The sequence below is a fragment of the Panicum virgatum genome, chromosome 5N (assembly GCF_016808335.1).
Source record: "Panicum virgatum strain AP13 chromosome 5N, P.virgatum_v5, whole genome shotgun sequence".
NCBI classification, from domain to species: domain Eukaryota; kingdom Viridiplantae; phylum Streptophyta; class Magnoliopsida; order Poales; family Poaceae; genus Panicum; species Panicum virgatum.
In genome coordinates this window covers 1,385,340-1,453,694 of record NC_053149.1, presented here as the reverse complement: position 1 = coordinate 1,453,694, position 68,355 = coordinate 1,385,340, and the positions used below count along the sequence as shown (strand labels likewise).

General features: G+C 44.7%; 8 protein-coding genes and 1 pseudogene across 12 annotated transcripts in view; 5 read left to right on the top strand and 4 right to left on the bottom strand.

Annotated features, from left to right (window-relative positions):
• Positions 1-340, top strand: part of LOC120672050 (indole-3-pyruvate monooxygenase YUCCA4-like) — a 3,841-nt gene extending 3,501 nt beyond the window's left edge. Inside the window, exon 4 of the mRNA XM_039952341.1 lies at positions 1-340. This exon is cut by the window's left edge and continues 270 nt beyond it. The gene's annotated coding sequence lies outside the window, so the exon portion shown is untranslated.
• Positions 341-11,012: 10,672 nt separating this feature from the next.
• LOC120676371 (mitochondrial arginine transporter BAC2-like) lies at positions 11,013-14,471 on the bottom strand. The gene is made up of 2 exons (XM_039957632.1): positions 13,841-14,471; positions 11,013-12,239 (listed from the first exon to the last, which is right to left on the bottom strand). Exons 1-2 carry the CDS (start codon positions 14,111-14,113, stop codon positions 11,550-11,552), a joined length of 963 nt encoding a protein of 320 aa, XP_039813566.1. The 5' UTR covers positions 14,114-14,471; the 3' UTR covers positions 11,013-11,549.
• Positions 14,472-16,023: 1,552 nt separating this feature from the next.
• On the bottom strand, positions 16,024-20,774 carry LOC120673277 (aspartate--tRNA ligase 2, cytoplasmic-like). The gene is made up of 10 exons (XM_039954042.1): positions 19,933-20,774; positions 19,500-19,610; positions 19,271-19,384; positions 18,569-18,859; positions 18,387-18,497; positions 18,236-18,289; positions 17,688-17,767; positions 17,496-17,611; positions 16,546-16,660; positions 16,024-16,445 (listed from the first exon to the last, which is right to left on the bottom strand). The coding sequence occupies exons 1-10, from the start codon at positions 20,443-20,445 to the stop codon at positions 16,319-16,321; spliced, it is 1,632 nt and encodes a 543-aa protein (XP_039809976.1). The 5' UTR covers positions 20,446-20,774; the 3' UTR covers positions 16,024-16,318.
• A 3,197-nt stretch (positions 20,775-23,971) lies between these two features.
• Positions 23,972-30,719, top strand: LOC120672385 (SMR domain-containing protein At5g58720-like). 5 transcript variants are annotated; one of them, XR_005674117.1, is made up of 11 exons: positions 23,973-24,904; positions 25,927-25,952; positions 26,813-26,977; positions 27,746-27,822; positions 28,356-28,573; positions 28,955-29,025; positions 29,118-29,174; positions 29,488-29,555; positions 29,590-29,728; positions 29,862-29,929; positions 30,254-30,716. XR_005674117.1 is itself a non-coding variant. In XM_039952749.1 (11 exons), the coding sequence occupies exons 1-11, from the start codon at positions 24,133-24,135 to the stop codon at positions 30,268-30,270; spliced, it is 1,674 nt and encodes a 557-aa protein (XP_039808683.1). In that variant the 5' UTR covers positions 23,973-24,132; the 3' UTR covers positions 30,271-30,716. The 5 variants fall into 5 exon arrangements, 3 of the variants coding, with proteins under 3 accessions (XP_039808683.1, XP_039808682.1, XP_039808681.1); XM_039952749.1 differs by having other exon boundaries at positions 29,622-29,756; XM_039952748.1 differs by having other exon boundaries at positions 23,974-24,904; positions 27,758-27,822; positions 29,622-29,728; positions 30,254-30,719.
• Positions 30,720-32,327: 1,608 nt separating this feature from the next.
• On the top strand, positions 32,328-38,237 carry LOC120673928 (GTPase Der-like). Its single transcript, XM_039954975.1, has 9 exons — positions 32,328-32,503; positions 32,578-32,803; positions 33,219-33,443; positions 33,531-33,787; positions 33,888-34,117; positions 34,705-34,830; positions 35,224-35,403; positions 36,761-36,898; positions 37,351-38,237. Exons 1-9 carry the CDS (start codon positions 32,383-32,385, stop codon positions 37,660-37,662), a joined length of 1,815 nt encoding a protein of 604 aa, XP_039810909.1. The 5' UTR covers positions 32,328-32,382; the 3' UTR covers positions 37,663-38,237.
• Positions 38,238-38,429: 192 nt separating this feature from the next.
• On the top strand, positions 38,430-44,154 carry LOC120672809. Its single transcript, XM_039953401.1, has 9 exons — positions 38,430-38,887; positions 39,284-39,375; positions 40,180-40,259; positions 41,139-41,180; positions 41,254-41,381; positions 41,719-41,899; positions 42,001-42,179; positions 42,794-43,036; positions 43,300-44,154. Exons 1-9 carry the CDS (start codon positions 38,508-38,510, stop codon positions 43,541-43,543), a joined length of 1,569 nt encoding a protein of 522 aa, XP_039809335.1. The 5' UTR covers positions 38,430-38,507; the 3' UTR covers positions 43,544-44,154.
• Positions 44,155-44,242: 88 nt separating this feature from the next.
• Positions 44,243-46,641, bottom strand: LOC120672810 (3-methyl-2-oxobutanoate hydroxymethyltransferase 1, mitochondrial-like). The gene is made up of 5 exons (XM_039953402.1): positions 46,147-46,641; positions 45,493-45,699; positions 45,262-45,408; positions 44,837-44,890; positions 44,243-44,744 (listed from the first exon to the last, which is right to left on the bottom strand). Exons 1-5 carry the CDS (start codon positions 46,534-46,536, stop codon positions 44,493-44,495), a joined length of 1,050 nt encoding a protein of 349 aa, XP_039809336.1. The 5' UTR covers positions 46,537-46,641; the 3' UTR covers positions 44,243-44,492.
• A 1,135-nt stretch (positions 46,642-47,776) lies between these two features.
• On the bottom strand, positions 47,777-50,321 carry LOC120672839 (annotated as a pseudogene).
• Positions 50,322-63,996: 13,675 nt separating this feature from the next.
• On the top strand, positions 63,997-67,282 carry LOC120675552 (trafficking protein particle complex subunit 1-like). The gene is made up of 5 exons (XM_039956750.1): positions 63,997-64,328; positions 65,046-65,160; positions 65,750-65,868; positions 66,571-66,632; positions 66,874-67,282. The coding sequence occupies exons 1-4, from the start codon at positions 64,078-64,080 to the stop codon at positions 66,620-66,622; spliced, it is 537 nt and encodes a 178-aa protein (XP_039812684.1). The 5' UTR covers positions 63,997-64,077; the 3' UTR covers positions 66,623-66,632; positions 66,874-67,282.
• The last annotated feature ends 1,073 nt before the right edge of the window (positions 67,283-68,355 follow it).

Below are 68,355 nucleotides of genomic sequence, written 5' to 3'. Positions count from 1 at the left end.
TATCAAATCTAACTGGTAGATACGCTAGGAGAAAAAAAATACCGAGAGCTTATCTATCAGCACACTCAAATAGTTTAATTAGGCTAGTACATGTAGTATTTTTCCTCATTATTTCCATATTGTAAATAAACCATATTTAACAATTTCTCACCTTTTAGTTTTGCTTAACATTAGAGAGCCAACAAAATAGGACTTCAATCTGAGAGACTTGAGAGGGTTGATTTGTTTTTTCCTATTCTTTTTTTGAGAAGATTCTTTCATTTGTCAACTGATGTAAGTTGATTTTGTAAGTGTTTGTAATAGATAGCATTTATCATTATTGTTTAGTCTGTCTACCCCTCAATCCTCAACATATGTGATTGTATATTTGAATATTTAATTAGGTACAATCTATTTCATTTTGCGATTATTTATTAATCATTTGCGGAAAAAAGTACATTATACCCTCTCTTTCGATAATAGATATAAATACTAAATAACAGTTGTATCTTATGATTACATAGAATCGGTAAAAGAAAATGGTACACTAAAGTAAAGTAATATTTGAAAGTAAGTTTGCAACTCTAAGGGTGAGTTGCAATTTGTAAATCATACTTCGATTATATATTAGCATCCCCTAAACCTTTACAAAATATCAATGTTTTGCATAATATCTATGTCACTTTAGATCTATTAAAGTTGTATGAAACTTTGAAAATCAACTTTGATTGGATGGACAACCACACTCACTAGGCAATGTATCTTGGGTGAATTAAAAAAATAAAATGTACATGATTACTTTATCTAGAATTAGGTGAAGCAATACACATGTCCATCCTTCTACGATTATACTTATTGTTGATATTTATTATTCATATCTCAGGTTGCTCTTGCTATTTTCTTTATTAATATTTATAATTATATCATCATTATTTTAGATAAATTTGCATTATAAATTAGCATCACGGCTTGTACATATAACAATAATAACATTTTGTAAGCATCACAGAGAGGAGAAAATACACATATGTTTCTTAGGTTTTGATTACATGATCACTGTTGTGTTGCATACTTTACCGTGTGCACATACAAATATACTCCATGAGTACCTATTCTATACGAGAGCATATTCTTTATTGGCTTACATATTGTCCGCGTATGCAACCTTACTCCATAGCTTTTCTGGAGTAATGATTCCATTTCATCTCTACTTTTGCATTGCCCCTATGTTGCTTTCCACTTCGCAAGTCTTTTTTGTCTATAGGTACCAATACATGTTGGTGTTCTTATGTGCCACACATGTTTGTATTTATTTGACACCCATGTTGTAATGTTCACATGATTTTTATTCATACATCATCAATCCAATATTACTAATAATGGTAGCACATTCTCTATTATGTTTAGTTAACTTTTTTGTATCACCAATTGTTTTGGAAGTACACTTGACATAGTGATAGTGAACTAGCGATAGTGCAAGTTATGATTTCAGAAGTTATGATTTGTGGTTGCAGCGAGCCTTATATATTATCTAGATTAGGTCGATCGATCAGCACAGTAGCAGTAAAGTAGCTATATGCATTGCGTGGGCCCTTACACATGCCAAAAAAAGATCATGTAGAATGTTCTGGAGACGAGGTAATATGCATTTCGTGGGCCCTTACACATGCCAAAAAAAAATCATGTAGAATGTTCTGGAGACGAGGTAATATATGAATCGTCACGAAGACTCACTCGATTCCGAGGCGATAGATAGCGAGCCGCACTGGATTCTGCACCGTGCATCCATCGCCGTCGCACGCAGGTTGTGCTAGTAGCAGTAAAAGGTGCATGACCACACGGGTCGTCGTTCTCGCAACGCAGGCAGGAGTATGTAGAAGAGATCAGTAGTAGTACAGCCATCAGCTAGCCATGGAATCGATCTTGCCGTACTTGTGAGAGAGAATCAGAGAGGAGCATCGAGAAGAGTGGCATGAGTGAGAAAAGGCGACCCCAGCCAGCCGGAGCCGGGCCGGAGGAGCATCCATCGAGCTGGGCCAACGCACGCAAGTGGCGAGCGATCGAGCTATATAGTGCGCGGCGGCGGTCCCCGGCCGGCGGCCGGCCGAACGCTGACACGCATGAACAGTAGTGGCCGAGAGCGAAGGCGAAGCGGAACGCTGATTCCTCCGGCGGGCCGCCGATCGATCCTTGCGTGATGCTATCGCTGATCGTAGCCCTGCTAATGGGTTGGAACCCGTCCCATATCCAACTTCACCCAAAATTAACATATTTAGATACCCAATCTCAACCAACCCAATTAGTTAATTTCTCAACTCTAACCAACCCGCCCCATTATAAGCGGGTAACCCATAAAAACCCATGGGTTCTACTATGCAGAGGAATTTAGTGATTCTACACTTAATGTGGGGACCACATATATGTCTAACCACACTACTTTGCACAGAGTATCTGTCAGTCATATTGACTCATCTTTAAAAATTTCAGTCAATTTCAATAAAATTTTATAGTGTGAACGCGAGGTTTTAATTCCAGGGTCCGGCTCTTGATGTGGAGCCCACGTGTAGTTCTAGCCACGCTACTTTGCACAGAGTAGCTGCCAGTCGTACTGAGTCATCTCCAACAAATTTCAGTTAATTTTGATAAAATTTTATAGTGTGAACGCGAGATTTTAATTCTAGGGTCCGGCTCTTGATGTGGAGCCCACGTGTAGTTCTAGCCACGCTGCTTTGCACAGAGTAGCTGCCAGTCGTACTGAGTCATCTCCAACAAATTTCAATCAATTTCGATAAAATTTTATAGTGTGAACGCGAGGTTTTAATTCTAGGGTCCGGCTCTTGATGTGGAGCCCATGTGTAGTTCTAGCCACGCTGCTTTGCACAGAGTAGCTGCCAGTCGTACTGAGTCATCTCCAACAAATTTCAGTCAATTTCGATAAAATTTTATAGTGTGAACGCGAGGTTTTAATTCCAGGGTCCGGCTCTTCATGTGGGGCCCACAAGTAGTTCTAGTCACACTGTTTTGCACAAAATAGCTGCCAGTCGTACTGAGTCATCTCCAACAAAATTCAGTCAATTTCGATAAAATTTTCTGATATAAACACGTGGTTTTAATTTCAGAGTCCCGTTCTCACGTGGGACCCACATTTATATATAGTTATACTATTTTGTAAAAAATATCCATTTCAACCCACCCCAACCCGCCTCAATCCGCATTTATATAGAACCCGCCCCGACCCACCCCATTAACTAATACAACCCATTTCAAATCATCCAAACACACTCCATTTCAAAACCCACCCCATAAAACTCATTTCAACCCAACCCATTAGCAGGCCTAGCCGATCGGTTCTGATTCATGGCAGCTGCCAGTAGCTCCAGCTGGCCGGTAGAGTGGCCATGCATTACAAGCTGATCGTGTTAGAACCGAGTGATCTGTAAAGTTTAAACAGTGAACTCATTAAATGATCTACAGTAAAATAATTAATTAAGAATTAAAGAAGATAAGGGAACGGGAACATTCCCGTCCTGATCGGGGTGGGAACCGACCCAGGGATGTCGGTCCCCTCCGGTGAACCGCGACTATAAAAAGAGAAGGGGTAAAACCCCGATGAGGCATCTGATCAGCCCGTCGTGGCCATCACCGGGTTTTGTGACCGGCTCAAACACACACATACACAGAGGCAAGAGAAGAGAACAAGAACGAGAAAAAGATGAGTGGCTCTAAAGACCAAGGTATGCATTTCATGTCCATATGTGGTTCCATTTTGAGCTAAAGATCCTAGAACATCTAACAATGGCATCTAGAGCCTGGGTTAGCATCAACTGGAGCCCAATTAGTGCTCTGTGCACTCTAATTGCGCATGTTTAAGCCTCTGTCATGATGTTTTTGCCCAAATAATAAAGCCCAGAGCCCCAAATCCCCACTGCTGAAACCATACCCTAAGAAATCCAGTCTAAGAAACCCTAACCCTAAGATCTAAAGAAGAGGGTCCGGGGGCTTACCTAAAGGGCCATCAAGGCCATCACCGTCGCCATGGCCGCCGCCATGGCCGCCGCTAAACGGCGAGCGCGCGCTGGGACTTGGTCCCGAGCGGCCTCGCGGCCGCCGCACCGGCGGCGCCGACCCCTCGCGCGCGCCATGAGGCCGAGATGGCCGGCCACCAGCCAGATCTGAGACCGTCGCCGCCGCAGCTGCCCGTGAACCATGCGCGCGGCCGGCGGGTGCCTTAGGGCACCGTCGAGCAATGCTCGACGAAGCTGCGCGCCCGCATCTGCCCTTTTATGCGGCGAGGGCGCGGCGTCGACCGGCAGGCCGGCGGGGGCGGCGGTTTCCCGGCCCAGGCCCAGGTTTTTGGGCCTAAGGCCCGGCAAGGGGATGGCGGTGGTTAATTGGACCGGGCAAAAATCGGTCTGGGCCGGAAAAATGATGTTTGGGCCGAATTTATTTGATATTTTTTTCTCTGAAAAATTAAGAAATGGGTATTGGGCTGCATAGTGTTGGGCATAAAAGCTTTGGGCTGCATAGTAATTGGCTTAAAAGAGCCTTTGGGCTAAGATAATATTGTTTTAGGCCATAAATATGATTTTGATTTTAAGTATTATGAGTATGTATATTATTTCATGTTTAATTTTGAAGATATTTTATTGTGCATTAGCAAATAATGATAAGAATAATAATAAAAATTAGTTTTGTTATATAATGAAATTTTCTCATGTTCATTTAATTTTTATGATATTTATATTATGGCTATTACTTGAAGTTACTATTTTATGTGTTATAAGTAATTCTCTTTTTTAAGCAAGGCCAAAATTAAGCAAATTATGGTAAATTTATGTGGTCATGGATAATTGGCATTTTTATTAAATAATATTGTTTTTTAGGCCAAACCTTATGGAAACTTTCTCCATTTATGATTTAGTATTTTTTTATTATATTTATGGTTAAGCATTCTCATTATGTCTTAATACTTCACTTTATTTCTAAAGTATTTTATTATGTTTTGCCTTACTACAATTTATATTATCACTAAAAATTAAGAAATGGTCTCCATTTAAAATTGGGATTATTTTCAGTGAAGTTTTAGATTCAGTTTTAAGTCTATTTGAAGCATTATTTGTAATGTTTATGGTCCAATTATGATGATGAGTTGCTTTCATTATAAAATTAAGTTATCTGCCACATACTTATGTGCCACTTGAATTGAGGCTTAATTATGAAGCATCTTATGACCCATAAGTATTATCAATTATGTGAGTATGTTTTACTCACAAAAATTGATATACCCATAAGTTAAGCATGAAGCTTAAGACCCTTTTTTTTGGGAAAATTGAATAATGACATCTTTTAATAGCCAGTCCTCTAAGAAATTAAATAATGGGCCATATTTATTTGATGTCATTAATACTTCTACTTACGTTTGAAAAATGTGTATCCCATAAATAAGACCATTAAGGAATCATTTATTATAAAGATTGGGTGCACAAATTCTAATGATTAAGTGGTTTTGGCTTATAATTGTTCCAGATTGGAATTAATCCAACGGGGTATTTTTTCAATATCAGAATTTCAATGGTGATTCGTGGTTGTATTCTGACCAAAGTTGTTTACAATCATGGATTATCATGATCTAATTCATTAATAAAGTATATTATTCTTAAGCTATGCGTACTTAGTGAGTCCAATTTTAGACATAAATCTTAATAGCTGGATTTTGAATATTTTCTTAGTTGAGCCACAAATAACATTGATAAGGATATCGGGGAAACACTAAGTTTTCTCTGATAAGTGAATATTTTCTCAAAAGAATATTGGCATAACGTAACCAATTATATGACTTGTGACTACATACTGAACAAAGTTGTTTGTAGCCACATGTCATTTTCAGCCTGAAGATTATGTTTAATTTTGTGACTTATGACTATATACTGACCAAAGTTGTATATGATCATATGTCACTAAGATTGGTTGAGTAATTAAGTTGCCAGCTCTTGAGTAATATTGGGCATAATCATAAACTGAGTTTTATCAGATTAAGCTAATGCTGACTGATATGAATAATAAGAAATTATGTCAATGCATATGGGTCATTTTCAATAAAGTTTCCGCTGCAAAAGAAATAACACTCTGGTTAAGTGTGGCATACGTTCATCATTCTGGCCAAAGCTGATTGGTGAATGTGTGACTATAAAATTTTGTTATCCCGGTTCATCTTCTGGCCAAAGCTGATTTTGAATCGGAGTAATGAAAGGAGTTTATATCTAAAACTAAGTGTGGCTTGTGTTTATCATTCTGGCCAAAGCTGATTGATAAATACCTATCCACAATACTTTTGTTGGCCTTAATCCACTTCTGGCCAAAGCTGATTTGGGTTATGATTCAACAAAAGAAGTTTTATGCATATGATATTAAGTGTGGCTTGTACTTATTCTTCTGCCCAAAGCTGATGAATAAGTACTAGTTCACAAAATTTTGTTGTTCTTTTCCATTTCTGACCAAAGCTGACTTGGACTTGTTCAATAGAAGAAGTTTGTGATGATGCTTGCTAAAATATTCTATAAAGCATCACATGCCTCCAAAGATCAAAACTAATGAGTGGCACTAAGCAATTAAATGAGAATAACTATGCCTCAGAGAAAGAACATCTATTCATGGATGCAAAATCAAACTTATTAATTATCCCTATTGATGATAAGAACTAATTAAGTCATAAGTTTCTAATAAGATTGTTTTAAATACCACTATCAGAAGCGAAGTGCTTTTACCTGCACCTAATTGGTTCTTAAGATCATAACTAAGATGGCACATACAAATGTCATAAGAGGTGTAGTTCCCATTAGAAAAGTTCAATACTAAGGATATTAATGAGAAATTAATGATTTTATTGATCATCAATACCTAATGGGAAAATATTAAGATAAGTCACTTATGGACAAATATCAGAATAAACGTAAGAATCAGGGGGAGCAATCCTCAAGATAAGTTATGTTAAAAGCACATTTGGCATTAATGGTGAGTTATTTTTCCTTATTGTGTATTAATAAGGATAAGATAATGTGATATGCCTCTAGGCATAATTAAGATAAAAGAAAATGAGACTAAGGTAATAAGATGAGTCTCTAAGTAATAAAAATCATAAGTTCTAAAGAATTATATTTATAAAAGGGAAGATAATGTCATTAGATTTCGTTAGTATAAAGTTATGTTTATTTCCAATGTATACATTCATATTGTTCTTATATGTTAGAATAAGGATAAACAAACAAACAAATAAATAAAGGTTCTTCGAAATATAATACTATTGTATAGACCACATTTTGAGGGGGAGAGTGAAACCTTCATCAGGTAAATAGAAAGGCATTTCAATATTTTCTCCACCTCTTTAAGTCAGGTAAGAATTAAATATTGAGAAAAATGTTAGATAAGTTTATCATATGTTAGTTTCTTATGTGTCTTTTAATTGACAATGTTATTTTTATTATAAACTATATGCTATCTTTAGAACTGAATAATATTTCAGTATCATATCTCACCACTAATGTTGCTAAGTTGAAAATTAAAAGGGAGCTCTAAAGCAAAAAAGAATAATATTAAAAGAAAATTAGCTAAGCTCACTTATGAATACTTGCTTTAGCTCCTTGTGGTGCTTTTGTGCCCACATGAAGATCTTTGATCAATCCCACTTAAAATGAAAGGGATTGATTATGTTATATAAGATATAAAGAATTGATAACATTTGTTGCTCATCATTTGAAAACTATTGAGTCCCTAAGTAATACATAAGCACAATAAGAAACAAGTTATTTAATCAAGTTCTAAACAATAGGGATATTGTGTACATAAGATCCAAATTTTCTTTTATCTGGATACTAAGATTATCTTGGTGATATCTCTTATGTTTTGAACAATAATGTTCACCAAGATAAAAGTCTAGAAATGGGTTGATTCCCATTAAGAGCAATAAGTTTGCTTATGTTGTGGCAGACGTAAGTATTATGTTTTTAATTAAGTTATAAAAAGCCCTAAGTATTCTTAAAAAGACCGGAATATCGGGGAAATAAGTCCAGGACTGGACACCTGGAAAAATCAATTAAGAACACTTTGTCTTATTGGCATAAATGCAAAGGTGTTATGTTACATGCCCACAAGTAAAGAGTCCAATATTTTGGACAATCATACTACAAGAAATGTTGATACTAAGAAAAATTCCACATAAAGTATTATCAACACTCTTGTGGGAGAAGTCATATGTGGAAGGTTTCAACCAATACTTTCCCTAAAGACATCATTAAAGATGCAAGTCAAATTGTGGCATGCTTTGAATTATACACCGTCAAATATGGATTTGTGTCCCTGATCCATATCATTTTAAAGATAAGAAATTGCTTTAAGCAATTTATTCCGAAAATTATTAAATAAAAGAGTGCAATTTTGGATCGAGTAACATGTCGAGAGGTATTCCCAGACCTAAGACATTGTGAAAGATTGAATCCAGAATCAAATATAATATATTTTTCAAGGCCTAAACAAACAAAGTTTAAGATTAAGTGATGCTTGACAAAATAAGTATGATATAAAGTATTGAGCATCAAATAAGCTCTAAGATTGTGGTGCTCAATATGTAAGCATTAAGTGATGTGACATAAGTCCTAAAAATTGAGCTTCATGTTTAGAGGCTTGCCTAATATATTGCCGGCATAAGAAATAAAAGGCAGCCTATTACTAAGGGACAAGTTATGATTCTGGAAATATGTTGATTTTCCTTCTCCTTTTAAAGTACATGCACATAAGAATAAATATGAGAATAAATATATGTTTAATACATATAAAGGAAAACCAACTGCACTCAGGAACTATTATAACCCCATCTCCCCATAAACCTAAGAGAAGTCACTTTGATTTTGAATGGGAACCATGGTCACTTAGTCCTGTGGTACTTAATTGACTGCAGTGATTGATTGATCTGGTGTACCATCTTTTGAAAAGTGAGTCCGTAAGTTTTCTATAAGCATAAGAAATAAGTTTTGGAGCTCCTAAGTTAGAAGTTCATTTGATATGAGGTGACGTACTATAGCAACTGAGTTCAATGGTATTTATGATTCACCATTGTAATCCTTTTGTCTTGGTGCGTCATTTTGTTGAAAAGTGGACTTATAAGTTTAAGCCTTATGATCAAGGAGGGAATGTTAGAACCGAGTGATCTGTAAAGCTTAAATAGTAAACTCATTAAATGATCTACAGTAAAAATAATTAATTAAGAATTAAAGAAGATAAGGCAGGAACCGACCCAGAGATGTCGGTCCCCCGGTAAACCGCGACTATAAAAGAGAAGGGGTAAAACCCCGATTAGCCCGTCGTGGCTATCACCGGGGTTTTGTGACCGGCTCAAACACACACACATACACAGAGGCAAGAGAAGAGAACAAGAACGAGAAGAAGATGAGTAGCTTTAAAAATCAAAGTATGTATTTTATGTCCTTATGTGGTTCCATTTTGAACTAAAGATCCTACAACATCTAACAGATCGATATGTCGCTTGTGGCCGGCGCTGCGTGAGCGAGGCCATGCAAGTCGCACATCGCTTGCCTGCGGCTAGCTAGCTGCAGGAATTTTCAGAGCTCCCTTTGGTTGGGTGCGCCTGTGGGGGTACGGTGTTTGTTTCACCACCCATCGCCATCGGGATCGATCCAGCCCGGATTTCGGACGAAGCAACCATCTCGCAGCTAGGGAGTGGGCAGCAGAGCCAGCGGGCCGGCGACACCGATTGGCCTCGCCGCCGCTCCTGCCCTGCCATGTCGGCCGGCGTGCGCGCGCAACCGGCCTGCCTGCTAGTGGTGGTGCACGCAGCCTGCTGTGCGGCCGGCCGGGCCCTACAGAATGATGGGCGCCACCGCGTCCGGCCGTGTCGAGACCTACATGCCCGGCCGGCCGGGGCGCCTGACGCGGACGCGTGATCGCAACCTGAGACTGAGAGGATCGGATGATGGTGGAAAAGGCTCTCGTGCCTTTTGCCGGGGCGGGGGCGCGCGTGTCCGGCCGTTTCGGGGCGCGCAGGTGGGCGGCGGGTCCCGTCAGCTTTGGCGCCCGCCTCGGCGTCGGTCGGCGGCCGCCGGCTCCCCGCGCGTCCCGTCAAGGCTCTTCTCGGCTCCTCATCATTGCAGCGGCGGGCGATGGAGCTGCATCGGGAGGTCCATCACATCGCCGTCGTCGCCCGTGGTGACCCGGCATACCTCCAACGACGACACGGTAGCTGGCCCAACCCGAAGAAAGCCCACCACATTTTCCCCCGGGATAAGAGAGAGCAAGATGTGCTGCTCCACACCAACTTCCTTCCAAAAGGCCTGCAAATGGAGGCTTGTCCGTGAATTTGTTTTGGGCCCTTCTTCAATCTTCATTGTTCTCACCATCCTCTATTTTTTTTGAGCTTTCTGACAAATTTTCAGGAAAAAAAGGATAGAGTCAACACAATTTCATAAACAAGTCAAGTTTGATCTGATTCTCCTTTTTGTACATTTGACTGTTTGTGCTACAAAATGTTCTTTTACTCATTGATCATCATATACTGGTTTTGTTGTAGATCCTTGGATGATAGGAGTATTAATTTGGAGCGACCAATGATGTGCTCAACTGTTGCGAATTCTAGTTGGGAAACGATGGCCTAGGCGGCTAGGAAAACTCTACCTATCCGTACTTTATTATTATTATTATTATTATTATTATTATTATTATTATTATTATTATTATTATTATTATTATTATTATTATTATTATTATTATTATTATTATATGTCAATATCTAATGGTAATACAACGTGACATGAGCTCATGTAAAAGGTTCCATGACAACAGCAACGGATCAACACAAGTGTATCTTTTGCACACTTGACACCTGGTGTTCTCCGGTTCTTCCAGTGCTCTGGGACCTCTGATAAGCAGAGGATTCCGTATTGGAATCGGAATCTGCACCTGCTTGGCTTGAGTAGATAGATACAGGTGCAAACTTTCACAAATGGTAACTTCATATCCACAACTGCTGCACAAAAATGCATTCCGTTTTGCCTTCTCCCACTGTTCAGTGGTGTAGCTCCTGAAAGCAACCTCTTTAATTTCTTTCCCCGACTGAAAGAAACGTACAAGAACAGTTCTGTTTTTTTTTTTTTGAAAAGAGAACAGCTCTGGTTTTACATGCATGATGCATCCTTTCTATCGATATACTATGCTACATGTGAACAGCTGGTCATTGTCTCATTGATGTTCATGTATATGTAATAGCTAAACACCAAGAATGACATTATATTTCCCCAGATATTAGGGAATTGATCGCCATCATCAATACTTCAAGAGCCCTTCAATCTGTATGAATCTTGCCGCTGTGATACTCTGCATCTCAGCCCACTGAAATGGCATGAGATGATGAGACCACCCAAACCCCTCCCAAATCCCAGTGGATAGATACTAGCCTATGTACAACGCAGCAGGCACGCCGCTGCAAGCAGCTCCGATATGATCTTACTGATGGACGCAGTTGCATCAATGGTAGCACCAATGAACTATGTCCAATCCAGCACGGTTCAGTTGTCCTCCATGACCATCGTCTGCCCGTTGTCGCTGGCCAAGAAGCGCAGAGCCAGCTCGTACGCCGCGAAGATGGCGCCGTTGACGACGAATGCCCGCGCCACGGCGGTGCCCAGGCCGCGCCACAGCACGGGGAGCCCCTCCTCACGGACGCTCCTCCGGAAGCAGTCCACGACGCCGCGGTACCTGGCGGCCGGGAACGCCTGCGCCTGCAGCCGCGACTTCACCACGTCCAGCGGGTAGCAGCAGACCCAGCTGGCGACGCCGGCGAGGCCGCCGGACACGAGCATCGTCGCCAGGCTCTCGCCGCCGCCGCGCCGGCACCCCGGGTGCAGCCGCTCCCGGGCGTACTCGTACGTCCAGAAGTAGACGCCGTGCGCCGGCGCGTCGCGGAGCGCGGTCACCGTGAGCCCGCGGTAGATGCCACGGAGCCCCTCCCTCCGGAAGATGTCGCGGGCCATGTCCACGGGGCCGTGGTGGTCGCCCGGGCGCCGGTGCTTGTGCCCCGCCGCCTCCAGCTGCAGCCTGATCTTGACGAGCTCGACGGGGGACAGGATGAGCGTCTGCAGCGCCCCCGTGCCGACGCCGGCGACGGCCACGCTCGCGTAGGAAGGAGGCTCGGAGGTGGAGCTCTCCTGGCCGAGCGACCGCGACAGGATCGCGTAGACTTGGAACACCATCGCATTCTGCAATGAGACAGCAAACAGAGAGCGTTTCAGTTGTCAGACGAGCAGAGCAAATGCAATTCGCAGCTGCATGTTGCAGAGAATGCGGCAAGGCCATGTGAAGTTAATTGTCACAAATTCACTACAGACGATATATCCTAAATTCCTAATAGTACTTGTTTAACCGTAAAGTGAGACCATATGAACTTGTATGGATAGGAATGGTGCTTTCATGAAGTCAGAAAATAGTTATAGACGCAAATGTTGCTGTTCTTCTTTGTTAATATAAATGGGCAGAAGTTCTGCCGATTTAATTTATTATGAAAAGATTGTTCGTTTAACTATCTGGCTAATTCTTTTTAAAAAATATTGTTGATTTTCTGCCGATGGGTACGACGGTCTGCTGATTTATTTTTTTTAAAAAAAATCAAAGATTATTGATTCAAGGAACATCTAGAATTTGACATGTCAAAGCTCCATTTTAAATGCATTTGTATACCCACAATATATCCTTGCAAGCAAAAAGGAAAAGGAAAAGGATCATCAGGTCAACCAAGATTGCAGATTTGCGAGTTTGCCAAGTAAACAACTAAGTAGGCAATCCCATTTAAGATATAAAAAGACTTGGCTGATGTTGGGCGAGAGAGACTGAGGCGGTACTACCTCCGTCCCAAAATATAAATATTTGTTGAATTTTGCTGATCATATTTGACCATTTGTCTTATTAAAAAAATTTGAGAAAAAATAAAAACAATTAAGATATACTTCAAATATATATGATGATAGAATATATCATAACAAAATAAATAATATTTTCACAAATTTTTTAAATAAGACGAATAGTCAAACATGATCTGTACAAGTCAATAAATACTTATATTTTGAGACCGATGTATTACCACGCAAAGGTACGTGCAAACACAGCGCATGTGCGTCCCCGTACGTTCCTGGCTTTTGTGGGTGAGAGGCCACACCCCCACCATGTGAGAGCAACAGTGCACTGAAGCAAAGCATGTGAAACTGAGAGGAGGACCATCACCGTTTGGCTTTTGCCGCCGGTGCAGGTGGCAGCATTTCGTCAGAGGTTACACCCAAAGGAGAGGATCGATCGATCCACCCCGAAATGCTGCTGGGTGCGATTGCGTCTCAACCCGGACGACCCCGAACTTGGAGAAATGCAGCTAGTTTTAGTTTGGTGATCCACTCACGAAACATTTGATTTGGGCACGTCTCTCTCTTCCCAACTGATGATGATGTGCAGCGGTCGTTGTTTTCTAGCGCCATCTCAGGGAAAGAAAAGGCAAAGACAGATGAAAACGTAGCAGCACAAAAGTGTGGAACCGCGACAAGCAAGGTGAAAGTTTTGGCTACATCTTTTTTTTTCTTTTTTCTTTCTTTCAGTAAGTGAGACGGTAAGTGGTGGTGCCGTGGCCCGATTGCTAGCTCGTGAGTCGTGAGTGCGTCGCGCCGTGGATTTGGGTGTCACGTTTTTTAATTTGTTTCTTTCCGAAAGCGATGGATCTCGATCAAAGTAGCCAGCCAGCGCAGCGGATGCGAAAAAGGAAGAGGAATCGAAAGAATCCACGGCGATGGGTTGCAGCAGCAGCAGCAGCAGCACTGACCTGGAAGGCGACGGAGGCGAGGGGCGCGGCCATGCCGCGGTAGAGCGCGGCGGGGCCCTCGGCGCGGAGGATGCCGCGGAGCAGGCGCGCGGCGGAGGGCGGGCGGCTGGGCGCGTCGACGATCCCGGGGCTGACGGGCGGCGGCGGCTGCTGCAGGCGGATGCGGAGCGTGTCGAGCGGGTGGCCCGCCAGCACGCCGGCCATGCCGCCGACCCCGCCGGCCACGAACTCGCGCCCGCCGCTGGTCGCCAGGAAATCCGGCCAGAACTCCATCGTACGTGCGCGCCTGCAGCTCCAGCGGCGGCTGCAGGGACCATCCAAGGGCCGGACGACGGTTGTTTGTCTGCGGTGCCTCCTGGCGGCGGCGGAGGAGGGAGGAGGAGGAGGTGTGGGAGGCGACGCCTGCGTGCCTGAGACGGAGGGCGCCGCGAATGTCGTGGCAGGTGGTATTTGTGAGCGGGCGGCGGAGTTGGCGCCAAGGACGCGGCCAAGCGCGAGAACGGGGGGTGCTTTTGCCTTGCGTATATGGGTGAGTGACCGCGTCAGCCGCCATGAGAGATGGAAGCAGATGCTGCCGTCACGTCACGGTGCAGTGGCTGCTGGTGGTGCCGCCGGTCCGGTCACGAGGCGCATAGCTTGTGCCCTGCTCGCCACCAAATTAAGGACGAAGAGGACACGGGAGGTACAGGACAGGCCATCCATCGTCGTCATCTTCATGTTCATCAAACAGTATGGCCGGCCGGCCGCGCCATACCCAACTTCAACTTAAGCAGCGCGATGCATGCGACCATCACCGTGTTCGGCAGGCTAGAGCTGGAGACGGGGAACTGGAGTGGTGTGAGAGAAAAACACTATTACCTGGCTGGTGGCTGGTGGCTGGAGCTGGAGTGGTATGAGAGGAAATTACTGTAGGGCTGGAACATCTTCATGTGTTTTGTGTGAATTTGCGGTGCTTCCGGCGGCAGGGCAGACCACAAAAGCAAAGTTGCATTGTCCAATCCAACGCCGTCGCGAGATCGCGTGCGTGCCAAGTTGGACGGAGCAACGGCACCTTTAAACACGGACAAGTGTCCACGTTGACGTTGGCCGACGACGACTTTGCATTTGCATGCATTGCGTCCAACTCCGTCATGGAATGGAATCGACGAGCTATAGCTAACAAGGTAGCTGACGACGTTTCTGGAACCATGTGGACTGATCCTCTGCTCATCACGAACGCGTATGGAACACTACTCCGGTTGCATTAATTCAGACCGACGAGCCGCTTTCTTCTTCGTTACTCCCATCTGCCTGGTTTAGTTTGAAAGCAAATTAAGCTCCAAGGCTTCTAATAAATCGCATTTCCTTGAATTAAGTTAACCTCTCATCAATCAAAATAACACAAGAAAATTAAAGTTGCCTGCAAAGATCCTGAGCCAACTGAATGGATACATCACAACCATTCAGGCTGCCGATGCACGCACGACTATCCCAGGCCAATTGCTACATCTACCTGGCTAGGGGGAGAGCCTGTATGCGCGGGTCACGGGGGAACATGGACACCATCCTAACTTTGTCCAGGCCGCACAAGAGCATCACCACTCGCTCCAGCCCCGCTTCTCCCCGGCGGCGGACGCGGGTCATGGCTCTGCCGACATGGGCCACGTTTGGTTTGTACTATGCTAGTGAATAGTGATATTTTGATAGTTAATTACGGTGTCAAATAAAATCAGTTACAAAACTAATTTTAGAACCCCCGCGCTAGTGACCTTGAAGAATCTAATGAGTTTTTTGACCGTGCGATTAGTTGATGGTCACTGTAGCATCACTGTAGCACATTATCGATTAATTACCGTCATTATATTCGTCGCGAAAAGTTACATCTATTTCTAAAAAATGCAAATAAACTTTATTTAATATACCATGTATGCGAGATTTTTTTTAGGATGAAATAAAATGGAAGGCAGGCGCGACATGCATGCGTGAGGCCGGCGTAGAGACAGGAGGGAAAGGTTCTAATTTGCCGGCTGGATGGACATGGGCCCCAAGTCAAGTTGGGCCGGGCCAGGTCGGAGCCTCGCATGCCTACAGCGTGTTACGGTCACTTTGTTTAACTGCGACTGTAGCGTACACTCCACGAGATGCTTCCGTTATTGCCTCCAACAATAAGTGTCCGTTTCAAAAAAAATAAGGAACCATGAGCATGAGTGCAATATGCCAATATAGAAAGCACATATCATTGTCGGGTCTCCAGCCTCGAGCAACCCAGTACATACCAGCGTCTATGTGAATTTTTAACAGAAAAGGCTCTAGACCACATTAACGGCAGGTCCATTGTGTCACAGCACGTTGTCTCGACGCAACGAACGGGCTATATCGGTCGTCGTTTCTTGGTCTCAGAGGTGAGATCAGTGGCTGGTGAGGATGGCAACAGCATGGCAAAGGATCTATGACGCTTCATAGCAGGTCCACAGCCTTGTGTTCACAGGGAGATGAAAATTACGGGACGAGCCTCTGCGGGTCGCGGGGGAACATCGAAGTCTTCCTGATGTTGTTGAGGGCGCAGAACAGCATCACCACTCTCTCCAGGCCCACCCCGAAACCGCCATGAGGAGGTGCGCCGTAGCTACAATGGGTGTGGTTAAAATATATCGAAATGAGTACCAAAATACAGGGACAGAAAAGAACTGATCAAGACTACGGACATGGTGTAGGCACAAACATACCTGAACGATTCAATGTACGCTGAGATGGTGCTCACATCAATACCACACTCCGTTGCGCGCTTGGCCAACAGCTCAGGGGTGTGTATTCTTTGCGCTCCAGAAATTATTTCCTCACCTATCATGTAAATAAAATTGGATGTCAGTAAAGCAAATTTCCTCTCCAATCATGTCAGCAAATTATGTTTGGGAGTTCAAACAAAAACGAGCAAATTTGCTTTAGTGAAAACAAATACACTAGACTAGGTATCTTCAAATATAGAGTGCCAACAGAAATTCACTTCTTCGATAATGCTAGTACTGATAGATATGTTAGAAATACTTGAAAGTGAATGGGTCAAATGGAGGGAAATGAATTCAAGAAGGTCAAGGTCAAGTCACTTCCCCAGGATCCAAAGCAGGAATACAGCAAAGAAATCCAGCAAATATAATATCTAAGTTTCACAAGGCCCGATCAGTCAGGGTGCATGTTGAGCACTAAGCAGTGGCATTGCTAGAAAGTTTCAGGTGTGCACTAGTATAAAGAGTATTAGACCATAAAAAAATTTAGGCTATGTTCCATGACACCAACTAAATTTGCAAAAATTAGGTGTGCCCAGCACACAAGACACCCATCTGGCTCCACCACTGGAACTAAAACAATCTGTTTATAAAACTCAAAACCCAAAGGAGACAACCCAACTCCTTAACAATTTAGAAATACAATGCCTGACCATGCATAATTTATAAAAGTGATAATAAAGATACATTAATAGAACAGGAAAACAGGAAGCATATTTTTAGTATAAATCATAATCACAAGCCAAACAATTCCGATTTAGATAGTGCATAAAACTCTAAAGCACTAATAAAGCATGGAGTATGCCCACTGAATAAATGGGCTTGCCCAAATATACTTATTGCTATTACTACTAGACTCTGTCAGTAATAACGCATACAATTGCAGCGCTTACCTCGAATGAAGACATCAAAGGAATTGGTGTACGCTGGGTTGTCATAACAAGGCATGGTGTAGAACGGACGCACAGCCAAAGGATAGCGATACAGAATGAAAAAGTCGGTGCCATACCTAAAAATAACAAAGGAAGTTATGCTATCAAATCAATAAAATAATGAAATATAGTAGAGTTGTAGAGTCCACATACTTTTCCTTCACAAGCCGACCAAGTTTTTTCTCAGCTTCAGTATTGAGATCACCCATAGGCTCGATTTCAGTTCCAGCTTCCTGTTGATTAGAAGATCATCAGTGAACATTCAGTTTCTGCCTAATGCCTATGATTAAATTGACAGGAGCAACTCCTTCCTCTGATCCCTAATACAAGTCCATTGAACTTGTGCACACAAATTAAGGTGGGTAGAGGAAAAAAACCCTATTGCCCTTAAAGTATTGCAATAGATAAGTTAGCTTGTTTACTTCACTGAAACCATTGAATTTAAATAGGTGCAAAACAGGAATGATGGGTTAATCCAATGCATTGGATTTGCTTACCCCATAGATAAGGTATTTAAATCGTTGCTTGCATAAAAAGGTGCCTTGAATTTGTTGACGGGCTTATATTGGGTAAAATTGTGATAGGGCTATATGGACTCATATTCTAGATCAGATGAAGTAGCAACTAAATTTATTTCATGGTCATTTGTATGCTACACAGAGCAAGCCTAGATTATGCAATACGTAGCTGCAAGTTTGTACCTTCAGCATTTGAATTCCTTCCTCATAAGTGAGCTTCAAGGTTTTCTCTAGATACTGCATAACATAATTAGCACAAGTTAGGTCAATCAATTGAGCTACATAGCCCAGATAACTGCATAGTCAAACAATAAAACAAGCAAGATTGTTTTACCTGCAGAGGTTCAAATGGATACTGCCTATTTATTGTCTCAAGTTCCTTCTTGCAGTTTTCAGTCAAGTGCTTAAATATTGACACAAATAAGCCATCTATAATATCGCAAACCTGTGTAGAAAAAACACTTAATCAACATAGCTTCAGTAAATTAAAATAAAACATTCTTCTTCCAATCATACCTCAAAATAATGCTCCTTAATCTCCATTTCAGCATCAAGACCAACAAACTCACAGAGATGCCTGTGTGTGTTTGAATTTTCTGCTCTAAACACAGGACCAACCTCAAATACACGTTCATACCCACCACAGATAGCCATTTGCTTGTACAACTGAGGAGATTGCGCCAAACAAGCAGGTTGACCATTGTACAAAAGCTTGAATACAGCTGCACCTCCCTCACTTGATCCAGAAATCAGTTTTGGGGTGTGGATCCCAACGAAGTCTTTCGACAACAAAAATTCTCTGAATTTCTGCATATATTGAGCAAAGAAAAGCATCGAGAAATCAGTACGAAGAACATTACATGTAAAAAATAGATAATGAAAAACCATGCTTGGAACCACGAAAACCACTGACATAAGACGAAAATATGAGTGGAAACAAAAAATGGTCTTGAAAAGCAAAGGTTCGTGCTAAATCGTAAAATTTAGTTTCATGAGTAGTACAATCAGACAGTGACATTCCACTTGTTAGAACCGTACTACGATGCAATCAAAACCTCTAACCAACAGCAACAGCTTCTGCGTAATTCAAGTATGGTGCCCAAAACACGGTAAACTTTTTACTGAAGATATAATCCTAACACGGAAGCATGAAGGTTTAGCAGACTCAATTTAGTCGATAAAAGAAGAGCAATAGTACATGTAACATCAAACACTCACATTTTCGACTTGACACTGGATCCGGAATATTGCTTGGTTCGCAGGTGTTCGTAGATCAATAGCTCTGTAGTTCAAGCGGGTATCTTGACCAACACGAACAAGCTTTTCTCCAGCCTTCAATCACAGCAACCATGACTTAAACTTCAATATGAAACTAAACACCATAGAGTGAGAAATTGAGCACAAAATCACGTGTTTCCTTAAAAAAGAATGCAAGTGAATCACATACCTGTTCAGCTTTCTCAAACTCCGCCTCACTCCGAGCTGCATCTTCAAGGTTAATTGGAAGGGTTGGGATAGCCCTATTGATGCAATAAATTTTCCTTACATGTATCTCCACCTGCAAATCACATCCAAAGTGTCCGAATAGACAATCCATTCATTAGTTAAACAGGTCAAAGAATTAAAGAAATCAGGCTTGCAGAGTAGTCTGAAGTGTGAATTAGGTGGCATCAGTAAACCTAATTTATCTTGACAACAAATTCAGCATGTATGTACAAACAACACAGCCATCCCATGTTAATTTGTCTTTCTAGAGTCAAGATATTAATTAATAATACAAACATACAAACACGCATCAGATCAGTCGATACGGGTTTGCTGCTTTCTGATTACAGGAATTGCATGAGTGAATTGCAGAGCAGGATACAAGTGGAACGAACCTGCTGGGTCGTGGCCTTGAGGGGCTCCTTGGGGAGGGAAACGATGCCCTCAACGTCGACGATGGACTCCTTGCTGAGGGCGGTGGCGAAGCGCACCATCTGAGTGCTGACGCCGGCGTCGGCGCTGGCGACGAGCACGCACTGCACGGTGCTCATGCTCTGGCGCAGCACGACGAAGGCCATCTTCTTGCTGACCGGACGGATAGCCTGCGTGGCCCCGCGGATAAGCACGGAGCGGCCCGCGGCGTCGGCGTCGAGGTCGCCGATCTTAGTCCACGAGCGGCCGGAGATGGCCTTGGACTGGATCTCCTCGACGGGGACATCGCCGTAGTTGGTCGCGAAGGGGTCCTCGGCGTCCGCCGGCTGCTGCTGCTGCTGGCGCTGCGCCGCCTTCTCGGCCTTCTCCGCCTTCCTGGCGTCCTTCTTCTGCTGCTTCTTGCTGAGGGTGGCGGCGGAGAGGTCAGCCGCGAGTTCATCCGCCGCGGCGGTGGTGGGCGGAGTCTCCGACGACATCGTGGCGGCCGGGAGAATCAAGCGGGGCTGCTGTCGGGGAGGGGAGCCGCGGTCGGCTGTGGGGGAGGGCAGGCGCGGCGGCTGTTGGGGAGGGGAGTCACGGTCGGAGAGGGGAGGCGCGACCGCGACTGGGCGAGGGTGAGCGCGAGTGGGCAGCGGGCCGGAGACGGGTGCGGTGGGGGGAGGGGACGGCGAGGCGAGCGGCGGCGGCTCGTGGCGACGCCGACGGCCGCGATGGAGGTGCTCCCAACCCTAGCGCCGCCCGCGACGATTGGAGTGCGGCGGCTGTGCGCTGGGGCAGCTTTTTTTTCTTTTTCTGAGCAATGCGCGGGGCAGCTGGTTCACCGCTGCGGCTGCCGAATATAGCTGGCCAGATGAGCCGAGCCCGTTGGGCCGGCACTGGCACGGCCCGAGAACGGCCTGGCCCATGGCCAATCGGGCCCGTGCCGTGCCCGTGCCAGACGCCGGGTCGTGCCTGGGCCGGCGAAGCGGCCCGCTGCACTAGCACGGGCACGGCCCGGTTATTGAACCGGCACGATGCGACCCAGTAATCTGCTACCGTTGGATATCTTTGGATGATTTGCAGCCGTTGGATCAAAACCCTATCAATAAAAACACATCTCCCAGGCTCCCTCCCTACTTGCGTCGGCGCCGCACCACTCGTTCCTCACCCTCGTCTCCCTCCTTCTTTGTCCCAGTCAGCAGCTCCGGCCCCACAAGAGCATTATCTTTGGTTTGCTTTTTTAAGAGTAAATTGCATTCCAGGTCCCCAAACTTATAGCGGCGTTCCGTTTAGGATCTCAAACTCTCAAATCGTCTAATTGGATCCCTAAAGTCCTTTAAGTGGTTCATCCCAGGTCCCAAAATGTGCCACGCATTCATCCTAAGCCGACGTGGCATGCCATGTGGCGCCACAATGGCGAATATTTGCAAAAAAACCCCTAGATTTTTTTATCTTCTCATATTTACTCCTCTCTCTCCCTCTCTTCCTCTCCAATCTTTCACCAGCTCATTCGCCAGAGCTGGCTGCCGCCGCGCTGCTCCTCCCCATCCCTGGGCGCGGCGGCCAGTAGGCAGCGCGGCAGCGTGCTCGGCGAGGAGGCCCGTGCGCCGCCGTTCCTGTTCGCCTCTCCACCATTGTCGGCCGCCCCAACCTCCATTGCCACCGCCGGCGACCTACGATTCCTTCTCCCCGGTGAGTTTTCCCTTCAATTGACGGCCCCACCACCTCCTCCTCCTTCCTTTTGCACGGCCGATTTGGGCCCTCGCCCGGCCGCTCCTCCTCTTGCAGGCCCCCTCTCGCCGGAGCTCGCCGTCCGCCGCCACCTTCCTCGCCGCACCGCCCCCTCCGCCGTAGTTCCTCGCGCGTGCGCCGCTGGGGTGAGGTTCGCCCGCGTTGGGAACATGTCGTGCGCCCACTTCCTCGCCGCGTCGCCGTTCACCGTCGCCAGCGCCGCCGTTCGCCGTCACCGCCGCCACGCCGACGGCCACCGAGTTGTGGGGGTTTGTACGACAGGTCTAGTTTTGCGGAGTTGTGGGGGTGCTCCCCGGCGTAGGGGTTTGGCCGGGGAAGACCGGCAGAGAGCCGGTCACCGCCGCCCGAGCTTCAACTCGGCGCCGGCCATGGTGGGATGCTGCAGGCAAGAAATTAGAGGGGGATTTTGGGGGAACAGGGGCGCAGGGTTAGGGCGAGGCTGGGGTGTGCGCCGGGCTGGCCGCCAGCCGCGGGGGCTGCAGCCCCCCTGCCGTGCGCCTGACCAGAACAGAGGAGGCAGGGGCTTAGTTGAAGAAGAAAGAAAAGAGGAGGGGGTTAAGTGAGAAAGAGAGGGGTTTAGGGTGGGGGAGATGGAACTCTGGAGTTTTTTTAAAATATTTACCACTGCGGTGCCACGTGGCATGCCACATCGGCTTCAGACGCTTGCCTGGCGCATTTGTGACCTCGTATGGAACACTTAACAAAGTTTAGGGATCCATGTGGACAATTTAAGAGTTTAGGGCCTAGGTAAAATCTCGAGACAAGTTTGGGGACCTGGGGTGCAATTTACTCTTTTTTTATTGCCTGATGGATCTTTTTTTTTTGCGAAAATATTGCCTGACGAATCTGTATGCATACAGTATGCACATTACGCAATGCGGTATTATTAAGACCAAATGGTGGTTAGACATTATGCATAACATATTGGAGCAATATTCAGTATTGCGTGTGGGGCTAACTAGATTTTTGTCGAAACAAGAATGAGTTCATTTCTTTGTGAAGCTCAAATAAAAAAAGTTTCTGGCTTTGCCCTCATCTTTTTATCTCTATAGGTAAAGGCGATATATGGACATTAGAGGTAGTGTATGATTCTATTTGTTCAAGGTGGGCTCTTACGTCATCATAAGTTTTTTTTCCTATTATGCATACAAGTTGCATTGCCAAAAACATTTGTACGTATATAGATCCAAATACATTAAGATCTGAATTGTGAAATGTGGAGTTACAATCTTGAGTGATATCAGTAGACAGTAGCCCCCCCAACTTAACCAGCTGCTTTTCAGATGGACACCTCATTACCATTTTTCTAAAGTACATGAATGAATTTGAAATGAGAGGGGAAAACTAACGAGACAATGGTATCTTAGTAAATTGTACTAGCATGGGTGGATTCAGCCCCCGTGCTGGCCGTGCTGCAGCACGGATCCAGCATAGTTTACCACCCCAGCTGATTTTGTGCATGTTCTGTACATAATCTACTATGATTTGACACAAATTCAAGTAATCCTGCACATACCCACAGGCCATTTCTAGATCGGTCCCTGTGTACTAGCATGCTGACTGTGTAAGTTTGGATAGGTTAATTTAATCTCGTGGACGGCCCTGTTTGTTTCGTGCTACCCAAACTTGCGTTACTATAGATTTTTGCATGCATGAACCTCTAAACAAATTTTATTTACAAAACTTTTTTACGAATGGGTGTAATTTTTCGTGACGAATCTAGTGACAGTAATTAATTGATGATTGACTACAGTGATACTACAGTAATCATCCTCTAATCGTGCGGTCAAAGGACTTATTAGATTCGTCTCGCGAAGTAGCGCAAGAGTTGTGGAGTTAGTTTCGTAAACTGCCTTTATTTAATACCTCTAATTATTAATTAAAATTTGTGCTACTTGTGCTACTCATAAAAAAAACAGTGCCATGATTACCATGGAAAAGATAATCCCACCCCGTGAGGCCGTGATTCTCGTTGCCACCGTTCCCGCCCGCTCCCACGATCTCTGATGATCCTCTTCACAGTTCACAGCCGGCGCGGACCTGCTGTCTCGCCGGCCAACCCCACCCACCACTCAGAGTAAACGCCAGTCCAAAATAAGGCCGCCTGCCAACCGCGTCCATCCGTCGGCACCGGAGTCTCCTCAATGACAGGTGGGGTCCATACCTCGCGTGCCCCACATGACATCGGTTGGGGCGTTTCAGGCGGGCCCACCACCCCGCCGCCCATTTCCCTCGAATCCGCGTGGCTCCTCCTCAGTCCTCTCGCCTTCTCTTTTGTCCTCCCCTCCCCCATCTTCCCCATCCCCACGACTGAAAAAATTGCGGAAATCGATCGAAATCGCAAGTCGAAAACCCCCCATCGAGCGACGCCAAAACGGAGAGGAGAATAGGGAAAAGGCGAGGGCGAAGGTGCAGCGACGGCTACCGGCGCGATGAAACCGTCGGCGTCCAAGAAGAAGGCCAAGAAGAAGAAGAAGCCCTCGCCGCCGCCGGCTGCGGCGACGGCCCCTGCGCCGGCGGAGGGGGTGGCCGATTCGGAGGCCGGGTCGCCGGGGCCCGAAACCCTAACCCTAGCAGCGGCCGCCGCGGCGGTTTCGGAGACGGAGTCCAGCAGCAGCTGCGAGGCCTCGACGTCCCCGTCGACCTCCTTCGCCGCAAGCTCCTCGGGGGCCGCCTCGACGTCATCCTTCTTCGCCTTCTCGTCGTCTGGGTCCACCGCCTCCTCCTCGGTCGCGGGGGAGGAGCGGCGGGACCTCGCGTGGCTGCTCGACGCCTTCGCCAGCGCCACCATCGACCAGGTCGAGTCCGCCTACCGCGAGGCCGGCGGGGACCCCTTCCGGGCGGCTGGTATCCTGGGCTCCACGCAGGACACGCAACCGCCGCAGCCCCCTCAGCCGGCCCCGCAGCCTCCGCCGCCACCGGATCTCTCGCCGCGCAGTGGATCTGGTGGAAGGAAGGCTGGTCGGAGGCCCAAGAGGGTTGCGGTTGCCGCGACTGGCATGGTCGCGGACGTCATTGGCAAGGACTACACCCGGCCGGCCACTGCCCCTGTGAGCTCGCCAAATGCGTGGAAGGGTAGGGATCAGGAGAGAGATGGCGGGTCTGGTGCCCGCAAGTATAGTGTGGAAGAGGCAGAGCAGTTCCTGTGCTCCATGCTTGGGGATAATTCCGAGCTTGGCATGGGTGTGGTTAGAGACGTGGTTGGTGAGATATTTTTCTCTTGTTGGTCAATTTCACTGTTCATAATATCGTTCGTTGAGTGTCATTTGAGTGAAATTTGGTGACGTCAATTAAGAACCTCTGTCTCCTTACGAAATGAGTAAAAGACACCATTTTTGGCATCTTTACATCAAATTTTCAACAAAAAACTTGTAAAAAAATGATCTTTTGACTGTTGCCATTCAAACTTGCATTTGAATCATTATTTTGTCTGTTTAGTTAGGAAATAACTGAGGTTACAAGGCCATCTGATGGTTTGATCTGTTAGTAGGTTGTGTTTTGCCATGATCAAATTAAATATCAAGGAGCAGTATGCTGCCTAATTGCCTGCCTCCCTCGTAGTGTGTGGCAAATTGATTGAGCGATGCCACTTACATTACCGATGTATTCAGTGAACAAGGTAAAGAGGATGGCTTTGAGCGAGAGGTTCTTTGGTCAAGGTCATTTCGGAGGATTGGATTTTCAATCGATCATGTGAAAGGACTTGTGAAGCTCAGAGAAAGTAGAGCAAGGCCAAGGTTCAGTAATACCCAGTTAAGTGTATTGCTGGCTTGCTTGTAGGGAAACATGTATTTCAGCCCTTGCTGAACTTACATTTGGATTGGAAGGAGAATGTTTCTTCTATTTTCTTTTTGTGTTATACGTTTATTAGAAGACTGGATAATGTTTTTGTCAACTGAAAGATTCCATTTCTTGTTATAGGAGTTGTTGAAACAGGAGTTTTCTGATTTCATCTCTTTGTATGCAAAACTACTGCATTTTTATACTTTTCTTGAATCCTATGAACTCCTTCGAGTGATATGATTGGATGAGTTGAGTTTTTGTTAGTTTGAGATGTGCTATACTTTTTTCACAACTACATATTGTGTTTCTGAATAAAATCAATTTGATTATATTGAAATTTGCTTCTTACAATTGTTCTATTTCTGCAACTTGCCTGCCAATTGGATATTTATCTTATTCGTACAAATCTCTTATGATGATATTTTTATCTGGTCCATTTGCAGGTCAGTATGGGTCTGATGTTGAGAAGGTAATCATTTATATTATTGGGTGCATTTCCCTGTGTTTTTGAACTGGGTTTCCATTCGTCGAATTTTACTAGAATCCCATCTCACCTATTGGATTAAGAAGAAACTTCCCTGTTCTAGGTGTTAACCGGTGGTTCATTTATCCCTTAATCAGTACATTCCATTGGTCAGGCTCGTTAAGATTTGGTTCTGGAAGTAGCCTTTCTATCCGGGTGGATACTACGTAGTACAACAGTACTTTGTGTTAGTGTCCTTGATATGTTAGTTGTATACATATGTGGCTGTTCCAAGCTAGCTGCTGCTATTCTGGACACTCTTCAACTATTGATATGCCTGATACTGCTAAGTGCTAACTGTAGTTTGTTTGTTGCTTGTTTTTATAAGAGTTTTCTTTGATCTGTCTGTCTGGTACAAGTTTAATATTCCTTGACATTTTAATACCAGTTCAATATATGCCCCAGTGACTATCAATGATATGCCAAAGTTCTTTGGTTCTTTAGTCCGTGGAAAAATATTTCAACTGTTCATATCAACTGGCCTTTCACCTTTAATAAATGATTTATGAAGAGGTTTATCTTGGTTTCTTAATTTTATGCGCTCAGACATTCATGGTTTTATTTGTTATCTTTAATCTTCCTTTTGTTCTTTTTGGGGGATTCCCTATATAGTTCTTCAGGTTTAAGGAGCAAGTTACGATTCTTTTACAAATCTGTAAAATTTTTCTTTGTGTCGAGCATGGACTTCACCTTCTAACTAAAACATACCCAAAAGCCTGCCAAGAACTGATCCCCTGTTTTATGTTCTGAATGGATGATTTTTTTTTTTTGGGTTTGTGCTGCTGTACTAATGGAAGTGCTTTCAGGCTTTGGATGCATTGCTTGATATCTCTGGTGTGTCTTCCATCCAAAACATGGAAACACAACATCCAAATGCTGAAAGGAACAGCACTCGGTATCTGACTGTGTTCCCTGGAAATGGTCAATCCGTAGTCAACCTGCCTGCAGGCAATATAAGAAGTCCACGCCAGGTATTTGCTTAGCACAGTATTAGTTTAATTCTTGTAGTCTTGGATGCGAAAGATATGCATTGATATTTTGGCTCATATCAAATTGTAATGACCTTTTTCAGTGCTATATATGTTATAAATGAATAAGTTCAGAGAAGAAAAAATATTTATAAAAATGAAGCTTAAAGTTAACCTTTTTTCCAGTGCTATGCTAGAAATAAACGAGTTAAGTACAAAAAAATATTATACTAAAATTGAATTGGTACTGTATAATAGATTTATTACTACATCTGTCGCTAAATGTTTCGAATGCATGTAGTCAAACTCAAATATTAACGAGACACAAGCCAATTGGTAGCATATTGTCAGGTGGAACTGATGACCCTAGTTTTTCCATCAGAAATGTTTTCCCTATCACTATATTTTTCGAACTGTCACTAGCGCAATCTGAAAAAGTGATCAAATATCTTTGTTTTGTTATCATTTCGATGTCTGAAACAAGAAAACATATTTTGTCATATATTAACTCCAACTTGCAGTTTGAAGCTATGTTCCTGAACATTATTGGTTACTTCTGGTTGCCTTTGTTCCAAACTATAGCAATTAGCAGGAAAGAAAATGGGACCCTTTTAGTTATGCTATTCACTTCGACCTTTTGTCTCAAGCAATTTGTGCTCACTTTGGAACTAATAAAAATGCCAACTTTCATGTTCCTGATTTTTTCTTGCGGTTAATATGTTGTTACATTCTCATATGAATCATTTGTAAATATTATAATTTTATACTCAGTTGACGGATCAGGTATCCAACACTATTCTCCAGTCTGAATTAGGACATGAGTTTCTTTGGGACGAACCCCAGATCAGGTGAGCCAATTCTGCCAAGTGATCTGGCCATATGTTCAGTTTACAGACCTATCTTGCTTCTTTCAATTTTGTTTTGCTTCACTCATGTGTCTTGGTTGTGGAAACATGGAGCATGCAAGCAATATCTTTAGAATTATGTACAAAAATAGTGTTTTTCTTGGGATCTTTTCATTTGTATTTTTTATCTTGTATTAAATATGTTTTGCCTGATGGACTGTTGCGTGGCAGCATTCTTGACTGGTTATAAAGATCAACTCCTAGGAGGATCTAGTTTCCGGAAACCGTAGGTTTAGTTGCTGTTTGATGGGGATAGCCTTGCTGTTTATGAAATGGTGTTTGTGATCATAAAGAATTCATCTTGAGCAAGTATCCTCTGAACACGCCCACAAGCCATTATGCACCCCTGGGTTGTCATCACCATTATTGTTTAGTTTGCATTACCCCAATAACAACCATGGGTATTTTGTTCAAAATCACCTTTGTGTAACTGGCTGTTATTTATATTATAACATAATTGGTATTTGGTTTTATAGCTATGCAAAGGCTGTGATGGAGGCTCCACGTTCGTCAACATTGCCTTCGAGGTCAACTGAAGTGAAAGCCAACCCTCAGCAGGTCCTGGATTCACTGTTTAAAATTCCTGAAATGCGCACATATGAGCCAAGTTCAATGGACTGGAAAAAGGTAGTAAAGAAGCTGCAGTCATTTAATTCTACTGCCACGTCAAACAATCAAGAAAGGCCTAAAGCTGGTATGCAAAGTTTTGTATAATTACTCTAAACTACGGCGATTCAGTTTCCCATTGATTGTTATCACCCATCACATAACAGATAGAGTTTTGACTCAATACCTTGGGACTGATGGGTAAATTATTCCAATTTCCCTTCAAATTCATGGGGTGTGACTTATCATTTTCATCCAAACAAGCTGCTGATATATTGTTTTTAGTGTGCAACATGCCTTGAATTGTGATTGTGTATGTATCCATTTTCTCCTTATTTTTTTAAGTAATCAGTGAACGTACTTCATTTGCATATAAAAACATTTTCTTGGTATAATTTAAATGCTTCGAGTTCACATATTGACTATTGCACTTTTTGATTTCTCATACAACAATCATGGCTGTGTTTAGGGGATGGCTATCGGGAGTTCCGTGGTGTGGCTGCGAGGCATTATGATAAAATGAAAGAATACTATCAGAAAGTATGTTTTTTGGGCTGAGTTTTGCTTGAGCCAATTTGACGATGCAAGTTTTCCTTATTTGGTATGTCTTACTGTCTGTTTTTCTCTGGCAGGCTGCCCTCGCTTATTCAAAAGGAGACAAATCATATGCTGCTTACCTTGCTGAGGAGGTGCAATTTTGAACTTTAATATACATGGGTATAAATGACACAATAAGGAAACAGAAAAGGAAGTTCTTCATCTTCCATCGTAAATGGTAGATGAAGGCTTTTCTAAATAATGTTTTGATGCTGTTTTCCACTGCACAAAAAGCTAGATATCTTGGTCTCTAACTAGTGCCCATGCTGGAATGCTCCTGTCAGCACTAACCAGTAACAACTATCCAATAGAACAAAATTTCTGGTTGTGTACACGTATTTGGTTGTCATCACATACGACTATCCAATGGAACAGGAGTTCTAATATTTTATTTATTTATTCCAGGGTAAACATTATCGGGAACTGGCCTGCATGGAAGATGAGAAGGCCAGCAGGAATATATTTGAAGCCAGGTAATTTTGCCGCTCTTTCTAATACTTTCTGTAGTTTGCTTCTGAGAGCTAATATTCTTCTTGCAGAAATAAGCATATAACAAACACAGTAACTATCGACTTGCACGGTCAACATGTCCAACAAGCCATGAAGCTTCTCAAGGTTCACATGATGATTTGTATTTGCATGCCATGTGAGTGTCTGAGACACGATTGGATATTGTAGGCTACCAGTGCTCTCATTGATTTGTCACTCAGCTGCATCTTTTCTTGATCTAATGATTTACTGTCCCTTTTCTGTTTTATCTGTTCCTTTGTTATAAACAGCTGTATTGCTGAGGGTTATTACTGGTTGTGGTTCAGAAGGTACAGGGAAGGGAAAAATAAAGCGATCGGTAAGAAAGTATCTGTTCGAGTTGTAATTCTGTATTATTAGGTTTTGTTCTTGTGTTCTATTTCCATGATAACAAATACACATTCTCTGCCTTGTAAGTTGTGGCGATCGGTTCTTCTGCCACAGAAGTGGCATGCTTTAGTTGACTAAGTTGTGTATTTGTCTTATATGATTAGCACAAAAGTTGCACTATCAGTATTTCCAATGTGTATGTTTTGATTATATTGATTTAGTATAGTTGAATTTTACTGTGCACAATCTAAACTTTTCTTTGATCTCTCATGTGCCATGTCTGAGATTGTTGTAAAATAAATGTTTGTGATAGGTTATAGAGCTTGCTGAGAAGGAACTTATTGAGTGGCGTGAAGATAACTCTGGAACCATAGCACTTCGACTTGGTGGGCCAAGAGAGTACCGCTTTCTTGAATATGACAGCGATTCTGACTAAGCGGAAGCCTTTTCAGGAGACTTGACATAGATTAACATTCGTTCTAATCTATGTATCTCAGTATCTATCTGTATTTACCTGTGTTGTAATTATGGATAGGCGACCTAGGCTCTGATGTAGGAGGTAGCTGTGACACAGAAGTTTAGTTCAAGTAATTTATTATGGTGGTATGTTGATCCCCGGCTGCTAATAGTTTAGTGTAGTCTGAAGCTTTGTATACCTGTCCAATCGTTAGATGTGCTTCTGAATACAATGTATTACAGGAGCAACAATCAAGTGTAACATTATATCATGATGATGTTCTGTATCATGCTGTGGCGGAACCAAATATACTCGGTTCCATGCACCCCCGCCCCCCAAAAAAAACAACTCTGTTCCTGTACTCTTTTGGTTTAGGCCCTGTTTAGTTCCCTTCAAAATTCTAAAACTTTACAAGATTCCCCATCAGATCGAATGTTTCAATGCATGCATGAAGTATTAAATGTAGTTAAATAAAATAACTAATTACACAGTTAGATTGTAATTTGCGAGACGAATCTTTTAAGCCTAGTTAACTCATGACGGGACAATAATTATCAAATACAAACGAAAATGCTACAGTGTTTTATACCAAAATCTTTACGCAACTAAACAAGGCCTTAGTCTGTCTGCTTCGTATTGTTGGTAGGTGTACGGCAGCCTCAGGTGAACTTCACTCCAGAATGCATTTCCAATGTATTCAGCATCTGCTTGGCGCTGATGTCCGTTTATGACTGCAGTGGGTGTACGATGGTTACTAAAAGCATACAGATTACTATCTCCTAAATATATTCTCTCTCCATTATCAATAACTATTTTTATGTTTTAGGTAATAGTTGCTGCAGCATACTACTAAAATACAATCACCAAGAATTAAGTAGGGGAAAAACCTCTATATTTAGGGGATTACCAAAAGTTTTAGGTAATGGGGATTGAATTGGTAATACGCTGAAACACTTCCATCATCAAAATATTAATTTTTTTTAGTATTGGAAAGAGGAATGAGTAATCTGTTAGAGATGCTAATGTTCGGATTGGATTCATCACGAAGATCCACAGGATAGTTAAAGTTTTTTCTTACAGCTCAAAATTGAATTTTTTATTTTACGATTTCGCAACTCGATGGAAGGAAGGAACATTCTTGAAATGAACTAAATTGACATGAGCAAACTTTCTACTGGTCCAAGAACCAGCATGGAATTCACATTTGCTCGTACGGAAGTTTCCCGTTTCATTTAGCAAGCCCAAATTAACGTGGACGCACAAGGGCCTGCCTGTTCTGACCAGGGTTTTTTTATCCGACCGACCGGACCGAACCGCCGGCGTCCGGTTCCGGCTAACCGGTCCGGTTTGACCGGTTACCGGTAAAAACCGGTCAAACTCAAATTTGAATTCAAAATCCGCAGTTATACCGGTTTCGAACGGCTAACCGGCCGGTTAGACCGGTTTACCGGTCCGGTTTGACCGGTTACCGGTCGGTTTGACTGGTAACCCGCTAAATTCAATTTTTTCTTTCTTTTTTTGTTTAAATTCAAATATCCGCAAAGTATACTAAATGAATGTTTGTATAACATGTTTTAGCCTAAATGAACCCTCCAACCCTTTTTTTACTACTTTTACATTGTATTTGTATACTTTTGTATGCACGTTTTTTTTTGTTTAACTTCAAATGCTCGCAAAGTATACTAAATGAACGAATATTTGAAAAAATTTGACATCATTAAATTCGTCACAACTTGAAGTATTTTTAAGATTTTTTTGGGGATTTTTCCATTTTTTAGAATTCAAATTTAAAATTTGAATTTGGGCCCGGTTTGAACCGGCCGGAACCGGAACCGGTCCGGGCCGGTTAGACCGGTAACCGCGGTAACCGGTCCGGTTCCCAGCGGTTTTTTTAACCCTGGTTCTGACACGAAACAAAATGGCGTGTAGCGGCCCATCTGCCCTCCTAGCTCTCCCCCAACCTTCTCCACTTCTTTCCCAAAAATATGGCGGCCGCCGCTGCCGTTCTCCGCGCCGCCGTCCGCCGGTGTCGTCCGGCTACTGCGGCCCTGCTGCACCACCGTCCCATCCCTTCCGCCCGGAGCCTACCGTCGTCTCCGCCTCTCGGTGAGGCCCGCCTCCTCTTCGGAGCCTAACCCCTAAACCCTCCTCGTCTGCTCATCGTCCGGTTCCCCACGCAGGTCGAGCGCTTCCTCCGCTCCCGCGGCTGCCGTTCTCCGCCGGACTCGGCTACTCCACTGCCTCCGAGGAGTTTGTGCCCCCCGTGAGGCCCAAGGGCAAGGCCAAGGTCAGGAAGAACCCAATGAAGCAGTCGCGCTTCGACTTCACCAAGGTGGACGCCGCGCTTCTGCCCACCGTCATCCTCGTTGGCCGCCCCAACGTCGGCAAGTCAGCCCTCTTCAACAGGTGAGACGCGCCTCGCGAAGGCATCCAGACGTTTGCTGTAGATTGCGTGCAGCTCCAAGGGCAAGCATTTCCACAAGCACCTTGAGGCCGCCTTGAGTCTCAGACCGCACCACTAGCACAAGCACAAACACCCTTTCGTAAGAAGCTCAGTTTTCACGTGACTTTCTGTTCAGCTTGCACTGGTACAAACATATGTCTCGACTCTCCAGCACATATGCATAGATGCTCTGCTTTTTAGCTGTTATCTTCTCCGTGTATTACATATACCTGCAATTGATGCTAGTACTATGAAATATGACATGAGGTTTCTGCTCTCCATTTTAAATATCGGAATTTCTATCTTATTATGTTATCTTCTAGCTCTGCTTGACTAAATTTAAATTTCTTGTTTGAACTGTTTCAATGTTTGTGTTAGATTTATACGGAGGAGGGAGGCGTTGGTGTACAATACTCCTGGGGATCATGTCACTCGTGATATCCGTGAAGGAATTGCGAAGCTTGGAGATCTCCGTTTCCGTGTGCTTGACTCAGCTGGGCTCGAGACAGCAGCAACTTCTGGAAGCATTCTCGCTCGGACAGCGGACATGACAGGGAATGTGTTAGCTAGGTCCCAATTTGCCATTTTCTTGATTGATGTGAGGTGAGTTGAATATTTCTTGTTCTCATCATGGAGTCAGGTGAAGTTTTTATTACTTGTTGCCTAGTAAAAGTATAATTGTCTTTAAAGGGATGGCCTACAGCCGCTGGATCTTGAGGTTGGGCAATGGCTGCGTAAGCATGCATCTGGGATACATACCCTTGTTGCAATGAACAAGTCCGAGTCACTTGATGAGCATGGAGTTCTGACTGCTGCTGCTGGAGAAGCACACAGGTTGGGGTTTGGAGATCCTGTTGCAATATCTGCAGAGACTGGGCTGGGGATGGCAGAACTTTATGAGGTACTTAGGCCATTGTTTGAGGAGTACATGTCTCAGCTTCCAAACAGTAAGTTTGCAGTGTTTTATGTAAATGTTTTTTGTTGTAGATGGGACCCATGCTTGCAACCTACGAACTTACTATTCATGGTTTACATTGACATGTGAAGATGGACTCAACCCAGCTGACCCTACCTCTGAGCTTGAAACTGAGGCCCATGAAGGCTATGAGAGCAAGTTGCCTTTGCAGTTGGCAATTGTGGGACGTCCTAATGTTGGGAAATCTACCCTTTTGAATACCTTGCTGCAAGAACAAAGAGTTCTGGTTGGTCCAGAGGCAGGTTTAACAAGGGACTCTATTCGGGCTCAGTTTCAGTTCGATAACCGAACTGTGTATTTAGTAAGTTAACTACTTCTCTGTCAGTTTAATATTCCTTTCGCACAACTTTATATTATATTGCTACACTTTTGTGTTTATGCTGTAAATATTAGTGATGGTATGTCCTGTAGTGACACTTGCAACACGGAAATGTAACCTGTTTTTATTTTGCATGCTTTAATAGTTCATAATATTTTTTTTGCTAAAAGAATCTTACTACCAATAACTGTGACAATAAAGAAGTCTGAACTGTGCTTATTTTCTGTTGTGTGCAGTGTGGATTTCACCTCTTTTATTCATAGTTGAAGTTCAAGGGTACTAGAATTTTATTTGGCTCATCCTCTGCCTATTGTTATGTGTATTTGTTTAAACTGCTGAGGAACAGAAAAATGACTAGGGGCTAGGACGATGGTTAAAGAGGCTTTACAAACTGATGCCACAAAATACAAGGATGGTCTTATGTCTATGCAGCTAATAGTTTAGCCAAACTGAATCATATCATTCGGCAATTTTTCATATAATTTAGTGCTCAAGCAAGCTAAACTTATCAAAACTTTTGGTTCTTGGTGGCTTATGATCTAATAATTTTCTTCCTTTTCATGGTGCAGGTGGACACTGCAGGTTGGATGGAAAGATCAGGGAAGGAGAAAGGGCCGGCGTCTTTGAGTGTTGTGCAGTCAAGAAAAAACCTTATGAGAGCTCACATTGTTGCTCTTGTCCTGGATGCTGAAAAGGTACTTACTTTCATTTTGATTTGCAGAGCCAATGACCTGTAAATTTCTGACTTTGCACACTTGGTCGTATGTGGTTAAGCAGACGCATTTCCCCTGTCCACTTATCTAGTGCTAGCTGCATAGCATCAATCACATGGCACAATAGTGAATCATTCCCTCAACATTTTTCAGTAATTACATGTTTACATGACACCAGGCTTGATGGATATTGGTTTTAGATTTTGTTAGCTTGATGGTCTGGAGTCCGTCGGTCCCATTTAAATCACAGGGCGTCAGTAGCAACCTCTTTGATGTCCTGGTCTGATTTGGCTGATGGCTTCAATTCTTCATCCATGTTAAATATTGTTTGAATTATAATTGCCAATCCCTTGATAAAGTTCTATGGACGTGTAGATTGCGATGTCCAAAAGTAGTATGAATCACCCAGAAGTTGTGATAGCACGACAGGCAATAGAAGAGGGCCGTGGACTTGTTGTGGTTGTCAATAAAATGGATCTCCTTAGAGATAACCAGAGGCTATTTGAGAAGGTGATGGATGCTGTTCCTAGAGAAATTCAGACTGTCATTCCTCAGGTAATTGTTATTTTCGTAGTTCTTTATATGCTGGTTTTCATCCTTGAAGATATCGTATATCAATCACAATGGGTTTAAATATTGTTACTCTATAACGGAATTGTTGAATGGTAACATAAATGTTCACTTACTGGCTGGTTGAATACCTGTAATTTCGAGAAAATTGCAATGTAAAAAATTGTAAAATATATTGGGACCCTATATTTGCATCTAACCTTTTTTTCCCTTAAAGTTGATGAGGCACATTCATTGATGAATTTGATATTTGTGAAAATGTTAAGTTGTAGTATGGAGGCAAACATCTTTTTTTTTGTGATCATCATAAATGGAAATACTTCACTATGTTTACTGTTGGAACAGTTTGTCACGTTCCTCATTTGGCAAAGTCACTTGACTTCTTTTGACTCAGTACTTGTTAATATCTGGTGACAGTTTAAATTTCTTGGGCATTAGCTTTTCTCTTTTATCTTTCCAGTTGTGTTGTGTATAGATGTTCATGCAGCCCGAAGCACGACGACACGGCACGAAGCCCGTTTTTTTGGCCCGACACGAGCACAGCCCGGCCCGAAGGCCGAGCTGGCCCGGCACGGAGTACCAGGCCGTGCCTGGGCCTGACCCCAAGCACGACGTGCCGCCCGGCACGGCCCGGTTCAAGCAAACCAGCACGCAACAGCACACGTTCGCATTCCCACTCCCCCAAAAAAATCTGAGCACTCTTCACGTGGTGGGGCCAGCAAAACCTTATCACTTCACAATGCATTCAATCGCATCGGCAGTTCATTTCGTCCAGACGTCCACACAGTCGCGTCTCTCGTTCTCTCTCCCTCAACTCCTTTTCCTGCTCCGCTCGGCTTCTCAGGCGGCTCGCGCTCCCCTTCTCCAAATATGGCCATGCGCGGGGTCGAGGTCCGGTGAAGCGGCGGCACAGCACGGCCTCACCTGACTCGCGAGGTGGAGGCCTGGCGGTGGCGTAGCCTTGACGGACGCGCAGGGAAGCGGTGGCATGCTGCGACGACGACCGGCGACGTGCTGCGACGACGACCGGCGACGGCGGCACGGCCCCACCGACGCGCGATGAGGATGCGGCGGCGCGACTACGGTACTCGCGCGGCACGGAGCCAGCCTGTCGGGCCATCGGGCCGGCCCGACCCCTGCTAGGGCCGTGCCTGGGCCGATGATGCGGCACGAAGCATGCCCTCGGCACGGCCCGGCGGCCCGCCGTGCTTTCTTGGCCCGGCACAATCGGGCCGTGCCTGGCCCGGGCTCGGGCCGTGCCGAGCCGGCCCGGCCCGATGGCCATCTATAGTGTTATGTATATGCTCCCTCCTAACTAGATTGATTTTCCCCCATTTGGCAGGTTACAGGAATACCGGTTGTTTTTGTGTCAGCATTGGAGGGGAGAGGGCGGATTGCTGTCATGCGCCAGGTTATAGATACTTATGAAAACTGGTGTTTAAGATTGTCAACCTCTCGACTCAACCGTTGGTTGCGTAAGGTAAACATCCTATCCACGGATAGTTTATTTAGTTGTTTCTCTGAGTGTTCCCAGTAGGAACAATCACTTAAGCAGGAGAATAGGAACTTAAATCTCGTCCCTTATATTCAATTTAGATTGTGTAAGGAACTTAAATCTTGACCCTTAGATTCAATTTGAATTGTGTAAGATAAGTTGCCTATGTCACTAGAAAGTGGAACTGTATGAATGAAACGTGGGATAGTTTCGGAGGTCTTTAGAAAATGCAGTTCCTTCTAGTGGTTGATATAAGCAAGTATGGATTCAGTCCAGCATCTATGCTTGCTAAGATTACTTCGTATTTTGTACACTCTCATGTCTACCTCTCAGTCTAATTTGATGCATCATGTTTAAGTTATTGGCTTCTTTGGTCATTCATGCCATGTAGGCATTTATATCGATCGTTGCCTCAAATACATTGTATTATGTTATAGGTTATGAGCCGGCACTCCTGGAAAGATTCAGCCACACAGCCAAAAGTCAAGTACTTCACTCAAGTGAAAGCGCGGCCACCAACATTTGTTGCCTTTATGAGTTCGAAGACTCAGCTATCCGATACAGATATCAGGTTCTTGACAAAGTCTCTCAAGGAAGATTTCAACATCGGGGGAATACCAATCCGGATTGTACAACGCTCTATTCCAAGAAAAGCATGTGCAAAGAGCAATACCAGGAATGTCGGGCCTAGGGTTGCCAGGATGAGAACAGACAAGAGAATAACGGTATCTGATCCATCTCTGTCGTAGAGTGGGTGTCACACCAGTATCAGCCTAACCTGCAGAAGGGGAGTTGTTCTTTCATGTTTGAACTGTATACTTCTGGGGAGTTGACGTTGCTGAGGAAACAGAAACCGCCAGCTGAACTTCAGTTCAGAGGTTCGGAGAGAGGAAAGAACTTTGTTGGCGGGTCAGGAAGTGACGCATACACGTTGACTGTATGCTCGAAAGAAACAATGGCTGCAAGAAACAAGCACAGCAAGGAGGTAAAGCCTCAGATCAAGTGTTTCCAAGGAAGGCAGCACTAATTAATATCGGAGCAAGGCTGGGCTTCCAAGTTCCTCCGGACCTGACAAAATGACGTTTTTTATTTTATTTTGTGCACCCTCCTGTTTTTGTACAGAAAATAGATAAGAATGATCTCAGATGATAAACAGTCATTGTTTTACCGATTATCTATAGCGGTAGGTACAGCTATTTAGCCTACGCCATACTGGGAGCTCCTCTGATTTTCCGTTTTCAGGGGGATTGCTGTAATTCTGCACGGTCCAAATTCGTCTATCCCTTTTTCTTTTTAAATAAATTTCCTTTTTCTTTTGATAACAGTAATTTGGTATGCTAAAGTTTTGTATTTCCTGAACTAAACTGAAGCACTGCTTATTCTGTCCGTTCTCTTGACGTCTAGTATAACTGATTAACTGTAACCAAGGATCGTCGAGCAGACGGTTTGACTGGCAAGATCAGGGAATGGCATCGGATAAAGCGTGCGGCCCAAGCGCCACCCCGATTCCAAGCCCAAATCCAAGGGAACGCCACACACCCACTTCTTCACCACCACCGGTCGGGCACCACCAGGCCTGCCTCCCCGGTCCACCATGCCGCGCTCCTCTTCCTCGTCCAACCCCTTCCACTCCCTCGCCTCCTCCACCTTCCCCTTCCTCTCCTCCTCATCCTCAGCCGCCACCTCATCGACGACCTCGCCCGCGCACCCGGCGCCGCACCTCGCCTTCCCGCTCCTCCTCCCCGTCTCCTCCGCGTCGTCCTCCGCTGAACCCCGCCGCGGCCCGGAGCGGCTGCCGGGCGCGCGGATGGCAGGCGCCGGCGCGGCCGCGGGTGGCAAGCCAGGAGGTAGAATTAAGGGCGGCGGCGGCGGACCTGCGTTCGTGGGCCAGGTGTTCCCCATGCTCGACCCCTCTGGGAACGGGCTCATGGCCGTCACCACCCGCTTCGAGCTCCCGCGCTTCCTCACAAACAGGTACCCCTCTACCCTGACCCCCCCCCCCAGCTGTTGATTTCCGTTGCCTGATTCCGCATATCCACGTAGTCCTGTTCTGAGGTTGCTACCGGCGAGACCAGATATTATGCTTTTGACGATGGCGCCTGTAGCTCTGAATTGCGTGTACGCTAACCCCGACGGAATTTTGAATCCAATTCGACTCTGTCGTGTTTGATGTAAATATGCGCGTCATGAGAAGTTTGTGGTTCCCATGTATAATCACGAGTCCACCAGGCAATGGGGGAAACTGGGAATGTGACAATTCTATTCCTGCACATTATTTTTCAGCATGCTGGTCAATGAGGATTCAATGCTGTATAACACTAGTTGTTTTCTGTTTCCCATTTCTAATTGTTTAAATTTATTCTGTTTCAGGACTCCTGCATGGTTCAAAAAGATCTTATCGCCGTTGAAGAAGAGTGAAAATGGCCCAGTATTTAGGTTTTTCATGGATTTGAATGATGCAGGTATGTGCTGTATTGATGTTACTAAACATTTCTTATGCTTCTCTACTCTGCTTGATGCATTATGATCCGGATAGTTATTTAATGTTTGTTCAGAGCATATAAATGGTGCACCCAGCTTACAATATTTCATTTCTCCTATTTTTCTCTATACAACTGAACCCTCTTAACTAGTAGGTTTCAATGGATTAAGATTTGCATCAGGATTCAGGGCTACCTTGTTTTTTGGGTTGGTGTTGGGGAGGATATTCCAGCTTTTACATGGGAGTAACCATTAATTCACTCTTCTCCTTCAAGTCCAACCTTGGTAGCTACTTTTTGTCAGGGCCTAGAAAAGTTCCCTGAAGCCAATTCTTAGCTCTAGATTTCTTAGGTCAATAGGCTTCCTGAACCCCAAACCTTAGTGTGAAGACCCCCATTTGGAATGGTGAACATCAAACATGTATGATGAGAGCTGAAATGGGCTGCGACCAGCTTTGCCAATAGAAGAAATGTCCATGGTTGCCTATTTGGCAGGTCAAGAAACACTTTCACTTCAGCGTTGTTATTTCTCTGGATGTAATTTACAGGCTTAGTTTTAGTAGTGGTGTCAGGTTGGCATATCTTATAGCAAGAAATAGTGCTTTGTTGCGAAGTATTATTTACTTGTATTACTAATACTCGTAATAGTGTTGTTTCAAAGCGCAAATAATGTCTGAGTTCTGACTAATGCCTTTCCTACAAAAAAAAGTTCTACAGATCTATCTACAACATATGTAGTGAGAATTTGAAAAGGATTCTTAGCTAACTTGGTCTAATCATCTCCAGTATCCTATGTTAAGCGGCTAAATGTGCCAAGTGGCATGGTGGGGGCTTGTCGCCTTGATGTAGCATATGAACATTTCAAGGTTGGTTATGGTCATTTTGTTAAGAACAATGTTTTCTTGTCATTTTTCATGATAAGGCTGCTCTTACTAAATTGTTAGTTACCCTTGGCTTGTGTCGTGTTAGTGGTAAGCTTTTGTGTCTGTTTTTTCTTTATAGTATGGTAAGTTGGTAATGTACAATTCTAGGTGCTGCTTTATGTGATCAGGTAACCATCATGATCGGAGTTTTGTTTGCCGCATGATAACTTGTGTTTGATCAAAGTAACAACAAAGCCTTTTAATCCTAAGAAAGAATGGTTAAGCTAGAGATGAAACCCAACTGGACTCACAAATATGGAGGTCATGCAGTTTATTCTTAGTAATTTGTGTATAGGTTCTTTTGACCCTACAATAATAGGGGAAACATTCTTAAAAGTGGCATCCATGGCTGCTGTTGATGATATTGTATGTGGAGTTGCCTCTTAATGACTCCTGAGTCTATACGCTAGATTTGCTTTGGCATCCAATGTATGACAGTGATAGGGTGATAGCCATCCCAGATATCAAGTGGCCACATGAATAAGTGCTTGTTTTTTTTTGTTAGATGGTTAACCAAACTTCAATTGCATAATTTCTTGGTGCAGCTAAACTACACTTTTTATATACTGCTCACAGATTCAGATTGTCATGTACTCATGTATTGACGCTTAAGTTCATAGTTTGATTCAATTAGGTTGACACTGTATTATTATCATATCTTCTCTCTTTTTTTCCTTTTTTGAAATATAACCACCAGCTACATATTGTATTATTAAGGCTATGTTGTTGTTGTTGTTGTGTCATATTTGTCTATGTATTATTTACACTGAGAATTATTCTGTAAACCTGTTGGTAACATCAAAGATAATTGTTGTTGTACAGGAAAAGCCTCACATGTTTCAGTTTGTTCCAAATGAAAAGCAGGTCCGTCCCCAAATTCTTATATCTTCCTCAAACTTAAGCAATGTCATTGGAGTTATAGTGTTTTCCCTTTTAGGTCAAGGCTGCCAATAAACTACTGAAATCATTTCCACAAAGGGGCAGAAGGAAAAGACTTCGTGGCGTCCCTGTTTTTAGTGCTCAAAACTTAAATATTGCAGTGGCCACAAACGATGGAATTAGATGGTATGGACCTTCCTGATGCCTCCTTGATGATTCTTTAAATAATTATATACTATCTATAGATGTTCTTCTGGATTATCTGTTTTATGTTTTCATTTCTTCTTTGTTTTTATTATTTTGTTACTGAATTTCCTTTTTGTATGATGTCTTGGTCTCTGTCAAATGTGAAGAAGATGAATCTGAAATGTTCCCATATAGCCCACTGATATGCACATAGTTTTTATTCTACTGTGTTATGGTTTGTATGGTGGACTGTTCTAGGAAAAAACAAATGTGTATTTTTGATGCCTTAAATATGTCAACACAGGCCTGATATGAATTTTTATGCTCATGATGTCAGGTACACACCATATTTTTTTGATAAAAACTTGTTGGACAATATTCTTGAAGCTTCAATGGATCAACATTTCCATTCAATAATGCAAAATCGCCATGTGCAACGTAGAAGGGATATCGTTGATGATAGTTTAACATCAGAAATAATTGAAGAAAGTGCTGATAGCTTGCTTGAACCCCCAGAGGTATTATAATCATTTATGAACATAAACTGTCCTTTTGTTTTATTGAGAAGATGTCTTGAATCTTATTTATGGGCTAATATTATGAGATGCTTTTGATTTAGGTTCAAGAATTGATGAATGAGATTGGTCCAGCTGGAATACCATTAAATGTTGTAACTAAAGCTGCAGAAATTCAGCTTCTTGATGTTGTTGATAAAGTTCTTCTAGGAAATAAATGGTTGAGAAAGGCTGCCGGCATACAACCCCAATTCCCTTATGTTGTTGATTCATTTGAAGAAAGGTGTGCAGATGCAATGCCGTGCTGTATTCTTCTCTTTCTCAAATTTTATAGAACTGCTTCAGTTGTGTAGAAGAATAACTTATTGAGCAGAGTCTGAGTGACATGGTTTATGAAATACTTTATTGTCTCAATTTCTTCACCCTGAATTGTGCGTACCCAGTGACCCTTAAAATTATCTTGCATATGGGAAATACTTTTCGTGTCATAAGGAAAACATTCTCCTGTCGATATTGTTTATTGCTAGTTTTCTTTACCCTTGTAGTCTGCAATTAGTTTATCATGGCTACTGAGCATTGGAATTACTATGTATAGCACAACAGATAAATTGTCGGAAATATCAGCCTTATATTCATGGCCTGTAAAGTATATATGTCGATAGCCCGGTTATTGATTTAGCTTTGATAGGTGGGAAAATGGTTAATCTTCACCTTGGAGAGGTCACATGTTGGAGCTTGTGAAATTCTGAAACAAGCAGTTCAACCATTTATCATTTTTGTATCAATAATAGTACGCAATACATACTAAGATGGCTGTTTGATTGGTATCTGTTTATTTTACCTTTTGCTCTCCATTCTGAAACATCTGTATTTTAATATTATGCTCACCTTTTTCAGGACTGCTGTTTCGATTGCCAACATAGCTACTACCAGCAGCTTTACTGCTTCAAAGAATGATAGCTGCCGCCAAAATGATCAGCAATGTCAATCTTCAGAGCCAAGTATTGACAACAACTGCAGAAGTCACAATAACCAAGTTCATAATCAATTTCAGTTTCCATTTAGCAATCTGCTTCCAAATATATGGCCAGGGCGTGACAGAAATTTTAAAGAACAAGGAAGCGGCAGCAAATTTAGCAGGTTTGTTTAATTGATGCTGCTTGCTGCTTTTCTGTTCTCTGTTTTTGTCATACGCAAATGCATGTGCTATGTAGCCTATGCATCTAGTTGAGCATTTCATGATCTTTCTAGAGTTCCCAATGAAATTACACTTTGTTATGGGCCAAATATGACTTCAACAATTTAGAGCCAAAATAATATTTAATATCTTAATCCATCAGCTGCTTGTACCTACAAGGATTGCTTATCAGCATATTGAAATCATCATTTTTTTTGCTGGCCAGATATGATGCTGACATGAATACTAATTTACAAGTAAACCCTCTTCTCCCAAAAATCACCATGGTTGGCATCTCAATGGGTGAAGGTGGACAGATGAGCAAGGCCAACTTAAAGAAGACAATGGAAGACTTGACCAGAGAATTGGAGCAAATGAGTGAAAAAAATACCTTCGGCGATGAGAAAGACCCTCTTTTTGTTGCCAACGTTGGTGACTACTCAAGGATAACAAAGATTAGCTCTACATGAGGCTCATTGACGAACAGCAGGAGTATTCTGTACATACTGAAGCTCTAACCAAGTCTACTGAGTTTGTGTTGATACTGATTTCAGAGGGCCCAACTGAATGATGTTTTGAGGCGGCCAGCATATCATGCTCAGAGTCTACATAGTTCATGTTGATACTGGTCTCGGAGGCCAGGGGCCTACTTATATAGTGATGTAAATTGGAGGCCAGCAGATCATGCGCTCATCCCATTGTCACAGTAGGAGGCAATCCAATGTCAGTATGCACATTGCATAGTTGACAGTTCTGACTTCAGGAGGCAATCCAATATCAGTATGGCCACCATTGAGTAGTAAGCCAAAATTGCCAGGGAATAGCGTGGATATTACTATGCTATACAGAATTTTGGAGATGTTTGTGTGAATAGAAAGGTTGCCTATTACATATTCTCATGTATGTGGTATGTACAAATTTGTAATAAGGCGTTGAAGTAGCATGTGTAAGGATGTATTCCATTGCGGATAGCTAGTTTGTTTTTCTCACGCGCATACTTTTTTTTACTTAATTTTTTCTCTATATCAACTACGCATCTTGTTAAGGCTTCCTGTTGTGAAATGTAAAGAAAGCTCCACTATTTTGTTCGTTTTCAGCAAATTGACATACGATACGACAGAAAACATTCAAAGCTAGTGCTTGAACCGCAAGGTTCCCAGTACCCCGTGTTAATTTAAGGGTTTGCTCCATAGATTTCATCTACAATCCTAACCCGAGAAGGCGAAAACATTCAGGTCTGTCCAGATGCAATAGCTCATCCTTATTCAATATCAGAGGATCCCCATTGTCCTACTAAAGCACTGAAAGGGTTCCCAGATTGCACTACTGCTGGAGACCATTATGCTAGGCAGGCTGCCAGACTGCCCTTACATTCTCTACTCTAGATCTTGTGTTCTTCATGAAAACAGCCTATAAAAATCAACTATTTTCTTTTGGCCCTCCATCAGTCCCACTGTTTTCAGCAGCGGCTGCTGCAGCATCTGCAGCGTCACTCAAACCCATCTTCTGTAGTGCAGTTGCAAAGCCATCAACATCCGTGGGAATTATTTTATATGGTGTGTGGCTTGGACCAGGGAATGTCCGAGTTTCCACTTCTTTCTTATACTCTGATAACGCCCTGTTGATGACATTGCCCACATTGCCAAATTGTTTGCAGAATTTTGGTGTGACCTGAGGTGGAGCAGAAGTATACACTGAGCTTAATAAAATTGTACCGAGTAATAGAGAAATGTTGCTTGGGAACAACTAAAAATAGCACTTGCCTTGGCATAATGTGGGTGCTGCATCATCCCCAACAAGTCATGGTAGACCAACACCTACACAAAAAATCTTTGGATATCAGGGCTTCAGGAACAAAACCACTATGCATCTGCGGATATCCAGCTCAGTTGGTATATGATAAACAAAGGCGTTTGGTACATGTTGTACACAAGATGTATCAGAATAATAGGGATTAAAGTGATCAAGTGACTATACCTGGTTATTTCAATCGTAGCACAATACATTCAGATTAAGGATACCAGACTTATTTCAAAAGGACAGGCGTGCCATGTGTGCACTTATTGAGGGAATTCATGTATGCAGTTATAAAAATTATCAAATAACTAGACTAATAACTCATAGCAAATACATCCTCGAACATGAACAGAATCTGCATATGTCATTACAGCGAAAAGAACAAACGAACCTGTCCACTGCAGAATGGTCCAGCCCCTATGCCAATTGTTGGGATTTGCAATGCTGATGTTGCAGCGGCTGCCACTGGAGCAGGCACACACTCCAACACAACTGAAAAGCAACCAGCCTCCTGCAAAGCCAGCGCTGTCTCCACAACCTACAAAAGCAGAACAACATGATTTGAAGCCTATAAACCAAGACGTGTTGTAACCTTATAGCGAAATAATGAGAAGTGGCACACCTTTACAGCACTATCAACTGTCTTCCCTTGAGGCCTAAATCCACCGAGCACACTAATAGCTTGCGGTGTGAGCCCAACATGCCCCATGACAGCAATCCCAGCCTCCACGATAGCTTTAGCTGCAGTGATCCTCGACGGCGCACCCCCTTCTAGCTTGATTGTATCCATTCCACCTTCTTTTAGCACCCTTACAGCTGAATCAACAGCCTAAAGAAAATGAAAATACTATCAATACTCTTCATGCATGTGCATTTGTGCATGCACGTCAATATTCAAAATCGAATTCCGCTTATCTGAAGAATTTTGACTGACATTGCAGCATTCTATGGTTATGCCATACGTGTTACTGCTGAACTTGTAATGTTTGATGCATAATGGAACTGAAAGTAAAGTTAGCGACGGAAGTAGCAAAGATGATATAATTTTTTTTAGCACGCTAAAAGATGTTATCATACTAGGAACTAGGAAGCCCTCAACCTCTGAGATAGAGATACTTTTTTTTAGCATTGAGATAAAGAAACTACGTCTAAGAGGACCAGTCAGATAGACAGAGACACAGCCGCAATTGTACTGCAAATCAAGATTGGAGACACAGTCTATCCCATTGCGGATCGAAATATCTGCCCCAACTTGGAGAATGAGGGAGACGCATACCTGCGCGGCCGAGGACTCGTAGCACCCAAAGGGAAGGTCCCCGACGAGCAGCGGGCGTGGCGCGCCTCGGGCCACGGCGCGGCAGTGCTCGAGCATGAGGTCGAGTGAGATGGGGAGCGTGGTGTCGTGGCCGTGGACGACCATGGCGGCGGAGTCCCCCACGAGACAGACGTCGATGCCCGCGGAGTCGACGTGGACCGCCGAGGGGTAGTCGTAGGCGGTGACGACGGTGATGGGCTCTCCGCGGCGGTGCTTCCCGCGGAGGGTGGTCACCGTCACACGCCGCGCCGCCGAGGCCTCCTGCGGGCGCGGCCCACCGTAGACGGTCGATTCCGGCAAGTTGCTCAGCAGCCGCCGCGCCAGCTGCCGGACGAGGAGGGACCGGCGCATCGTGTCTTGGTGGTGCGAAGCGGCGGCGCGCGCGAGCGCGGGAGAGAGATGGTAGGTCCGTAGGTGTAGAGAGCGATGGGGACGGGAGAGGAGGATTGGATTTTTTTTAGAGTTTTGGGCGTCTGGACTTGGGACTTGGGACTTGGGAGACGGGAGAAAAAGGCTCCAGTTTGATCTTGAATTTTGGATTAGAATAGTAAACGCCACCATGTAAATTCAAACAAACTTTTCAAAGCAAACTTTTCGTAGTCCTCGGATAGTCCTAGAATCAAATTGCTCATAGAAGCATGAGTTTAATTATCAATTTATTAGTGAATATGGGAAAAATATTATACTTATATCTAGATAATGTTAAAACCCTTCTCTATTCTCCATCCCAGTTATCTCTACAGAGTCCTCCATTAGAGCAATTTTAGCAATAGTTCCTAAATCGGACCCACCAATTATTAAATAGGGAGTGCATCTATTTTTTTAGGGGTCATTAAATTTGCTCAATGGCCTCGGTTCTAATTTACAATAGAGAGTTCCATAGAAATCCTTAGAAATGGAGGGTGGAGGAGGAAATTTGAAGGACTCTTCAAGATAGAGAGTCTGCTGGAGTGTATCTTTTTGACTTGATACTCTAAACTTGAGATATGTTTTTTAAATATTTGTTAAAGTTACTGGAGGTGAAGCAAATTTAAAATTTCTAAAAATACAGGAAAACACATTAAGCATTTGGAGGGTCTTGCATAGGAGGTTACCATATGCCATTCAGTTTCGATCACACCCTGAACAAGGTGGTTGCCATGCTATTTATTCCGCAGTACACGTTGGTGGTGAAAAATAGCAACAGCTTTATGTGATTTATATATGTGTATGTCTTCAGACAAATATGCCCCGAAAATCATAGCTTCTATGCTTATCAAACTGTTATTATGGCCTGTTTGGATCCATGCGACTAAAATTTTAATCCTGTCTAATTACAAAACCAATTGCATAAATGAAGGCTAATTCACAAGACGAATATATTAAATCTAATTAATTTATTATTAGCATGTATTTCCCGTAGAATAACATGATTAAATCATGAACTAATTAGGTTTAATGAATTTGTCTCGCCAATTAGCCTTCATTTATGCTATTGTTTTTATAATTATCCTATATTTAATACTTTTAATTGGTGTTCAAACATCCGATGCGAAGGGGCTCGAGTTTTAATCTGGATCCAAACTGCACCTTAAACTGCTGCTCTGCCTGCTCATGCAGTCAAGACGCCGTCGTCGTTGATGTTCATCTCCTGCGGCTTTCTGTCCAGTAATTTCTCTGCATTGTCGGCGGCGGCCGCCGCGGCAGCCGCGGCAGCCGCAGCCCCCCCATGGAAGCCCATCTTCTGCAGCACATTGGCGAAGTCATCAGCGTCCTTGCAGGACATCTTGACGGCGTGCAGGCGGCGTCCGGGAAAGACCGGGCCTCCACGTGTTCCCTGTACTCGGTGAGCGCCTTGGTGATGACGGCGCCGGCGTTGCCGAACTGCTTGCAGAACTTGGGTGTGACCTTGGAGTGGTTTGGGCTCTGAAACATCCCTAACAGGTCATGGTAGACTAAGACCTGCATGCAGGAACCAGTGACATGCATAAGAGGGTGGTCGGAACATTCCTAACAGATTAAAGCATGTGATAATCTATTATTTTATTATTTGACCAACAAATGGAGTCTTTATGTTCGCTCTCAAGGCCTAGAAATTCCTACGTTAATCGAAAAAAATAAAAATAAAAATTACCCACCACTACCATTATAATAAAAATAACCTAAAATGCCCGTATGCCTAATTAAAAATCACCACCAATACAATTATAATCTTTAAGTAACGCGCTGCACCTCATCCCCAAAGAGCTGTCGCTCAAGATCGTGAGCAAGATCGAGGCCGGCGAGCGGTTCGCCGTGTACGTGGTGGTGCCCCTGTGGCCGGAGGGCGTGCCGGAGAGCGGCTCAGTGCAGGCCATCCTCGACGGGCAGCGCCGCACCATGGAGATGATGTACATGGACATCATGGTGGCCATCCGCGCCAAGGGACTCCAGGCCGACCCCAGGGACAACCTCACCTTCTTCTACCTCGGCAACCGCGAGGCGCCGGCCCCAGGTGAGTACGCGCTGCTGGAGCGGCCGGACCCCGACACCGACTACGAGAGGGCGCAGCAGGCGAGGCGCTTCATGATCTACGTCCACGCCAAGACGATGATCGGTAACTTGCTTCGTTCCTGGTCGATTTGATTTCAAGACCATCATGGATTGCCCAACAAATGGAGTCTCCACATTCACTCTCAAAGTCTAGAAATTCCCATATTATCGAAGAAAAATAGAAAAATAAAAATTATCCACCACTGCCATTACAATAAAAATTAGCATAAAATATCTATGTGTCTAATTAAAAATTACCCATCAATACCATTATAAAAATTAAATATAAAATATCATTTAGCTATGTATCAATTACAAATATACTATTAATAAAAACTAAAGCCAAATACAATCAATTAATATAAAAAGAAAATAAGAATAATTATATGCATAATATTATTAAAGCTCAACAAATCAAATTATTATTATAGGTAGATCATATTTGAATTGTTTTAACCAACAATAAAACATAATTTACGATAATGAACAGGACGATGTATGATAACAAATAGTATAATCTTTAAAAAATAGTAAGGATACAACGACATGCAAATTTTTAAATTTTCAATCATAACCGCGCAAATATGCGGGTCATAAAAAAATAGTATAACCTTTAAGTAAGGATACAACGATATGCAAATTTTTGAATTTTTAATACTAGCCGAGCAAATACGCGGGCTATACGCCTAGTTAATTAAAAACGTCAGCATGCATGGTTTAATCTGTATAGTGTGAAGTGTGATGAAACAGATGGAGACCTGCCCACTGCACAGAGATCCAGCCCCGATGCCGATGGTTGGAATTTGCAGCGCTTGGGTCGCAGCTGCCGCTACCGGAGAAGGCACGCACTCGAGGACAACGGCGAAGCAGCCGGCCTCCTGCAAAGCAAGCGCCGCCTCCACGACCTTGAGAGCACCGTCGACCGTCTTCCCCTGCGCCCGGAAGCCGCCGAGCACGCTGATCGCCTGTGGAGTGAGCCCGACGTGGCCCATCACGGCTATCCCGGCCTCCACGATCGCCTTGGCCGCGCTCACTCTCGACGGCGCGCCGCCTTCCATCTTCACCGCATCCACGCCGCCTTCTTTCACCAGCCTCACCGCGGGTTCGACAGCCTGCAATGCAAACATGCAAGAGGCCGGCCGGGGATCGAATCAAATTGTATTGTATTTGTATGGCGATCTATAGATGTAGATGCATGTGTCATCATCAGGTTGTGCGTAACGTACTTGAGCGGGCGAGGCCTCGTAGGACCCGAAGGGGAGGTCGCCGACGATGAGCGGCCGCGGCGCGCCGCGCACGACGGCGCGGCAGTGCTGGAGCATGAGGTCGAGCGAGATGGGGAGGGTGTTGTCGTGCCCGTGCGCGACCATCGCGGCGGAGTCGCCGACGAGGATGAGGTCGATTCCCGCAGAGTCCACGTGGACCGCGGAGGAGTAGTCGTACGCGGTGACCATGGTGAGGGGCTCCCCGCGCCGGTGCTTCCCGCGGAGCGTCGCCAGCGTCACGCGCCGCGCCGGCGCCGGCGCATCCTGCTGCGGCCGGCCCCCGTAGACGGCGGCCGTCTCCGCGGCGTTGCTCAGCAGCCGCCACGAAGCCGGCTGCCGGAAGGTCTGCAGCGGCCGCATCTTGGCCGCGCCGGCGATCCTCACGTGCCCGTGTGCCGGTTGGTGAGAGACAGAGACCAGCGTAAGAGTGGCGCTTTGCATGGTGCCTGACTGTCAACTGAAGCTGCTTTCAGATCGGATTTGGCAAGGACACCCGTCGACACACCTACCCTGATTTGGCAAGTATTGCTGCGGTCTTTATATAGGAAGGCTATAGGTGCTAGGCTACTGTTGTGTCAAGCATACCATCGAGACGCGCGAAAATGACAGCACACTGTTTCATTCGAACTTAAATTAAGCAGGCGTGAGAAATGCAGAGTGTGACTTTTAAAGTTTTTAAAATGAATTAATGAGGCATTTGAGATCATATTTCAAGATCTGTAAGTTTTTTTTTGAAAAGCTAAGATCTGTACCGCGTCAGTTAAAGCCGGAGCCGGTTGAAAGCCGTGCTAAACAGGCTCTAAGCCAACTTGTTTCTTCCCTAACAATTAATCATTGAGCCCATTTGGGTGTGCCCATGCCGATCGAGAAGACGAGAACCAACAATTACTCCAGTCATTCGTATCTTCATTGCTGACAAGTATGTTGTAAATTGATCGTTGCCTCATATATTTACGTGCCTGATTTACTAACAAACGTTCACACTTGACAAAAAAAGTGTGTTTTGGGGTTTGAAATGAACAACTAATTTTTAGGAAATGATTTACTAAATTCTTGAAAATCATATATCAAGAGTTATCAAGCATATATTGTTGAATAGTCAGTACATGAACTGTGTTTTGTCGCACTTTTGATAACTCTCACTACACTAGAACCGGATTACTTTGGCGGCCAGAAATCGTCAAGAAATATGCCTAAACTGCCAAAAAAATGATCCTTGGCGGCTGGCCGCCAAGCAAACTCCGCCAAGGGTAGAGGTCCAAGCAGACTCGATTTACTTGGCAGTTTGGCCGCCAAGCAAAACGGACTAACTGCAAAATCTATATTGCGCCAAGGAATGCCTGCAACCGCCAAGGATATAATTTCCTTGACGACTATTGACCGCCAAGTAAATTGCTTTTCTTAGCGATCGTTTCCGCCAAGTATGTATCTATCCTGTGTAATTTGAAACCGCCAGGGAAATTACAAATTTTCTTGGCTGCCTACAAATTCCGCCATGAAATTATATTTTCCTGGTTGTTAACAAGTGTTGACGCGAGATGATCACACACTAAGCCCAGGAGCCCCGTACGCCAAGCCCGGACTGCACTGATTTGAACCAAGGCGTGCCAGTCAATTAGACCTGTAAATTGACAAGGAAACATCAAACTGTCAAATTCAAGAGTGTATCGGCTGGATTTCCGAATCACTCTTATGCGGGTATCGGCAAGGCCCTGCCGATTCAGAAGGCGACAAAAGATTGTGTAAGATGAGCGTGTAATAAAAGCAATCTATTACGGATCGGCAATAAGCTGCCGATGCCGATGAGCAACCGGGACGGCTAGATCTAAAGCCGACGCGTGCCGAGTAACAATGTACAAACCCACGAATGTATGGATCTGGACAAAGCTAAGCTTATGATTCAATCTAATCGGCTTTACAAGGTTTATCGTGATAAACAAGGAGCTTACAGCCGATTAAACAGATCACTAAGCCGGGTAGTTTGTGAATTAATCTAAACGAGAAAACAGCGATGCGCCCCGAGATCAAAGCTTAGATAGATTCGGTAAAATTTGAATAGATCTGAACGAAGCAACAACGATGCGCCCGGAAGCTAAAGCTCTGATTTACTCGGTAAACGAAAACTTACCAGCAAACCAAGTCGCTCGAATGTGAGACGTCCTTGATCGGCTTGAAAGAGCTCGCGAAAAGAAAAAGGATGGCGAAGTCGCCGACAAGAAAGTAAATTGCGAATAGTAAATTTTGTTTGTTTGGATGTGTATCAATCTTTTACAATAGCCGGGGGTCCATATTTATACCCCTCGCTAACACAATCCTAGCCGAATACGGCAAAGCATGATTCTATTCTAGGGAATAAAAAACTACTTCTAAAAACAAGATAATTTTTGCCAAATCAAAGCCAAAATATCTAGTCAACTTCCTCCCCTTCGGTCAGCAAGATTTTTGACCGTGGCACACGATCATCCTCCCAAATCCACCGATCGTACAACGTAGAACTTTTTCTCCTCTTCAACACGTTTTCTTGACACGTGCCAAAATTTGGTGTCAACACATGCCCCCCAATTTCGGAGTAAAAATGCCATTTTTACTTTGAAATTATGCCTTGCCATGATTACGCTGCTGAACGGTCTCTTCACTCACTGCCGTCTCGCTTCCCGTGCGGATGGCGAGTAAAAATCTCCTTTTTGCCCTCAGCCTTTCACCTTCTCGTCTGCACAATGGGAATCTGCCGATCCACCTTCTGTCTTTTTACCCATATGTCTCTCAGTTAAACCCAGGAGTAAAGGCCATGCCGGTGCACGCAACCGATTCATCTTTCCAATCTTGGGCTATAAATCGCCCCATCGGCACTGCAGTCTCTTCATCGGCCAGAGCCTTTTCTTGCCTTCTTCCTCTTCAAGCCTCAAAAAATCCTAGCCTCCTCTCCTTCTCCAGAACAAATGCCCAGCAACAAGTGCATCGGCGATGGTTCCTCCGATGTTCCTCCGCCGCTCCGTCCCCGTTTGGGGTAAGACACCGTTCTCTTTTCTGCCAATGTTGCACCTCAGGTTTGCCTTTGACCATCTGTTCTTCTCTGCAGGTATGCCGCCGTGGAGCTCCCCCCCAACTTCCGGGTCCTAGATGAGGGCACCCAGGACTACATCCGCGACCTCCTCCGCCAGCTCAACGAAGCCCGCCGCGATCTTGACCGGGCGCAGACGGATCAGGTCGTTGTCCGCGGCCAGCTCACCAACGCCGACACCAAGGCTGCCAGTAAGATTTCCGGCCATGTCTTTCTTCAGCAATTTCTTCTTCACATCTTCTGCTCTAATTCTTTCTTTCCCAGACTTGGAGTCGCAGGTCCAGAACCTTCTGGACGCCGCCCGAGTCGCCATTGACTCGGTGAATGCGAGGGGAAGCACCGTCGCCGCACGCCTCCGGAACATACTCAAGTCGCGCGGGTGGCGGCGCCGGCCACCGGCAGCTCTGTTCCGCGGCGGCGCAGGATGATGCTCGCCGGAGTTCGCCAAATCCGGCACTCCGGGGGTCAAAAGGAGCGGGCTTGGGTCGGGGATGCTCCTCACGCCATGCGTGATCCACTGGAGGCAATAGGGCGGTGGCTCGGGGCTCGGAGCAGGGACTTCGGGTGGTGCGGCGACGCTGCAGCGGAAGTGCTCGCCGGAGCAGGGTGCTAGTGCCGTGCTGGGGTCAGTTCTAGGCGTAAAAAGTCCGGAAACGAAGGTGCGGGTGTGTGCGAGGTCAGAACGTGGCACGGGCAGGGCTGGACTGCGATGGAGAGTATCCGCCATGGCGGAGCTATGGCGGCGGGGCGCCGGCGTGCAGTGCCCGGCCTACTGAGGGTTCTACGGTCTAGAACATATAGCGCAAAACAAACCTAGAGGAGAGTGCAAGCTTACCGAGGCTAGCATTCGGACGGGGAGGTTGTGCAGGGTGGTCGGTAGCGAAGACCGGCGGCGAGGTCGACTCGGTGCTCGCGGAAGTGGACGTCGAGGTGTGCTCCGGCGTCCTGGTCTCCACGAACGGCTTCCACGTCGGGCTTTGAAACCAAGGAGGAGGTCAGGGAGAGGGAAGGGTCATCGGTGACGAGGAATTGCGGTGATTGGACTCACCTGTGGCGGCGGCTTCGCGAGCAATCCCGACGCGCAAGGGTCGAAGTCGGCGGCTGCGGGCTTGGAGACGCTCCTGACCACGAGGCGAGGACGCGACGTCGTCTTGCGGAAGCGGAGTGGCGGCAGAAGAGCGTGTCCACGACGGTGCGGCGGAGCTCCGAGCCGCGGGTCGTGGCGAAGGCGGCGCTAGGGTTCTGGGCGGCTACGGGGGCGAGGATAGGGTTCCTGGGGTGTGGCGCAGGGCGATTTAAGGGGAGAGCCGGGGATTTTGGGCGTGTGAGCCTAGAGGAAGGTCGCGGAAGTCTCGGCCGGGGATCTTGGCTTGCGGGCCGTGGAGAGTGCGGCGGAGATCACGGCCGAGACTGCGCGGCGCGACGAGGAAGGCGGAGATGACAGGTGGGACCGGGCTACAGCGAGACAGGGGAGAGAGCAGGCGAACGCGCGGCGCGGGCGCAGAGGCTGACAGGCAGGACAGCGCGCGCGAGCGGGCGAGCGGAAGAGAGCGGCATCGGCTGGCTTGCGGGCCCGGGCTGGTCGGTCAGAGGCGCGCGTGCGGGGGCTGGTGCTGTGGGTGGGAGCAGGCCGAGCGCGGGGAATCGGGCTGACATGCGGGGAGGCGGGGCGCTCTGGGCCGCGGTGCTGGGCCTCGGGGCGAGCGGATCGGCCCGAGCGGAGAGGGAAAGGGGGCGTATCATGGAGCTCGCCGAGCATGGGTCCCTGCGGGCGCTGCCAGGGCCATTGCTGTCGTCTCCCACATGTCCGGGGTGGACTACCGGCAATGGGAGCCGGTCTTCCCCGAGTGGGGAGAGGCGGGAACGCCTTCGACGAGTTGGTTGATGATGTTAGCCTTCCCGCCGACGCCATCGTCGCCGATGTGAGTCTGGAGGGGGTCATCAGCAACCTCTTTAGAGGAGTGTCAGATTAGGTTGTAGCATGTAACAGCCTATCTGGCTCTTTTGTAAATATAATCAATGAACTGGCTTCCCCCGTTGGCTCTCGTCTCTTATCTTTATTGTGTTTCGTACTGATTTCTGCCTTGCAATTGCGCCGAACAAACCAACACCTTTTCGCTATCCAAAATCGAACAGAAAATTAAATCAAATCTGAACCACATGTTCTGGATTTGATTTTTGATCTAAGGGCAATATATGTCATATTGGCCACGAAAACACTCGAACGCATTACGATACGATCAAGCCTTTCCTTGTTTTTTGCACTAAAGGCGATATACTTTCTGTATCGGCTACTTTGATCCCAACCGATCTTCTCATGTAATCAGCTATGCATCCACCCAAACACTTGGGTAATATTTCTTTAAATATTTGCCATTAAGTGCGCTAAAAAATTCTTCTCCCTCCAATGTCTCCAGAATGTATGCGTTTCTAGGAACACATCTACTAATCTTGTATGGCCCTTCCCATGTTGGAGACCATTTGCCGAATTTGGGATCTTTTGTTCCTATCGGCAAGATCAGTTTCCACACCAAGTTTCCCTGGTCAAAAGTTTTGGCTTTGACTTTCTTATCATACCATCATCTCACTCTAGCTTTATTTGCCTCGATATTGATGAGAGCTTTCAACCGATGCCCAGCCAAATCTTCCAACTCATCTTTCATTAGCGCAGTGTAATCATCGACTGTCAACTGATCCTGGAATGTAACCCGTCTAGAACCGAGTCTAGTTTCCCAAGGAAGTACAACTTCATGTCCATAAACTAGCTGATATGGAGACACTTTAGTAGCCCCATGGCAATACATCATATAGGCCCACAAAGCTTCATTAAGAGTCGTATGCCATCTCTTTGGTTGTTCTTCAATTTTCCTCTTAATCAACTTAATGATTCCTTTATTGGAAGCTTCTGCCTGGCCATTAGCTTGAGCATAATATGGAGAAGAATTTAACAAATTTAATTTCGATACTTGTAGCAAACCCTCCAAATTCCTCTTAAATAAACATACTACCCCGATCGGTCGTAAGTGTTTGCAGAGTACCAAACCGATAAACAATATACTCTTTCACAAATTCAATCATCTCCTTGGATGTCACAGTCTTCAGAGGAATTGTTTCCACCCATTTGGTGAAATAATCTGTGGCTACTAGTATAAACTTGTGATTTTTACTGGATGGTGGAAAAATCTATTCCCCATCCTCTGAACGGCCACGACTTAATAATAGGATTCATAGCCGACGCCGGTGCTCTCTGCACATTCCCAAATTTCTGACACTCTTGACAACCTTTATAATAAGCGAAGCAATCTTCTAACATAGTTGGCCAAAAGTATATGTTTCTCCTGATTACCCACTTCATTTTGTATGCCGATTGATGTGAACCGCAGACATCCTCATGTATCTCTCCCATCAGGATCTTAGCTTCCTCTTTGTCAAGACATTTGAGTAAAACTCCAACAATCGTCTGATAATATAGCTCTCCTTCGAGCAACACATATTTAGTTGTCTGAAATCTGATTCTTCGGCTTACTTTCTTGGAGGGATTTTCTAAATATTCTACAATCTCTTTCCTCCAATCATTAGTAGGCAACTCCAAAGTCATCACACCTTCTATCGGCCGATAACCAGAAGCATGCTGTGCCAACCGATTAGCATCTCCATTGTAAAGTTTGGGTACATGTTCGATGGTCACTTTCTTGAATTCTTTCAGCAATCGGCAGCACTCTTCATGATAAACTCGTCAGACATCATCTTTACACTCATATATGCCGATCAACTGATTAACCACCAGCATGGAATCCCCAAATATTTCAACTGCATCAGCTCTGATTTCTTGCAACAGCCGAATTCCTTTAAGCAAAGCCTGGTACTCAGCCTGATTGTTGGTAGCAGTAGCTTCTATCGGAAAAGACAACTCAAATGTTGCCCCACAAGGCGACACCAAAATAATGCAAATACCAGATCCAACTCCACACGATGAACCATCAAAGAATAATGTCCATGGAACTAAATCAACAACTCCCAATTCTGGCCCACAATACTGAACAACAAAATCAGCCATAATTTTTCCCTTAACTGCTTTAGCCGATTCGTATCTCAAATCAAACTCAGAAAAGACCAGAATCCACTTTCCAATTCTCCTACTCAGAATCGGCAACGAGAGCATGTATTTAATAACATAATCTTTGCTCACCACAACACACTCAGCCGATAATAGATAATGTCTAAGCTTGGTATAAGAAAAGTATAAGCAAAGACATAATCTTTCATCAGGAGAATACCTGGTTTCAGCATCCAAGAGTCTTCTACTGACGAAATATATCACGCGCTCTTTTCCCTCAAACTCCTGAATAAGGGTCGATCCAATAGCACGTTCATTAGCCGATAAATATAACTTAAACGGCTTGTGCTTTTGCGATGGAACCAACACAAGAGGCAATGTTAGTTACTGTTTGATTTCATCTAACGCCTTTTGTTGTGCCCCTCCCCATATAAACTTCTGATCGGCCTTCAACTTCAATAAAGGACTAAAACGGTTGTATTTTACCGGATAGATTAGCAATAAATCTCCGAATAAAATTAATCTTACCGATCAACGATTGAAGTTCAACTTTTGTCTCCGGAACCACTACTTTGTTAATGGCTGCAATAGTCTTCTGACTGATCTCGATCCCTCTCTCATGCACCATGAATCCAAGGAACTGTCCAGCCGACACACCAAATGCACACTTGTCAGGATTCATTTTCAATCCATGTCTTCTGGTACATTCCAAAGCTTTGCGCAAGTCGGCTAAATGCTCTTGGTACCCCTTGGACTTCACCACAACATCATCAATATAAATCTCAACAATCTTGCCGATGATTTCATGGAAGATGTAATTCATGGCCCTCTGGTATGTTGCTCCAGCGTTCTTCAAACCAAAAGTCATGACAATCCATTCGAACAAACCGACATGCCCTGGACATCTGAATGCAGTTTTATAAATATCTTCATCAGCCATGAATATTTGATTATACCTAGCATTCCTATCCATAAAACTAATCAATTTATGTCATGCAGCAGCATATACCAACATATCGGCAACTGGCATTGGGTAACCATCCATCGGCGTAGCTTCATTGAGATTCCTGAAGTCAATGCATACACGTAGCTTCCCATTCTTCTTATATACAGGAACCACATTGGATATCCATTCAGCATATCTGCATTGCCTGATGAACTTTGCTTCTATTAACTTTGTGATCTCGGCCTTTATATCTGGTAAGATCTTAGGATTGCACCGCCTTGAACCTTGCTGATGTGGCCGATACCCAGGCTTGATAGGTAAACAATGTTCAACAATAGATCGATCCAAACCTGGCATCTCATAATATTCCCAAGCAAAACAATCTTTGTACTCTTTCAACAGCTTCACTAACTCCTGCTTGTACTCGGGATCTAACTTAGCACTAATAAACGTCGGCCTTGGTCTATCTCTATCTCCAATATCTACTTCTTCCAATGCATCGGTCGACGTGAACCCGTGCCCCAACTTCCCTTCATCTTCTAGGAACTCATCCATTAGGAACGGTTAGGATAACCGACTGCTTGGATCGGTGGAAGCATGGAAGTTACATTAACGGATGTAGCCGATGGTTCTGATTGTTGTCCTTCATCGGCTTTTGGCTTGACACGCTAGACTTCAGATCTGACTCTCCTCCTAGAAGCCTCTCTTCTTTCTTCTTCCTCCAGTGCCTCTGTCTAATGTAGCCTTTGAACTCGCCTTTTCTGTGATCTGGTCAGGTTTCCCGGACACCATCGAGGCCGATCAATGTTATCATGCACAGGCACACTTTCTGAATCTCTGCGGTGTGGGTATTCATCAGGAACTTGAGCAGCAGCAGCTTGTTCAACTTGCTCATCAGCAGAAATCCTTCCTCCCGCAGGATCACGTAGCATGGTCCTGCTCCCCAGCCGATCATGCACAAAAACCCTGCCCCCTAGCCGATCATGTACAGAGACATGTCTATCATCACCTCTCTCTCTCTCTAATGATAAGCCCCGAGGCCTCTGGTCGAAACGTGGCTTCTTGTACAACCGATCTTCATGATAGAAACCGGTGCACTCTGAACAATTATCCACCATCGGCAGAGTCAACTTTTCTTCCCAACAGTCCACAAAGAAAGGACACTTCCAATGCCTTTCACGTCGTCGTGCAGATTCTTCCCGATACTGTCTTCTTTTTTGATCACGCTAGAATTTGTTCAACAGCATCTGAGACGTGACCTTCTTCTTAGGCACCGCTGATTCTTCTCTCTATTGCGGCCCTTTGCCTTTAGCTTCATCGGCCGCTATATGTGTTTTGGGATCAACAGCACCAGACTCCTTGGCCGATTGTGATGTAAGCATCTTTGTTTGTAAAGCATTACCCTTCTTTCCAACATCTACCATATTTGCTGAAAACGGATGCCTATCAATCTTCATCGGCCTTTTGGGTGTCTCAAACTTGAGCCTACCCTGCTCTATAGCCGATTGTATCTGCTGACGAAAGACTTTGCACTCATTGGTATCATGAGACGTTGCATTGTGCCACTTGCAGTACTTGATATTTTTCAACTCTTGATCTGTCGGGATTTTATGGTATGGCTTCAGCTTGATCTGCCCCTCTGACAGCAACAGGTCGAAGATCTTGTCAGCCTTGGTAATATCGAACCCATACTTCTCAGGTTCTTTGTTGCCGAAAGGACATGAGATCGGCCTCTTATTATTCTGAACCCATTCAGCCGATCCCACCATCTGATCATCATCTGAGTCAGAAGTATCTGAGCAGTCAACAAAATTGACTTTCTTCTGGTAGTTGCTTCTCTTCTGCTCATATGGTTTTGCCTCTCCTGTCATCCTGTTAGCCATCTGACTGATGCTGTAGAACTCCTGAGAAGCATACTTCTCCTTGATGTGTGACAAGAGTCCTTGGAAGGCAACCTCTGCTAGCTGTTGATCAAATAGAACCAGACTAAAGCACCGGTTCTTGACATCTCTGAACCTCTGAATGAAGGCGGCGACCAATTCATCGTTTCTTTGCCTCAGGTTGGTCAAATCGGTCAGCTTCATCTCCTCTACACCAAAGTAGAAGAACTGGTGAAATTGCTTCTCCAGATCGGCCCAGTATATAATAGAGTTGGTTGGCAACGTAGTGAACCACGTAAAGGCCGATCCAGACAATGACATAGAAAACAAACGCACTTTTAATGCGTCTTGTTGAGCTGCTTCTCCACACTGTACAATGAATCTGTTGATATGTTCCACGGTGGAGACTTCCCCCTGTCTAGAAAACTCGGTGAAATTTGGAAGCTTGTACTTCTGGGGCAATGGCAGTTGATCATAAGCAGCTGGATATGGAGTTCTGTACATCAGATTTTGCTGCTTTGGCTTCAAACCAAACTGATCTTTCATCACCTCAGCAATCTTGGATGCCTAGTCGATCTGTTGGCCACCAGCTGATACTGCTTGTGGTGCTGGTGGAGTCAACGGCAAGGTTGCCGATGCTGGCTGGACGTTTGGCGAGGTTATCGGTTGAGCAGCCGATGCTGGCTGGACGTTTGGCGAGGTCATCGGCTGAGCAGGCGATGCAGTCTGTGTAGCATACTGAGGGGTTGATTGGATGGTGATTGGTACAACACCATCTCATTGCTATGATTGCCCTGTGTTGCCCTCTGACCAGGCTGACGCTGTGTAATATTAGGTACATTGGGCATGTCCACATGACGCAAGCCGCCGGTCGCAAGATCATGGAAAACCCAGGTGACTCCATTGGCGTGAGGAAATCTGTTAGCCAGGACTTCTGTAGGAGACTTGGGTTGCAGCAGCATCGCCAAATACTGTTGTTGTGGTGTCGGCCATGGAGCCGACACGTTGCTTGGGCTTGCTGGCGAAGGTACTGACGCAGGTGTAACTGCTGGTTGTGATGCTGGTGCGGTATCTTGAGGCTGAGTCGGCTGTGAAGCCGACGCATTGATTTGTTGATCCATCAGCTGAGAAGCCGATGTACTTGGATGCTTTGATGGAGATGGGATCATGAATTCCGGAGGCATACCAAGTCCAGTAGTTGGATTCCAACCAGCTGGGTATCCTGACATAAAGTTCCCCTGTGCATATGTAGTCATCGGCTTAGAATTGGTGTACACAGGAGGAATCTGAGTTGACGCCACAGTACTAATCGGCTGTGCATCTATGACACCCTCATCAGCCGGAGCCTGAGGATGGATCTGTGATGTTCCAGGAGCCGATCCAATAGGAGAGAAGACCATCTGACTACCCTGATAATAAGCTGGTCCCATAAAGCCAGGTGTCCCTCTATCTTGTAGCATCTTGAGCACAGCATTGTGGACGTGGTTGGCCATGAGTGGAGCATGATTCACGAAAGCATGTCCAATCGCCTGATTCATCTGATGAATCATCCTGTCCTCCTTCTGTGACTCTTCATGTGATACAAAAGTGGGAAAATCGAACTTCTTGATTACCTCTCCACTTCTGTTGGTGCTGAAGGATAAAAGTCACCATTGCTCAAAAGCATCTGTAATTGCTTTAAGTTCTGCCTTATGTTCTTCCTTCAACTTTTCCTTATCGATCGGGATCTGATTCTGTTCAGACACCTCTGCCTTCTCTGACATCTTGATATTTCTTGTCCCACCGGGCGTGCCAAAAGATGTGTTGACGCGAGATGATCACACACCAAGCCCAGGAGCCCCGTACGCCAAGCCCGGACTGCACTAATTTGAACCAAGGCGTGCCAGTCAATTAGACCTGTAAATTGACAAGGAAACATCAAACCGTCAAATTCAAGAGTGTATCGGCTGGATTTCCGAATCACTCTTATGCGGGGTATCGGCAAGGCCCTGCCAATTCAGAAGGCGACAAAAGATTGTGTAAGATGAGCGTGTAATAAAAGCAATCTATTACGGATCGGCAATAAGCTGCCGATGCCGATGAGCAACCGGGACGGCTAGATCTAAAGTCGACGCATGCCGAGTAACAATGTACAAACCCACGAATGTATGGATCTGGACAAAGCTAAGCTTATGATTCAATCTAATCGACTTTACAAGGTTTATCTTGATAAACAAAGAGCTTACAGCCGATTAAACAGATCACTAAGTCAGGTAGTTTGTGAATTAATCTAAATGAGAAAACATCGATGCGCCCCGAGATCAAAACATAGATAGATTTGGTAAATTTTGAATAGATCTGAACGAAGCAACAGCGATGCGCCCGGAAGCTAAAGCTCAGATTTACTCGGTAAACGAAAACTTACCAGCAAACCAAGTCGCTCGAATGTGAGACGTCCTTGATCGGCTTGAAAGAGCTCGCGAAAAGAAAAAGGATGGCGAAGTCGCCGACAAGAAAGTAAATTGCGAATAGTAAAGTTTGTTTGTTTGGATGTGTATCAATCTTTTACAATGGCCGGGGGTCCATATTTATACCCCTCGCTAACACAATCCTAGCCGAATACGGCAAAGCATGATTCTATTCTAGGGAATAAAAAACTACTTCTAAAAACAAGATAATTTTTGCCAAATCAAAGCCAAAATATCTAGTCAACTTCCTCCCCTTCGGTCAGCAAGATTTTTGACCGTGGCACACGATCATCCTCCCAAATCCACCGATCGTACAACGTAGAACTTTTTCTCCTCTTCAACACGTTTTCTTGACACGTGCCAAAATTTGGTGTCAACAACAAGCACTACTAAGGTAAGGCAAAATTTCTTGGCGTTTAAAACTTGGCCGCCAAGGTAATTCAGGTTTTGTGTAGTGCCTTGATATATAGATGATTTTCAAGAATTGTTGTACTAGCTAGCGAAGAGAAAAACCGGCGCAGTGTAATGTTTCTTGAAAATCGATCACTGTAGATCGTCACTCACAATCTCATAGGTAGTAGTAGGCTTTTCAAGAAGTGCCCTGTTTTTTGGCGGTAGCTTGATCTCTGACTCATTCATCCGACCTTTTGCTCGTACGTACCGTACCGATCCACAGCTAAAACCCTTACCCTCCGGCCTCACAATTTGGCAGGAGAGGTAGCTAGAATGCTGCGGCAGACTCGTTCGTCGTAATCAAAACATGGAATCTGTACTGTACAAATATGACTGTAACGGCGGAGTTGTACAGATGGGAATCCGGCATGGTCATAAGCAAGCACAATCACTGATGATGAGCAGCCATGCATGGCTGTCGGCGATGCATCGCAGTGCGTGGTGCGGCCTGCCAACCAATGAAAACATCAAATGAAGAAGAGGGCGGATGGATCCGCACGTCTACATGACCATGATGTAGTTGGTGACGATGGGCCAGGTGAATCCGATCGATTCGGCAAGCCCGTTACCGTCTGATGTGACGCCGCGGCGGAGGGGCTTAACACTTTACAGAGAGATGCCACGGCAGCGTTGATCGACAGGATCCCGTCCCGGCCGGCTACCTACATGCCATGTTGTCTGCAGGCAGGCAGCGATCTGGTTCTGGGTTTGCTCTTGCACCCAGAGAACAGAGCATGCAAGAATAGATACAGGCATCTAGGCATAGCTATGCTTGATTGCCGGCGCCGGCGCTTGCCCATACTGCAAATTAAACAGTCAACTGTCTGTCCTGATGTACGTACGTACTCCGTATCCTTGCTAGCTGAGCAGCAGATCGCCGCGAGCTCCTTCAGTTCGATCACTTTCTCTCCGGGGCCGCCGTGCTGGCTCCAATGATATGATTGATCCTGACGGACGGCGTGCTGGCTGGCTCGCTGTGGCTGAAATAGGGGACGCCGCCGGGACGGGTGGTGACACGTCGGGGGTTTGCGTGTTGGGCCGACGAAAGACCATGCTGACTGGGCCGGCCGAGGAGACTGACTGAGCGACTCGTGGACAATTGGGCCTATGCAGCCCATATATGGATCTGGGCCTAGTGGGTACTCTCTCAAGTCTCGGCCCGCTCTGGCTGAACTGCCTGCCTCCGTTCTCTTCTTCTTCCTCGTCTACTCCCTCCCTCTCCCGGCCAGAGATCCGCCCCGCAGCCTACGCGGCAGATCCGGGCAATCGGCGATGCAGTTCTTCGGCGGGTCGTCGCTGACCTCGGTCGCGCCGGAGGCGAGCCCGGCCCCGGCGGCGCCCCCCGGCACGGGCACGGGCGCCAACGCGCAGGTGCTCTACGTCTTCAACCGCAACGGCGTCTGCCTCCTCTACCGCGAGTGGCACCGCCCGCTCCGCACCCTCGACCCCACCCAGGACCACAAGCTCATGTTCGGGCTCCTCTTCTCCCTCCGATCATTCACCGCCAAGATCGACCCGACCGCGTGAGTTCCGCTTCCATCGATGCCTCCTCCTCCTCCCCCTTTTTGCAAGGCCGATCAGCGTAACAGGTAGTAACGTTGTAGTTAGAAATTTGTTCTCGTAGTTGAAATCCCTCGCCTAGGGCAATGATGAATCATCCTTTGCTACAAATGACTACTTCAAAGCATGGCCAGCTTGCGAGAGATGGTATGCTCTCTAGTCGAATTTAGTGGAGAAAATGGAAGAAAAAACTGCTGTCTTATATCCTGGGACACTGTAATGGAAGAATCTGATTAGCTTATATAAGCTTCTTTGATGTGTTCTGCACATTACTTAGTGGAATACAGAATTTCACACAGAATTCCGTGTACACAATTTAACATGACATGACAAAAGGACAAAAAATGTAGAAGTTGAAATGTTCAACCACTCAGATAATTTTTGTTTTTCCATTCCAGTTGCATTTATTATGTATTATATATTTCCTAAACTGTGTGTTTGCTGGACTGATAGCAGGGATTTTTTTTTTTTTACACAAGGCTCAACCCCATTTCCATTCCACAGAAACGTAAATACCAGATAGGCAAAAAAAAAAATAGTAACAAATGTTGGGAGCGCCTGAAACTATCGTTTTTGAGTGCTATGTGCCTATGTCAAAGTGTCACACAGATACTGAGTGACGTGTTTTTGAATGTTATATGCCTAATTCTCCTATTTTCCTTTTTACATATCAAATGCAGGGCTGAAAAGGGAAATCTTGGAGTGCCACTACTGCCAGGCCAAGGCTGTTCATTCTATAGCTTCAAGACAAACACATACAAACTGAACTTCATGGAGAGCCCTTCTGGTATTAAGGTTAATGTTGCCTATTTTTCTTTCCCTACTGCCTTCTTAACTAATTTGGTTCGTCTTATTAAAGTTGAAGGTTCTTTTCATTTATCCAAAGATTCATGTGTGTTTTGAGCCAGATGAAGAGATCTTAATTTCTGAATTGGTTGGTTACAATGACTTGCAGTTGTTTTAGCCCTCCTATACCAGACGTTGCAGTTCAGTCTAGCAACTTTCATGCTGACTATTTTCGTTTACTTGTCATCCATAATGTTACTTTTTTTTTCTCTCGAACGCGCAGGAGAACTGCTGCCTACCCCAACTTGCTTGGGAAAGAAGGCTATGTTGTTGTTGTTGTTGTTGTTGAACGCGCAGGAGAACTGCGCGTCGTTGTATTAATAGGAAGAAAGAACGGTCCAATCCATAATGTTACTTTCAGGAAAGCTGTTGATATATTTTCACACTAGATTATGATTTTTCTCATCTTTTACATCACAAAGTACTGAAGTAGTCAAGGATGTGTGGGATCTTTCCTAAAATGAATCAATAGTAACATACCAATGTCTCCCTTTATCTGGAGCTATACTCTGTTACTTATTGTATCTTCTTTGCACAGCTTATTCTAATTACACATCCAAGGACTGGTGATCAGCGAGATTCACTGAAGCATATCTACAACCTATATGTTGAGTATGTTGTAAAAAATCCTCTGTATGCTCCTGGCACACCAATCAAGTAAGTTTTGCCGGTTAATGGATTTTTTTTTGGCTTCATATTTAGCTAGGTATTGATGTTGTTGCTAATATTACAGTTCGTAAAAGGACAGGATTTTTTTTGGTTATACTACTTTGTAAAAGGGTATAATTTGTTCCGTAAATCACGTTTGAGCAACAACTCAAGTAATGAGCAAACACTGGGCAGATATAAGTGCATAACTTGTTTGGGGAGGCATGTGACTGTTGCAAATAAGATACCATGATATATCTAGCATTCTAGCTAGCAGCTGGGGTTAGATCTTTTTCACACCTAGCCCACATGATCTCTGAAACATACCGAAATTTGTGAATCTGAGATAAAGAATTCAGAGGAACTGTGATAGTGGCAATCCGTAATATGTCATACTTCTGTTTCATTGGTTCACATGATCGTTTGTGAATTGTTGTTTTTAGATACCATTATTACTTTTTTAACCATTGTGTTGAACATGTTCATCCGAGCAATTCGTAAGCTAGTGTCCTAATTCTTGCTAATACATAACTTGTAGTGTCGTTTCTAACTGAGGATAATAGTCTTGTACGGGACATGAAATCTGAATAATCTTTTAGTTGTAAGATGATACCCATATGCGACCAGTTTCAAGCTTAGTAGTTAGTAGCTACCTGTCTTGTTTATTCCATTTCACTATGTTCCTGAATCATGAGCATCTCTTATTTGCAGGTGTGAACTTTTCAATAAACATCTCGATCAATATGTGAGAACATTAATCTGATATCGTTGAGGTATTTTCTATCCTTTTGTGTTTTGCACAGTGCCTCGAAAAGTAGTTCTTCCAATCATTGGTGCAATGTACCTGTAATTTTTGTATGGTCATGTTATTACTTGGGGCTCCGTGCTCTTAAATGTCCTGATTACCGCATCTCAGATGCTCTCCACGTGTTTCCTTTTATCTGGAAAACGAGCTTTAAATTTTTAGTCACATACTACATTACTACTTGTCGCTAATGAAATGTCCCTTTGCAGACATGGGTGGTGTGCATTAGCTAAAATGGGGGCCATGTTCTTTAGCATGGTGGGTTCACAAAGCTGTTTGATCACTGTTTCAAGGGTGATAGAGATTTTTCTGGTGGAAGACTTGCTGTGTTCTCGCCGTGCTTCCACAGTTGCACCATGTATTTAGATGGACAGATGGTACAAAGCTGCTGTCTTCTTGTCTTGTATACGGCTTCAATTTGATTAGCACTATTGTGGCAACGCTTCTGTAGATTGCTTGTTTGATCATGATGGATGCCCTCGAGGTGGGAACTGTATTATCGCATTTGGTGTGATATGTTGCCTTCAGATGATTAATCCATTAGTTATCGTGCCACTGTTCAGGTTTTCCTCTTCAGTTGCGTACCAGATATGTGCCACATAGTATTTGTTTGAATCAGGCATCCTGTCAGATACAGTCAAACTATAGTGAAGATTAACTAATAAAACAACATATTTTCTTCTTGAGACATCATTGCTGCTTATACAATATAGAGCAGGTTCATGTCCTATTACCACAGCACTTTCTCGTACCCGATTTCCCTCCACAACTTGGGGCTTCGGCGTCTCACGACAGCCGTCCAAACAATCTTCACTTGTGTAGCTCATAAGCTCCTACCCTGGGAGTACATTCCTCGGTATCATGACATAGAACAAGCTCCTCGTGTTCAGATTCACGTCACAAACAAAACACCCAGCACCAGTTCTTCATCCACTGTGACGGCCACTAGTAAGTTAACGCAACAGGTTCGCCGTCTCCTAGCATTGTCTGAATGCCAGCCACTTCACTGTCATACAGGGCGACAGGGCGATCTAGTTCTTGTCGTTTCCAGTAGTCTCCAGGCAGTCACCTCGCTAGTGAAGTGATGAGATGTCCCCTTCAGAATATTGACCGCAAGGGAAGCTGCCACAGCAAATGGAAGAGGCGTGTACCCATCTCCACCGTGCTCATCCGACTCGTTAGCGATCTAATCATGGGTTGGCGATCATGGAGGCTGGTGTTGTGTTCTAGCAAACATTTGCTGGAATCTCTGTCGGCTCCCCTGTCAGTCTTGATCTTTATTTTTAAGAACTCAGTCTTGATCTTCAGATGGAGCTCAAAAGGCACACTGTCCATCACAGAAAGTGCTGGATATGAGCGTGTCAAGAGTTAGTGTATCCTCCTGCTCAGGGAAAGCAAACTCAGGGAAGAAGACAGAAGAGGAGAAGAGCGTCGAGCGAAGAAGGTTGTAAATGATGTCTATTTTCATACACAGGCCTGGAAGGAAGCTACAGGCTCCCCGGCAGCGAAAACATGTGAAATCATGCTGACAAAGGCTACCCAGTAGAGCCCGTTTGACAACAAACGGTAAAAAAAAAATAGTACGAAATGGTCGGCCGAGCATCATCTGAATTTTCCATATGTGCCAAGACTTCCTGTCATTCGAGCGCATGCTTATTTTTCCTCTGTTTTTTTTTTCCTGAGGGCATCCT

What these genes read in the sequence shown, in the direction of transcription:
- LOC120673277 (XM_039954042.1), bottom strand. Translation starts at nt 20,445, where the DNA reads ATGTCGTCGGAGACTCCGCCCACCACCGCCGCGGCGGATGAACTCGCG. An exon ending in ATCCATTTGAACCTCTGCAG is followed by an intron (nt 18,290 to 18,386) that starts GTAAAACAATCT and finishes TATGTTATGCAG; the next exon opens with TATCTAGAGAAAACCTTGAA. An exon ending in CTTTGATGTCTTCATTCGAG is followed by an intron (nt 16,661 to 17,495) that starts GTAAGCGCTGCA and finishes TTTACATGATAG; the next exon opens with GTGAGGAAATAATTTCTGGA.
- LOC120673928 (XM_039954975.1), top strand. Translation starts at nt 32,383, where the DNA reads ATGGCGGCCGCCGCTGCCGTTCTCCGCGCCGCCGTCCGCCGGTGTCGT. An exon ending in AAGTCAGCCCTCTTCAACAG is followed by an intron (nt 32,804 to 33,218) that starts GTGAGACGCGCC and finishes TGTTTGTGTTAG; the next exon opens with ATTTATACGGAGGAGGGAGG. An exon ending in CATGTCTCAGCTTCCAAACA is followed by an intron (nt 33,788 to 33,887) that starts GTAAGTTTGCAG and finishes TGACATGTGAAG; the next exon opens with ATGGACTCAACCCAGCTGAC.
- LOC120675552 (XM_039956750.1), top strand. Translation starts at nt 64,078, where the DNA reads ATGCAGTTCTTCGGCGGGTCGTCGCTGACCTCGGTCGCGCCGGAGGCG. An exon ending in AGAGCCCTTCTGGTATTAAG is followed by an intron (nt 65,161 to 65,749) that starts GTTAATGTTGCC and finishes TTCTTTGCACAG; the next exon opens with CTTATTCTAATTACACATCC. An exon ending in GCTCCTGGCACACCAATCAA is followed by an intron (nt 65,869 to 66,570) that starts GTAAGTTTTGCC and finishes TCTTATTTGCAG; the next exon opens with GTGTGAACTTTTCAATAAAC.
- LOC120676371 (XM_039957632.1), bottom strand. Translation starts at nt 14,113, where the DNA reads ATGGAGTTCTGGCCGGATTTCCTGGCGACCAGCGGCGGGCGCGAGTTC. An exon ending in TCGCCTCCGTCGCCTTCCAG is followed by an intron (nt 12,240 to 13,840) that starts GTCAGTGCTGCT and finishes GTCTCATTGCAG; the next exon opens with AATGCGATGGTGTTCCAAGT.
- LOC120672809 (XM_039953401.1), top strand. Translation starts at nt 38,508, where the DNA reads ATGCCGCGCTCCTCTTCCTCGTCCAACCCCTTCCACTCCCTCGCCTCC. An exon ending in CATGGATTTGAATGATGCAG is followed by an intron (nt 39,376 to 40,179) that starts GTATGTGCTGTA and finishes AATCATCTCCAG; the next exon opens with TATCCTATGTTAAGCGGCTA. An exon ending in GTTGATTCATTTGAAGAAAG is followed by an intron (nt 42,180 to 42,793) that starts GTGTGCAGATGC and finishes CACCTTTTTCAG; the next exon opens with GACTGCTGTTTCGATTGCCA.
- LOC120672810 (XM_039953402.1), bottom strand. Translation starts at nt 46,536, where the DNA reads ATGCGCCGGTCCCTCCTCGTCCGGCAGCTGGCGCGGCGGCTGCTGAGC. An exon ending in CAGTTGATAGTGCTGTAAAG is followed by an intron (nt 45,409 to 45,492) that starts GTGTGCCACTTC and finishes CTGCTTTTGTAG; the next exon opens with GTTGTGGAGACAGCGCTGGC. An exon ending in AGCACCCACATTATGCCAAG is followed by an intron (nt 44,745 to 44,836) that starts GCAAGTGCTATT and finishes GCTCCACCTCAG; the next exon opens with GTCACACCAAAATTCTGCAA.
- LOC120672385 (XM_039952747.1), top strand. Translation starts at nt 24,133, where the DNA reads ATGAAACCGTCGGCGTCCAAGAAGAAGGCCAAGAAGAAGAAGAAGCCC. An exon ending in TCAAGAAAGGCCTAAAGCTG is followed by an intron (nt 28,574 to 28,954) that starts GTATGCAAAGTT and finishes GGCTGTGTTTAG; the next exon opens with GGGATGGCTATCGGGAGTTC. An exon ending in AGGGAAAAATAAAGCGATCG is followed by an intron (nt 29,930 to 30,253) that starts GTAAGAAAGTAT and finishes TGTTTGTGATAG; the next exon opens with GTTATAGAGCTTGCTGAGAA.